The 72089-nt window shown below is 37.2% G+C and overlaps 1 long non-coding RNA gene across 1 annotated transcript; it reads right to left on the reverse strand.

Annotated features, from left to right (window-relative positions):
* Positions 1–29344: 29344 nt before the first annotated feature.
* On the reverse strand, positions 29345–57418 carry LOC145981574 (uncharacterized). The gene is made up of 5 exons (XR_014440970.1): positions 57394–57418; positions 55953–55968; positions 35737–35760; positions 35087–35122; positions 29345–29362 (listed from the first exon to the last, which is right to left on the reverse strand). It is a non-coding gene; the product is annotated as an uncharacterized LOC145981574 (long non-coding RNA).
* Between the last annotated feature and the right edge of the window lie 14671 nt (positions 57419–72089).

Below are 72089 nucleotides of genomic sequence, written 5' to 3' on the forward strand. Positions count from 1 at the left end.
GGAAGAAATCAAATCCAAGTTGCAGACTTTGGAAGATACCATGACGAACCTACCATCGTCGGACGAACTGCAGGTCATCGGTAAAAGCGTCGCGAACATAAAAATTCAATTGGAGGCCTATCGAGATTTCGAACACATTCAAACCACCATCGCTACGCTTCAGGCGTCCTTGGAATTGATCAACGAAGAAATTAAAAATATTCACGCTGAAGCAAGAGCGTTGACGAGCATTCAAGACACGTTGGGCACGGTTCAGCAGAAGATCGAATATTTAGAAAATTTGAACGTCGAAACGAATCTCGCTCATTTTCATCACGTACTCGACAACATACAGGGTGACTTGGAATCGTTACGGACGAGCGTGCCTTCGAGCGAAGATTTGGAAAAATTGAAAACGGCGGTGACGGCACTATCCGATTCGAACGACATCAAAAGTTCATTGAGCGATCTCGAGAGTAGGGTGGCCAATCTCCCCACCTCCAAAGAATTGCACGCTTTGAAAAGAAACATATCTCGAATGCTGAAACGACTAGAAACGGAAACGGCGAACGTGGAACAGATTCGAGACGAAATTAGTTCGCTGGTGTCGACGCTGCCCACTTCGCAGAGCGTAGCCGACCTTCACACGCAGTTTACAGAGATGCGAAGGATCGTGAACGATCTTACCGAGAAGAGCTCGAAATTGAATCAAGTCGAGAACCTTCAGAACATTGTCGTCAACATCAGAGATCAAGTTGGAGTGCTGGAATCCACGCAGGAATCGACGCTGGCCTCTTTCGGTGCCAAGTTGCAAGAACTCAACGAAAACTACAAGCAGTTGAACGTGGAAGTGAAAATCAAACCGTCGTTTTCTGCCGTAACGGATACCATAATCGAGCATTTGCTGCCCATCGAAAATAAACTCGGACAAGTTCACAGTAATCTGCTCGGCGTCGACACTAAATTCGCTAAACTGCATTCTCTGCAAGCCATCGAAATCAACAGCGTACCCAATCAACAGAGAATCTCCACGTTCGTCGAAGGTAACAAACTGTACATGTTGCATCCTTATCATCCGTACTACAAGTTTCTCCTCGATGGCACGATTCAGATAAACGAATTTTCGTACTGGTCTCACGGTAGAAAAGCTAGCGTTCCCACCATGACTTTGATATCGAATCGTGGTGTCCACAAAGCAGGAAACATTCCTCTGGCACGTTGGAACGAAACGCGCAACATATATGAAATACACGAAGACGAAGATCTTACCGTTTTCGACGTGAGTGCCGGCGATAAGCTGATCATTCAAAACACGAGCGAAGTGCCACCCTCTTTGAATCCCATCACGCTTGTGCTTCTCTTGAAACGTAATCTCTAAAAAAAAAATGTCTAGGCAAGCCATCGTCGAAGAATTGCATAAACCTGCACGCCGTAACTACGAACGTTTGGCTGTGGTAACCAAGGGCATCGACGACCTCTGGCAAAGTGACCTCGTGGAGATGAGTAGCGGCAATTTGAAAAACGTACATAAATTGAACAAGGGCAACAAGTACCTCCTCACCGTCATAGACACATTTTCGAAATTCGCATGGGCTCTACCTTTGAAGGCGAAAACGGGAACATGCGTCACGGAAGCATTCAAATTAATTTTTCGCGAAAGCGGCGGCAGACGACCACGGTTTCTGCAAACAGACAAGGGGAAGGAATTTTACAACGCTGTATTCCAAAAGTTTATTCAAAAACATGACATTCAACATTATTCGACCTTCAGTCACATCAAAGCCAGCATCGTGGAAAGATTCAATCGAACCTTGAAAACTCACATGTGGAAACGATTCACGCTTCGGGGAAATTACAAATGGGTCGACATCCTGCCGGAACTCGTCGACACCTATAATGATACGGTACACAGAACGATAGGCATGAAGCCAGCCGACGTTACCAAGTCCGACGAGCAGCGTTTAATTTCTACAGTTTACTGTCCAAAGTACACACCCACGACAAAAAAAGCTAAATACAAAATTGGAGACCAGGTGAGGATCAGCAAATTCAAACGCACCTTCGAGAAGGGATTCACAAAAAATTGGAGCACGGAACTTTTTACGGTGGTTCGAGTTCTACCCGGAAACCGACACACGTATATAATAAAAGATAGTAGCGGCGAGATTTTGAAAGGAAGATTTTACGAAGAGGAACTCTCTAAAACAAAACACCCCGACACGTACCTCATCGAGAAAGTATTGCGTAGGAAAGGTGACAAACTGTTTGTCAAATGGCTGGGACTTCCGGAAAAGAGTTGGATCGACGCGAACGAAGTGATCTTGTGAGTACGTGGAACGTGGTGAAGCGTCTACCGGATCCGGAAAGTCAAACGAGAAAAAAAAAGAACGGCAAGTTGCTTCCCGACAGCATCCGCTGTCTGATCGTAGGTCCTTCGGGGTGTGGGAAAACGACACTGCTCGTGGACAATTTTCTCCTCGCACCGAATTGGTTAGATTGGAAGAACAGGCACCTGTACGTGTTCTCGAAAAGTTTGGAGCAATCCAAATACCAGCAACTGATGAAACTGTACGATGGTCTGGACATTGCAACGTTCGCCTCGGAAATAAAACCACTCGACGATTGTCGTGAAAATTCAGTCGTTGTGTTCGACGACGCCATCCTGGAAAATCAAAATGAAATTCGCAACTTTTTCACGCAAGGTCGTTACAAAGAAATGGATTGCTTTTACCTAGCTCAAACGTTTTCCAAAATTCCAAAACAGTTAGTACGCGACAACGCTAATTTCATATGTTTGTTTCGTCAAGATCACACCAACCTCAAGCACGCGTACGATGACTACGTAGGCGGAGACATGAACTACAATCAATTTTCGGAACGCTGCTGCTCTACTTGCTGGAACGGTGACGATTTCGGATTCGCGACGATCGACATGACGAGGAAACCCAACGACGGAAAATACAGAAACAAATCAACGACTTTCTAAACGTTGCAACGTTGTGAGAAACGACGTGTATAAATAACGTCATGACGAAACGAAAAATCGAAGACGAAAATCTCAAGCTTCGCGATTACCTCGCGAAACGCTTCAAAGGTTGGAAATCCGAGAATCGCGGATTCTACGAAGCGAAGAGAAGAAACGTCAGGATCAACCCGTGATCGATGCCATCAGCAGTCTAGGTAAAGAAATTAAAAGTGTCACGGAACAAAATAAAAATTTGATCAACGAACTCGTACCGCTCGCAGCTAAAAGTTACGCCGTACCCACGCCTATTTCGAGCATTCCTTCGACGCCGTTCGAACTGAAGGATGCACCGGCACGACGTCGAGCCATAGGCAGCACGTCTTCGGATAAAATCGAGTTGGGACCTTTGGCACGAGACTACCTGAGCACGGGGAAATTCGACAAGGATGAAGTGTTCGGATTGTATCCCAGCATGGAAACCAGCGAAGGCGGCGGTGTGGTGTGGAAGATTGGGAAATCGAAGGTGACCTTCGAAGGCAACGACATTAAAGTCAATTTAGGCGACAAGGATAGTTGGAACAGGTATCCGGGTACGGTGGGACTGTGGGAACTCGTCGCCAAAAAGCAGCCGAAAGATTACACCGACGAAGATTACCAAAGTTACAAGGAAATTCTCATCATGACGGATGCCTTGTACCAGAACAACGACGCCTCGCAGAATAGGGTGAAATCGAGCAGCGGCGAGAAGTACAGGAATCTCATCAAACCGATTTGGAACCAGGTCAAAACAGGCAGCGGCGTCAAACGCTACAACACGTTACCCAAAGAATTCGTTTGGGTGGACGACGTTAGGAAACTCGTGGACCGATTGTTGGTGATAGCCGGCGAAGAGAATGCAGGCAACCGTAATTTCTACAACGAGAAGGTTGGCATCGTGGACATGATCAGCACGAAACTTTCCAACTTCATCGTGAACGACGACAAGGGCATAGGTTACCTGATCAAAATCATCAACACGCTGCCTCCGAAATTTTGGAACGTGGCCGAAGGAAAGGGACTCGTGAACGACATCATCAACAAGTTACCTTTCGAGATGCATCTACCTGGCTACCAGTACTGCGGACCGGGTACCAAACTCGAGAAAAGATTGGAGAGAGGAGACAAGGGTGTGAATCCGTTGGACGCGGCATGCAAAGATCACGACATCGCCTACAACACCACGCAGACGGATCTGGACGCACGTCACGAAGCAGACTAAAAATTGGAACATGCAGCTTTCGAAAGGTTCGTGAGCAGAGACGCATCGCTGGGTGAACGGGTCGCCGCACTGGGTACCACCATCGCCATGAACACGAAACAAAAATTGGGGTGGGGTATATAAATAACATACCGTAAAAAAACTACACAAGAAAAAATCTCAGAATATATATATAAATAACATACCGTGAAAACAACACATAAAGCATCAACATGAAGCCCAAGGGTGTCGTGTACCAGATACCATTTTCGAATCTAAAAAATCTAGGTGCCCTCGATGGGTTACTCACCAAGAAACAACGCGAGAAGAAACGTTCTTGCTTGTCGAAAGGACACGGAATGAAATTACTGCTCAGCACACCTCAATTGAAAAGATTGCAGCGTTCGCGGAAACAGCAAAAGATCGGAGGTTTCATATTCAGCATCCCCGCCATCCTGGCAGCATTGGGGTCCGTGGGAAGTTTGGCCGGCGGAAGTGCCGCCATCGCGAAAACCGTCATCGACTCGAAGAAGAACAAGGCCGAGTTGGAAGAACAGAAACGTCACAACCTGGCCATGGAGAAGAAAGGGGGGAAGGGCGTGATGAAGAAGTTTAAAAAAAAGAAACAACAGCACTCACCAACCGAGACATTGAATCTCTGATCGGACCGTTACAAATCAAACACTTCAGAGGAGTTTTCATGTCCGACTCGTTACCTTCAAGCGTTAAAAGAAGAGAATGCGGAGTAGTCAACTTGGACGGTCAAGAAAACCCAGGCACGCATTGGATATGTTACCACAAAAATGATGATAAAGCATTCGTTTTCGATTCTTTCGGACGTGTTCCACCTACAAATTTAATTCATTATCTGAAAACGAACAAAACCTCTATATACTACAACGACGAACGCATTCAAAATTTCGGAGACGTGAACTGCGGTCATCTCTGCCTCTCCGTGCTCGCGTTTCTCTCTAAAATAAATAACCCTACGATCGAGGATTTCCAGAAAGCATTGTGGAACCTCAAACAGCATCACTAGGATGGGCGTGTTCCATCTCACGAGCGAATCTTCAATCTTGAAACTCACGCTGCACGACGACATCGTCTATCCTAAATCCGTGGCTCTGCGTGCATTCTACAGCATGTACCTCATACCTAACGTCACGCAGCACAATAATAAAATTAGCGTCGGAAACGAACACATCGTCGTCACGCCAGGACAATACAATCTTTCCACTTTGCAAGCTCAATTAGCCAAAGGTACATACCTTTCTCAAAATTCGGTCACGCACAGAGTGGAAATCCTATCCGCGACGGAGACCGTGGACCTGGGCACCATGGGAGAACTTTTAGGTTTCGAGAACAACCACCCAAAACTCGAAGCTGGCATCAAGCACGTAGCAACCAACATTCCTAAATTCTTGGCCATAGAGACTCTGAACGTACACTGCAACGTGGCGGAAGGTATGATCACGAAATCTTCGGACGGATTATTAGGAAGTCACAAGCAGACGGGAATCATAGCCACTTTCAAACCAAGTTCCGAGTTCATGGAACCGATCATCTACACGCCCTCTTCGCCGATCTATTTTCCAGTATGTCGCAACCGCATAGACGACATAGAGTTGGTGGTGACGAACGAGAAAGGAGACGTGGTGGATTTCGCAGGTGCCACTACGACGGCCATCGTGGAGATCAACGTATAATAAATAACCATACATGTAAAATGGAGCAAATCGAAAGTTACGAATTGCAGTCTTTCCCTCCCAACCGTCGCACGTTCGCCAATCTGAACGAAGCGAACAGGGAGATCGAATACGACGTGGACGTAGGCGACGGGTTCATTCATCCTCACAGAGCGGACCTCTACCTTCAATTCGACGTGGTGAAGAAAGAAAGCGGAGACGCGTTTCCCGCAGCAGCAAACTTGATACTCGTGGACAACTTCGTGCCTCACCTGTTCTCGCAGGTGGAGGTGAGGAAACACAACACCGTCATCGACAGAATAGATTATCCAGGCATCACGTCGACGGCAGTGGGAACGTTGAAATTATCCAAAACGGACGCAGCGTACTACCAGGCCGGGGGATTCGAAGCCGGGACCAAAATATCGACGAGAAGTCACACGGTGCTCTTTCCCATGCGTCTGCTGCCTGGTTTCTTCTCGGACTACAAGGAGATCATGTGGAAGGGGGGACTGAGGATCACGTTTCGAAGAGCGGCCAACGACAACGACGCACTAATGCGATACGCTACTTTGGGTCCGGACGGCACCACGCCGATAGCCAACACTTTACCCGAAGCAGCGAAATGCGTCATCCGGAGCATGGAATTGAGAATGCCGGTGGTGGAATACGAAACGAACTACGCCCTCAAGTACAAAGCGGAGATCTTGAAAAGTCCGCAGGTGCCGATTCACTTTCACGGTTACCAGTGCGTGCAGAAGATGGCGTCGGGAAGTCACATGGAATTCGACGTGACGACGCAGTTCAACAACATACAGTTCGACATGCCAGATTTCGTCGTAGTGCTTTTTCAGACCGGACGCGATAACGATCAGGAAAAAGATTCCAGCAAGTTCGACGACTGCAAGATCAAGAACGTTTATCTGAAGAACGGTAGGAACGAAGTGTTCCCGCGCGAGAATTACAACCTCGACGTGACCAAAGACGATTACCTCAAACTTTACGAAGCTTACACGGCTTACAAACGCGTGACCGAGGGAAGCGTGGACATGTACTACGCGCCCAGCGAATTCAAAGCACGGAGACCCATGACCGTCATCAACACCACGAAAAGAAAGCAAGTGGTGGTCAACGATCGTACCAACATCAAGATTGTATGCGAGTTCCACGATGCCTTGCCTGCAGATACTCTGTGCAGTGTCATTCTTATTGCAGAGAAAACATTTGTTTATGACGTCAAGAATGAAAGAGTGACTGAACAGTTTTAAATAAATAAAAAAAAATAGCACACAATAAGAAATGTGGAATTTTATATATATAAGTACAAATTGCAATTAGCAGTTTCCAGAAGTTTAATTTTACTGTGCCATGCATGCATGTAATCGAGGAAGTGGAAGTAAATTAAAATTGTTTTTTTTTCGCATTGCCTATTACTTTTTGTTACACTCTGGGCAGGCCTTACTAGTTTGGAGGCGATAGTGGCCCCACGGAAGTGTATGGACCCCACATTCAAGAATACACCTCTTGTCGTCGTGTGCATCCAGAGCAACTTTCCTGACAATATTAGTTGTAAGCACATGATCAACGCTTTGGATACGATGCTCTTTTTGTAGAATGGGCGATTTTGTTCTGAGGCACTCGAGGTAATCCTCAAACTTGAGGTGCTCCCGAACCACTTGCCTGCTTACACCCTTTGCCTTTTTTGTTACAGAACCCTCAGCCCGGATCGCATAGGCTTTGGCACGAAGTCCAGCAAACTCCACAATCACATCCCCGTCTTTCTCGTCCTTGAGTTTGCCGGGTATTTTTTTGTTCCGGGGCAGAATTCCATACCGGTTTAGCTGGGGATAGCCCGATGTGTCGAAGAGCTTGACAAGAGCTGGAACTTTGGCTATATCACCATATGCATCGGCCGTGCGAACATGGTACACCAAGCTGTCTGTGTCTGTGTAGAGGAGCGAGATATTGTGGTTGTAGTGTGCACGTAGTATGCCGTAATATGTCTCGAACATGCACAACTTGCTCAGATCCAAAACTGCAGCTCCCACATAGATGGGCTTGTTGAGTAGCACCTTGCCCCGGTTCATGTGAATCAGAGACATCTGTTCGTTGTAAATTGTTCGAGACCTAAACAGCGGGCTTGCAACAAGTCGACGACACTGTGTTTTCTTCGTCACCAACCTCACATCAACGCGATTTCGCACATTCTCCATGGTCTTCCCAAATACCGCATTGTTCATTAATTTGAAAAAATCGCGATCAAGTTCCGAAGTGGCATCAGTGCGATGGTTGGTGTTCAGTTCGATGTACGGCTTCAACCATGGAGACTGCCTGAACAAGAGCACGTCGTAAACTGCTTTGACCGAGACCCCTTGCTGCATTAACCACTGGAGGTTCCGGTAGTGCAGCACATAACGCTTTTTGGGCTCCAAGTCCATGACGAGCTTCGGTTCATCCGAGCCAGGTGGACACTTGACTTCCGGAGCAGGCGAAAGGTCACAGAATGTATCCTGCAGCTTCTCGGGGAAGTCAAGGTCCACCTCGGCAAAAAACCCAAACTCGTCGCACTCTTTTTCGATGTCGTGGTATAAAGGATCAACCCACTTAAACTGTCCTGTTGGGAGTGGCTGCATCATGGAGTGCCCGTAAAGATTATTCACGTCAGTGTACATGATGTAGCTTGATGGTTGGGAGGGGTCGTAACCAGTGGCCATGTGGTGATTGTTGGCGTGTGCGAAGCGTTGCGACACTTGGACCATGCCGCCCCGGATAGCTTTCTCGATGAAAAGCATGATATCATTATCGGAGATAAGTGAAAGTTTAACTTTAGTCAGCAGGAGCATGGCCGACCATGCCAGTCCAGGAAGACTGTAAAAATATACAGGGTCCAGGTTGTAAATTTTTATCGCAGTCGCCCGAAACGCCTGGAACACATCGGCAAGAAGCGTCACATCAAGCTTCAGGTATGCATCGTGGTAATCACCGAAAGTTCGACAACCCAACTCGACCCACATAGACTGAGCATGCTTGTACTCCTCGTCGGTAATACCTGAACCTCTCAGCTGGCTGTAGAACTTATCCTGTGGAGGCAGCAACTCTTCTTCGAACTTGGAAGGGTCTGTGACGTATTCGTAGGGGTAGACCCCTTTACGCCTGATGAGTGCGACATCTAAGTTCGGGAAACTTGATGTGGTAATGACTAGTTGGTCGTCTCTGAGCTTCCCAGCAAGAGCATCGAGGCTTGCCTGGAGGAACCTCAGAGAGTCGAGGAACCGAAGCTCGATGCTGCTGCTTGAGTCGGGGATCGGCACCCACTTGCTGATGCTAATATAACGCTCCTCGTTCTGTGCCAGGACATTGATTCTCGCATTGTCGTACCCTAGATGTGTGACCAAGTGATGGAAATCATATCCCGAGCCATTGTGAAAAAAGACCGGTATGAAGCGCGGGTCCCTGGCTCTCAAGTTACACCTGTTGCACCACGGGCCAATGTAGCTTCCGGTCCCATAATGGTCATGGTGGTGGACCTTTTTGTTATCGTCAGTGAAGACCGAGTTGCAAACAGGACAATTTAGAGCTATTTCGTGCTGATGCTTGTCTTCCGGAGACAGAGGCAGCATGGGTTTGGGGGCCAACAGCACCTTCCCTATCTTGATGGCTTCCTGTTGCATTCTCTCCAGGAAGTGTTTGACCGGGTCGGGACCGCGATACACATAGGGCTCGGAGGCAATATGTTGGTTTCGCCACACCACAACATAGGAGTAACTCGAGGCCTCGTGGATTTGGAAAGGAATGGTAGAGGATGTTTCGGGGTTGGGCTCGCAGTTAGACAGAGGTTGATGAAAGGCCTCGAAGTCTGCTACAATATAGGCAGGATGCTTCACCATAGCACTGTGCATGCGAAAGCACTCTACTGCACCAGGTTCGGGCAGGATAGTTCGTGCAGGATTGTTGGTACCACAGTAGAGCATGTGGCGAGCTAGCTTCTCAGCAGCAATGTTGGGTCCTCTGATGCGCCGGTAATCCTGCTGTTCTCGATTATGAAATGTAGCCAAGCACCTGCGACACACCTCGACGTGGGTTTTGTCTTTGCTCCGTTGGCTCGAAACAAGCCGAGAGAGGGAACGGATAAGGGTGTAATGGTGATGGGTTTCGTCCTTGATGAACAGGAGGTTGATTTCTCGTACCTCGTTGTTGTTGCTCACGTTGCTCACCCGGATGGGGTGGACCTCATTTTTGTTCTCGGTGAGACCGTAAACATTGATGGCTAATTGTAGGCCCAACAAGTCACGAGCACGAACCTCAAACTTGCGAATATGCGAGACTTCTACAGGGTAGGCAATCCCGGCCATTGCATCCTCTAGTTCCGACTCATACTGCGTGTAGTGGTTAACACGGTACGAGTGGTTTTCCCTAGGTATAGGGTGTAATGCTGCCAGCACCGACCAGAGGAAGCATTTGGTGTCTTTGTTTTGAATATTGAGAACAGCTTTCCTTGCTTCAACCTCGGGTGGCAGGGCAATATAGCTAGACCCTGCCAGTGGCAGGGACTTGCTAAGTTTCAGACAAAGTTCGTGGGGGTCGCCACACAGCGAACCGCCCGAGCCTTTAGCCTGATGCTCCTCGTGCTTTGCCACAAACTCCTCGACAAACTTGTCGTAGATACTGTCGAGGTCAGTGACATCTGCCTGATGTAGTGTTTTTGTTTTTGTCGCATGGAAGAATTTATATATTTCATCAGACGGTTTCTTATACTTGCAGCATAGCACAGCATAGAATTTAGTGGAGTATGTAGCCAATGCATCGTTGAGGATGGATATTATCTTAGCTCGCTCGCTCTCCAGAAAACTACGCACATCGCAGAAACTCTCTGATGTTATGTTAAAGTCTTCTAATAAATGCTCAAACGCAAATCGGTCTGCTTTCTTCGCCAGCTTGACGCGTTTGGCAGGTGGCGATGCATCGAGGGAGGTTACTTCTACCTTTCGCTTGGAAGGTTGCGGTAGAGATGTTCCAGTGTTCTTGCAAATAAGCTGGTGTCGCTTGAAGTTGGCAATAGAAAAATTTTTTCCACACTTAGAGCACAATTTGGTTGCACATATTCGCTTTCCCGGCACACAAATACGACAGTGTCTTTGAAAATTTTTACTTGACACACCAATTTGGCACGTAGGGCAATTTTTTACAGAACGCATAATGCAGAGATTTTTTGGGGGTATGTTATTTAATACCTAATACTGTGCAATGCAAAATATAATTTGTTAATTTTTTTTTTAAAAAAAAATCTATTTTTGAAATATTTTCTATGGCCTTACTTGGGTTTTTCCGCCAAATTATATGCTTCTAGTCTCCTATACTTTGGCGGAGCCCGTTCAGGTTCTATCCCCCGTTATGTGGTTTTTTTTGTTAATTTAGTAAAGGTGAGATTTAGACAGCCAATAGAAATCTTGCTTACTTAAACCAATCAGAAAACACCACGTATAAATTATTAGCCAATTAAAATCTCTGTTTTTTACTCGAGACACTAAGCCAATCAGAAAACAACACAACTGATATGACATCATTATATTACGTAATAACTTTTCGCCTAAACACTACAGCTCACAGGTTGGTAAAATCTGACATGAAAGCAGATAATACGCTTAAGTCTTATTTATATATATAATTTTCACGGGCGTACAATATTGTCAACAGTATCATATTTGAGCAGGTCGCTTGTCACCTAAACACTACAGCTCACAGGTTGGTAAAATCTGACATGAAAGCAGATAATACGCTTAAGTCTTATTTATATATATAATTTTCACGGGCGTACAATATTGTCAACAGTATTATATTTGAGCAGGTCGCTTGTCACCTAAACACTACAGCTCACAGGTTGGTAAAATCTGACATGAAAGCAGATAATACACTTAAGTCTTATTTATATATATAATTTTCACGGGCGTACAATATTGTCAACAGTATCATATTTGAGCAGGTCGCTTGTCACCTAAACACTACAGCTCACAGGTTGGTAAAATCTGACATGAAAGCAGATAATACGCTTAAGTCTTATTTATATATAATTTTCACGAACGTACAATATTGTCAACAGTATCATATTTGAGCAGGTCGCTTGTCACCTAAACACTACAGCTCACAGGTTGACAAAATCTGACATGAAAGCAGATAATACGCTTAAGTCTTATTTATATATATAATTTTCACGGGCGTACAATATTATCAACAGTATCATATTTGAGCAGGTCGCTTGTCACCTAAACACTACAGCTCACAGGTTGGCAAAATCTGACATGAAAGCAGATAATACGCTTAAGTCTTATTTATATATAATTTTCACGAACGTACAATATTGTTAAGAGCGTCAGTTTCCGTAGAGCTCTCTTTTTCCATCTTCCCTCTATACAGTGAAGCTGTAGAAGACACAATTAGCTAACCTAGCATACAACATACTTTCCTAATTAATATGGATATTGTCACACATTCCTCTTATTTTATACTGTTGTAAATAGAAAAGATTATGTACGGTAAATGTTTTGTACATTATAGGGAAAAAATGCAAAATATCCCCCAACTTTAATTCGATCCACCTCTGAATCGAATTTTTTACATATTTTCACGCCGCCATATGTTGTTCTATTTTGCTTCTTTTACTTGCCTTGCTTAATTAACTCTCGCTAATTAGCATTTTTTTGGAAGAAGTCAAATAGAACAACATATGGCGGTATGAGAAATATGCAAATTAAAGAATATTTTAGTAATATAAGGGCCCTAGCAATTAGCTTCGTCGACTAAGAGTACTCTTTTAAACATCTTCAGCTAGATCGTATTACTACGCGAGGACGTTTAAAATGTTTGGGTGTTGAAAAAGTTTGACCCTACTTTTTATTTCTATTGTTTGCTAATAGATGGCGCTAATAGTACCCCCTCCCCTCCCTCTCCCCTCTTCTCCTCTGCTGTATGACAAATAGCACAAACATAAAAATCAAGATTTTGGAGAGCAAAACATAAAATTTGCATGCATCTGATGTCGAACTAGGAACTTTTATCTTTCGGGGAGTCAACATTATTTTTTTACTCAGTCGTCATATAACATGAACACACGCAAATATTCACATGTGCTTTTTATTATTTTGTGTTCGGTAAGTACAAGTATATTCTTACATAAATTATTGTTTAATTTAATAAATTGTAAACTCAAAGCCTGCTATACTAACATTCCTTCTGTCTATTGAAAGCGAATGTTGCGTGCATACGGAAATAACACAGAAAAAAAAGCGGATGGAAGCAATTTAAAATCAGTGGAGCAAGGTTAGTATTACGAGAGCGTAAAAACATGTTCTTTCATTCAACTTCGAAAAATAAGAATACATGTGTGCATACAGAACACATATGCTTTCTTTTCACAGTTGTAAAATCATATAAATTGTACATGAAGTAAGTTACGGGAAGGCTCTCTCTTTTATGTCTGTGTATATGTTGTACAATTAGGTACAAGTATTGTACAATTAGGTACAAATTGTTGTACAATTATTTTCCCCAGTTGTCCAGTTGGAGTTGGGGGCATAACACTGGTACTATTTGTAATCACAGTGCTTACTCATGTATTTTGTTTAATATTTTATTTCAAATTCACTGTCAGAAACTAGTGTTGCCAGTTCCTGGATGTAGGTTTACCTACTCTGTTGGTTGTCACTGTCAAGCTTCCAGTATTCGTACAGCATAAAAAGCTATAACCCCCCCTCTCAAAATATATACATTGTATACGCCAAGATGCTCAATAGCCTAGCAACACATCATGAAAAAACATGCCAAGAGAACCCAATGGGTTTATAAGTCAGTGCTGCCAACTCCTATTTGTAGGTTAGCTTAGCCAGTGAAATATCATATAGTGGAATTTTTGTAGAGTGGGTTGGTAACACCGACGAGCCTCAAATAATGATTTCAAGCCTCAAATAATAATTTCGAGCCTCAAAAAAGGAACATCCAATAAAATTGCCAAATATAAAAAGGGGACAATAGGTCCCCCTCATAAAAGGCTACAGTAAAAACCCACAGTGTCGCCAACACTAGGCCCCCAACAGTATTGCCAGACATAAAAAATACATGGACCCCTCAGGCCCTTTGATGAAAATTTACAGTGAAAAAACCCAGTAGGTTAACAACACTGTCAATCTACGGTAGTGTTGCCAGATGTAAACAGAGGGCAATAGACCCCCCCCTCATAAAAGGCTACAGTGAGTCCACAGTGTTGTTAACTCTGCCCTCAAAATATACATCATAAAAGGCTACGACGAGCGCCACAACCTTAGTGATTTTTTCGGGTAAGGAGTTGGCAACACTGCGCCATCAAGTGGAGATCATGCCTTACGAGAGAAATCCATTAAGGCGATCGAGCCTCAAATGATGATTCGAGCCTCAAAAGATGGCCCAGTACCCGGCCACTAGGTCTACTTATGGAAAAACACTACGATAGTTAAAAATATTTTAAAATTGAGAAAAATCGATTTGGGGGTGTTTTGGGCTGTTCACAAGTGAAATTTAAACACTTGACGGAGTGTTCAAATTCAACTAAGTTTCAACAATTGGTTATCTCTTACTATTCGAGTGTCCTTCCTCTTTAAAACGAGCTCAAGAATGATTGTGTATAATTTTTTCCCGAGATATACGCAATGGAAAATGGTATGTTTGTCAATATATATATATATATATATATATATATATATATATATATATATATAACGTAATACTTCCGCACAGGATAAACTGTGAAGAACCTGGAGAAAACATATATAAGGCTGAGAATATAATAGTACCCTGAAGAAGGCGGTAACTTTCCAATAAGGTCAATGGAAATCATCTCATGAGGTTCCTTTACATTAATGTGCAGCTTTTCCTTCATGATACCTAACTTGTCAGGCTTCACTTTCGCACAAAGCAGCCAATCACGGATATAGTTAGAAATATCAGGTTTCATTTTTTCCAATAATATCGGGATTGCAATTGCCTATAACACTTTCCCACACCAAAATGACCGCCGTCATCATGAATTTTTTTTAGCAGCTCGGGACGTCTGGAATTCGGAACACACAACTTGTTCTGTCGATCTTCCCCACTGTAACTTCTAAACAGCAATTAATGATGAAGTTTAAAGGACTTCCGTAACCTGGTCATGAATGCATCTTCATTTTCTGTAGGCTGTTGAAGTTTAGCAATCATTTCACTGTAAAAATAATCTTTAACCTGGGCTTCTTTCTAATCACTCACTTCTTCATCTTCATCTTCTTCCCAGAGAAAATTTATGTGGTAATGCAGACAATCAGACTCCAGCTTGCTCTCAGTATCTGCCTTCACAGGATATCTAGATAATGTATCAGGAATAATGTTTTCCTTTCCACTAACATACACTATTTCGAACTGATATGAATGTATTTTCAAAGACCAACGGGTCAATCGACTATTCCAATTTTTACTATTTTGCAGCCACTGTAGTCCTTTATGATCAGTATAAATTTTAAATTTTCACCCCTTGAGATAGACTGCAGAGCTTTTTATTCCAAATAATATAGCAAGGCACTCAAGTTCATGAACAGAAAAATGAAGTTCATTGTTACGTAACTTTTGGCTAGCATATTGGATAACAAAAATATCATGTCCATCTGTCTGGAACAAAACGCAACCAAGCCCTTTTCCACATGCATCTGACTGTAGAAAAAAATCTTTAGTAAAATCTGGTTGCGATAGCGCAGGTGCACTAACCAAATCAAGTTTCGTCAATTCGAAAGCTTCATTTTCTACTTCTGTCCATTCAAACTTCACATTTTTGGACAAAAATAAGTAAGTGGTTGCACTTTCACTGTAAAACTTTTAATGTACTTTCTCCTCCAACCGGCATGTCCAAAAAATTTCCTGACGTCTTTTCTATTTCTAGGTCTAGGAAAATTTAAAATAGCGTCGTTCTTCTTAGGATCAGATCGGATGGAATCCTCAGAAACAATATGGCCTAACTATAATATTTTTCTAGTCTGGTCAAAACATAATTAATGTGCCGGAAATTTTTCTGCAAATCACAATCGAACAGTAATAAATCGTCGATATACTGGGTCAGAAATCAATCAGTTTCGGGCCCAAATATAGAATTCATAGCCGAAACAAAAACTAAAACTGCGTTAGCTATTCCGAATGGGATTTTTGTACACATCCACTGTCTTCCTTTATAAGAAAATGTAGTGTATGACTGGCATTCTTGCTTTACAGGAATCTGCAGATACCCGGATACCAAATCAAAACTAGTGAAGTACTTGGCACCTTTAAACTTTCTGGAGTGCTTCGTCTATTGGTTCAACAGAACTTCTAGGAACAATAACAAACTTGTTCAACAACCGAAAATCTACGCACGGATGTACAGACCCATCCGGTTTGTCCACAACAATGAGCGGATTCAAGTACGGAGAGTTACAAGGCACAATTATTTCCCATTCTTCCATTTTTGCAGCTCAGCCTCTAGTTTTTCCCTTTTTGCCACTGGAATCGGGTACGGTTTTTGACTCACTGGAACGGTACTGGACAAATGAATATCACAGACTAAGTTCTTGGCAGTGCCAGGCCTCTCTGAAAACACCTTACTATGTGCATTAAATATGTCGAACAATTCGGCTCTTTGTTCCTTATCCAATAATTCACTGGAGTCAATCTTCTCCCTTATATCCTCTATCCATTTATCGTAGCTAGCTTTAATCCTCCGGACGCTCATTTGCTTACCAACGGAATCATCATCATCTAGCTTTTGCTCAATTGGCTCTCCATCCACCATTAGATACAACTTTTTATGCTTGAGATTGATCTCTGCTTCATATTTCTGCAAGAACGAATAACCCAATAATAAGTGTGAAGGTAAATCCCTCACAAAAAAATATAAAGGTATGGTGCTCTCAGCAATTTCCAGCACGATTCTGCGCTTTCCCACAATTCGAGTCCGACTTTTTCCAGCGAAATCAATAAGTCGCACCTCTGGAGTAGCTTGTAACATGGCCCCTGGCAAATTTTGCTTTATTTTCTTCCAAATGTCTAGACTCAGAACAGATGTTTGAGCTGCAATGTCCATTATACAAGTTATATCAACATTTGCTACACGTGCCTTGAACTCAGGCGATCTTCCAAAGTTTTTAGACTGACTACCCTGACACAATTTGTAAAGAAACTCACTCTCTTCATGACTGATAACAAATACCAGCTTCAGATCATTATTTGCAGACTGGGAATTATTTTCTGCAGGCCCCAGTTCTATCCGAGACCGCCCGACATCAGAAGGGGACGTTTCTATGCCAGGCGAGGGGTAAAATCCCGCACCTGGTCGATATTTGCTTCATTCTCCCAGCAAAAAATTCTGGTCAGCTCGACGCTCGTTGCTACTCGTTACTAGGGTACGACACTGCAGCATCTGTTTGTAAGCCACTGCTCGCCAATTGCAATCGTGGAGAGCTACGACCTTCCCTCAAAGGTTCACTGTGCTCCGGTGAAGATAAACGGTTCTCAGTTCGTAATCTCTCACAAGGTTCGTATCTGCCAGCAGCATACTCACGTCTCTGCCTATTTTGGCTTTGTTGACGATCAAGATTGCCATTTCTATGTGGACCTGCAGAGCGATTTTCACGGTAATTATTCTGCCTCTGCACCATACGAACCCTCGGGATTATGTTTGCCGAGTAGCCTGGAATATCTCGGTTGTTCTGGTGAGTAGGATTCTCCTTCCTCCATTCAGTTTGCCAAGCATCCTGCTCTTCCGCTTGCTCGTATCTCTTAACAAAATCTGCAAGCAAATCAACAGTTACGGAAGCGTGGGCCATACACAATTGCTTCACTCTATAAGGGAATTGGCCGATTATGAGGTTTACCACCTCCTGCTATGTGTAGTGGGTACTCAGGTTTCTGTAAGCAGAGTATACAGACCAAACATATTCTTCCAAACTATTGTCATTGTTTTTGTTGTACCGTTTGGCCCTAACAGATGCAAACTCCCTTTCTTTTGCCTCTGAAGACGCAAAACGCCTCTTAAACGCACTACGGAAATATGAATTTGAGTGGAAATCATTCTCATGAGAGTAGAACCAATGATAAGCCATGCCCGTTAGCAAACGAGGAATAATTTCCAGCCTGTATCTATGCGGGATGTGAAGGATCTCAAGGTTGGTATGTAATTCTTTGAGATAAATCTCAGCCGAAGTGGCTATAATATTTCCGTCGAATTTCCGCATGGAATTCAGGTCAGAAATCCGGGGAGTCATCTCACCACGCGTAGCATTGGTTCGAGATTTTCTTTCTTTTCTCTTTTCCGAGAAAGTCGACTCGCTGCCTGAGGAGCTTGAAACGATCTCTCTGTGGCGTCTTTTCTTTACATGTGTACGGTTTCGTTGCCCCGAAGAGACCTCTGAACGACTCACCGGAGAGTGGTAACTTGCTTAAAGTGGTTGAAATTTGGGCCACTTCGTCACAAAGATTACGCATGTCTGAAGAAAGTATAACCGATGTGCCAATTACAACTTCCAATCTCCATCGGTCTTTCTACGTTTTCCCCCGAGATCTTATTTTTCTGCTCTCTGAGAAGAAACCCAGCTGCCTCAAGGAACCAGCGGGCTGTTATGTCTCAAGGAACCAGCGTTCTTTCCCATGAAGCCCTGCATATATCACCGCCCCTACTCCAAGGTGAAGGAAACAGTGTGTCCGGCAATAAACTCCCATATCTGTCCCGTACAAATTCATCTAAACTCTGTCTCACGTCAAGATAATTTCAAGCCCAGATGGAGCCTATCACGGAACTTCGAGCATTTTAAAATTTAAAACCACCAAGAAGATTTTTTCCCTCGTTTAGACAAAGATCCTCTGTTTTCGAGAGAGTTTGCAGGTGGCCAGGCTCTGAATCGAGACAATCGCCCCACACATGTCAGCCTGGACGAGACGTCATATATTCCACGAAGGCTCGGCTCAGTGACAGTGAAGTGACAAGCGTAAATAGTATGAGATTTTGAACTTCAACCCCGCAGCCAAGGAAGACATAACTTTAACGAAGTGTCCGAGTTAGAAGCGATATAAATTGAGCTGTGAACAATTAAATTTAATTGGAACATGGTACTTTTCTTCCTCGAGATCAGCTCTCAAACAAGGTGCTATTGTGTTTTTATGCTAAGCGATTCTCACCCTTATCACCCCCGTGTGTTACGATTCTCGCCCCTACATGCAGAAGTGACCACGTGTGGGCGGAGCAAAAAGTTCAACGACCAATAGAGTGAAGGAGAACGAAAAGAAAAGACGAAGTAAGGACTTAGAAAACACAGTTCGACATTCACATTTTAGAGAGACAGTTTTAGAACATTCACAGTAAAAACTTTCAGCACCTTTGTAGGTCAGAGAGAAACTGTTTTATCTTCTCTGGACCAAGTTTAGACTCTTAGCTTTGTGATTTCAAGCTTCTTTAACGTAACTGGTTAGGCTATGGTGCTTGAGACATAGCGTTTATGTACGTATAACGCCGACCATCAGCGGTCTGCGCTGCTAACTTGTTCTGACCCGGTGCATCATGGGTCCGCGAGTGTTTTGTCTTGCGTAAGTGAGCGACCAGAGTTTGTAAGTATTTCTACAGTGATGTATTAAAATTTATGTCGTAACATATTTCAGTGTCCAGTGTTCTGATTTCTGATTTTTCAATTTTTGGTACCTACATGTAAAAACAACATTTGGCTTGTAAACGAAGACCGATGAACAAGGAACTTCATTGTCCTTTTCAATCGGCCGAACCAGTGACCGTTCACGCAATGTACAATTCTAATCATATCTAATTCAAATTGTGTTCGTACATTTTAATTTCTCTTTACGTGATTGAACATCCATGCCTTATAAATAACGTAACGTTGGTTCGAACCCATAAACGCCCCCTTTCTTAAAATTTTAATTCATGCTATAAAAGCTTCCCCTGTTTGGATTCCATATCATTTTTCCACTCTTCAGCATTCTCTCTAGGACCCTCCGTGCTGCTTTTAAGGTTTTCTGCCACCGTCTCTACAACTCGTAAATTCAAGTTTTTCTCTCAGCTGATATGCAATACTGGTCAACTGGTTGTCCAACTCTCTGGACATTTCTTCCCTGCAACCGCTCTGCGTTTCAGTGATTTCCTTTCTGAAGTCCTCCTTGGTCTGCTCAGCTTCTTCGCTCAACAGAACAACTGTTTCATGGAGTTTAGATTCCAGCTGCTGATAATTTGACTGACATGCTTGATGTAAGTTCATCATCTCAATTTGAAGGCTTTCGTTCAATTTCTGCTGTCCCTCAGACATTTGCAGAGTCAGTTGTTCGATTCTACGTCCCATCTCTGAATTGGACACAGCGAGTTGTGAACAACTAAGGAACAGTTTCTCCTCCATCCTTGCTTCTAGCAGGCACTCAAGAGTTCTACTACTTTCTTCCAATTTTAGTTGTAAACTGTGCTCCAAGATATTCGTATTTTCTGGAGTTTATCCTCTAACCTCCTAGAGTTCTCATGTAACTTAGCCTCCTAGCTATCAGAATGTTCCCGCATTCTAGATTCTAGGTTATTTGCATTTTCCGTAATCCTTTCCTGGATTATAAGTTCTAGGTTATTAGCATTTTCAGTAATCCTTTCCTGGATTCTAAGTTCTAGATTACTAGAATTTTGAGTAATACTTTCCTGGATTCTAAGTTCTAGATTACTAGTATTTTCAGTAATCCTTTCCTGCATTCTAAGGTCTAGGATATTAGCATTTTCAGTAATCTTTTCCTGGATTCTAAGTTCTAGATTACTAGAATTTTCAGTAATCCTTTCCTGGATTCTAAGTTCTAGATTACTAGTATTTTCAGCCATTTTAGCTTCCAGACTGCTAGCATTTTCTGTCATTTTTTTCTGGATTCTAGTTGCTGGAATTTGCCTCCAGCATTCGCTGCAATGACGCGATCAAATCAGCAGTAACAGGAACAACAGGAACTGAAAGTTTTTCTTTGCATGCGAGACATGTTAATTCACCAGGAGAATTACTTTCCCTTGGTGACTTTAGCTTTGCACAATTCAAATGAAAAGTATTGTGACACTCAGTGCAAACAAACGTAGCATCATGCCTTGATGTATTCTCGCAGCAAAATACATGAACTGTGCTTTCATCAACATATGAAGCTTTGCTTTGACTTCTTAATATTTTCTTTTCCATTTTTGCGCATCAAAAATTTTGAGTCAACTGCAAATCCAAAACACGTTACCAAAGATTAACTTAGCTAAAGCACAATGTGTTCGTCGGCTCACGTTCTGTGCGCCAAATTATTGACACGGTCGTGCCAGAGTGAACCATATGATATTATTAATAGTCATAAGAATATATTTATCTCAATACGAATTGAGAATGAGCAACATGATACTATATTGTGGTATACGCGTGATACCTCCCAGGGCACGGGAAAACATTAAGATTTGCAGTAAATAGACAGAAAAAAACAGAACTTACGTTTTAACATATGAATTCATAATCTATTTATCTTGATTATGCAATTTAAAAAGAACCAAAGTTGTACATCATAACGAACTCACAAAAAGAAATCACAGTAACAGCACAATCTCTCTCTCATGCACTTCCATTAATCTCGTAACTTCCCTCCAAGATTCATATCTATCAGGCGGGATGGTGTTCTTCAACAGTCTGTTCATACGTCCGGGAAGGACATGTCAATATATATATAATACGTAATAATCATATTCCAGCAAAATCGCTACACAGGTGTCGGTTTCGGAACAAAGCAAACTATGTACCAAATATGATATCAGGATGTGACTATGAGGGTCACCTCCTGCCTGATTTGCATGGAGTGTGGCAACTATTTGCTGTTTCGCCTTTCTTTGCCACAGAAGAAACGTTCTACTCATAACACAAACAACAATTTCTAGCATTATTTTTAATTGTGCAAAGTTCTATAGTTGAAGATTCTTGCCAAAGTTCCTTCGTAGACTCCGCTAGATCGACGAAGAGGGAAAGCGGGAGAGGATCATATACGTGTGTGGTGTGTGTAGAAATTTACGTATCTTCTGAGAACTATACAAATAATCATAAGAAAAATCATCATTTGGAATTTCCCTGTTTTTTTCAGCTAAAACAACATGAAATTGAGGCACAGTCCATACTTTATATATATATTAATAACATTTATGAAATTTGTTACCCTAGCTTCCCTTAATCACCATTAGCTAAAGGTTAAAGTCCATCGAAAATTTCCTAACAGCGCATAATGCGTCTTGTAATTTATATTTCCAAAACGGCCTCCCTTTAACAAGAGAACAATTTTGAACTAAATTTACGTGATGTGTGTCTCATTAAAGATAATCGAGAAGAAACGTTTACATTTATGTTCAGAAATTCCATACCTAGGAATATACTATTGTAGTTTTCATAGTAACGCCACATTTTTTAATGAGGTGAAATCCGAGCAAAGTATTTATCCTTTTGTTGATGTCTACCCAATTCTTCTTCGGTGAAGTAAATCATTCTCCGACCGCAAAATGAAAAATATTATTGGGAAAATGTTTAATCGAGCTTGTAAAGGTTGTTTTTTTATAATTTTACAGGATGACAATGAAAGCGGTGCGGAGGCGGAGAAATGTCTCAGACCAAAAAGCAAGGCGGGAGCTTCATGGAAAATTTACGACCACTTTCCCTTTCCATGGACCACTGAATTTATCACACCGAAGTAGGTAAATTCAAATGATCCAGGAGAGCATGTGTCTAAGGAGGGGTATTTTTTGGCGATATCAATAGGCTACCTGTTGGAGGATCCAGAGACAATTTGTTAAAGAAAGGAATAATTTCATTATAACAGGTATGTCTTATCCAACATTCAAGTCTGGAACTCATGTCTTCGTAGCGTGTTATGCTAACCACTCTTTCACTCAGTCGTGTTTGTATTGAGCTTATGAAACAAAATATAACTTACGCTCAAAGTTGGGATTCGTCCTTGGAAAATCTGGTAAAAGTTCCATCTCCATTGATTTTGCTAAAGCTGAAAGAAAAATAGTATTATTTTTTAAAAATTCTGGCTATTATATTCAATCTAACCCGGGAATCCCGCATGACAGTCAGGCGCCTTACCGACTTGATCACCGCGGCTATTAGGTCTCCTAAGGTGGGAATTTTTCGGGCCTTGTCCCCGCATAGAGCGGCTCTGCGGCTCAACCGGCCTCAAACAAATGGGTACCTGGGAATAAATGCAGCCGGAGCGTGGCGCTGATCACATCACCTTTAAAGTAACCTAGATCGATGAATTTGTGGTAACCTAGATCCACATTCCCTTCTATATGTTTCACGGCATTCTGCAAAGCGCACAGGGAACAAACATTACCTTTACCTATTACATTCAACATCTACAATGTAACTTTACACTATCGTGGTGTCACTTTCGTCATGTTTATGGAGTATCCAAACATGTAAAGATTGTTTATTAGGTGCCAATCTTAGTTGCCTAATGCACATAAAAGAAAATACAAGGGCTGGCTGCTTTATTAGTAGTGGCAACTATGCTATAGCGACGCCAGACAATGTCGTTTATACAAAAGGTTAGTTACATGCGTACCCTCCCTCAGAGCAAATGAAGTCACTCTTCCCACTCCATGCCCGTGCGCAGTGGCAACAAGAACAGAACAGTTGTGAGCGAGCGGTCGCGGAGTCCATTCGCGATGTTTACGAAGCAGGAGCAGCGGAGATGGTTAAAAATTGAATGTGCTAGAGGTCGCACAGCACGACAGTGTCACAAACAGTGCAAAACAATCTGCGAGCAGCTCTGACAAGAAAACGGCGACACTTTATGCATAACCCACTCGTCATTCTACATGACAATGCTCGGGCGCATACAGCAGGAGCTGTGGCTCATTTGTTGCACCCCCCATACTCTCCGGATTAAATTCCATGCGACTTCGACCTAATCCCTAAGATGAAGGAACCACTTCTTGGGATAATTCGCTTCCGAACAGTTTTCACACATTATTCTCTCACACTATCAACGGATTAGGCAGTGCCATCGGCTTCCACATTGCTGGCAACACGTTGTACGCAATGCTGGGGACTACATCGAAGGCCTGTAAAACTTAGAACCATGTATGTATGCCATGTGTCTAGAAAATAAATTGTTGCCACTACTAAAAAATCAGCCTATGTATGTTCAAATAGAACCGAATACAATTAGTATAAGAAATAATACAGGGTGTACACAAAGTGTCTGACACATTTTAATTATTAGGAAATCATAAACTAATGAAGATACAAATAAAGTGGTGGCAATGACAGATAAATAAACTTCAAAAGTTTTATGTCTTGATTCAGTACACTTCTATGGTTACTCCTTTTGTCGCACGGAGTATGTCAAGACGATAATCGATTTTTTCACACCTTCGTGTCAGTATGCCGTCACCCACAGCAGATATTGCGTTGTTTATTCTGGCTTTATTTTCATCACTTTTGTTGTAAGATTCGTCAACATTGTTCGTTGCGTTTTGAACGAATGTTTGCCGGGAAGACGAATATGACGTATTGGTCTGATTCCTTGGCCCACACGATCAACCGACAAAACCTCATTGGACTGCTTTTCTTTGGGGATACGTGACAGAAATTTTTATGAGGCAAAAGTGATGAACATTTAAACTGAAAAGCAGAATAAGCAATGCGATAGCCACTGTGGATGTGAATATACTGACTCGAAAAAAAATCGATTATCGTCTTGACACTCTCTGTGCGACAAAAGGAGCACACACAGAAGTGTACTGAATCAAGACATAAAACTTGTTGAGTATATTTATTTGTATCTTCATTAGTTTCTGATTTATTAAGAATTAAAATATGTTAGACCTTTCTTGTACACCATGTACAATAATTTGGTCATAAACTGGACAAATCAACAGTCAGATTATATACAACTAAAGTTATTGCAAGGACATGGGAATCAATCTGATTAATATGCCCCTAAACTAAACAGCGTGGTGCAATAGCCCTTGAAGGGCCAGTGCCTGCCAGAGCGGTTTTTCCTTGGTGACGCGTGAGCTCATCGGACCCCATCGTCGCTGTTTTTCTGGCTTTCTTGACCGGAGCCCGCTACTTCTTGAAGTAGTTTCCCAATTGTCCTCACGACGCTGGGGCACCCACCGGGAATCGAACCCGTGACAGCTCGCACCAAAAGCGAGAGCGCTAACCACTTCGCTAAGCGGGAGCCCCCAATATGCACCTAGTGACTGCATAACATGAGACCCCTGAAATGTTTAAAAAAATACTACTTTGGTTAATGAACCAGGTATTCTATGGTACAAAACTATTTGAGATTCATCACAGAAATGATTTGTCATTCTAGTGTTTATTATTTCTTTCTTGTGTTCAATTTATAAAACTGCAACTACCATATTGTATTTTTCAGTTATCTCATTTGATCCTACTCATATGCCTAATCAACTTATTGTCTGTGTATTTAGTCTCAACTTTACTGAGTAAGTGTGTGTATATGTGTGTGTGTGTGTGTATTAATGTATGTATATGTATACATATATGTATTAGAGCGGTCCACAAATACACGAATTTCTTTTCTTCAAATGGATATTTAAAAACATTCCAAATTTATCTTCAAACAAACAATATTTGGAGGTTAGCCCGCCCCAATTTACACTTCTATATAATTAAGTTGTACATCTTATTTAGGATCTGCACATTAAGGAACATAAGTCATTAAATTTGCTGAGGATGGGTGATGATATGATGAAATTAATGAAGGGACAGTCACGAAGAATACCTATGCCCAGATCGGGATTCACACCCAAGACATGTGGCGTCGTAGAGATGTTTATTTAAGTGCGAGCTCCAAGAATTTATCAAGTTAGTCGGCACTATAGAACAAAAATAACCTGTGTGTAAAAATGTTTTGAGTTACTTCGTTTTTTTTAACAATAACGTGGGAATATTTCCTGAGTGGAAAGGAAAAAAAGAATGGGGAGACCTTGAAATACGCATCAATCAAGTCAAAATTGTACACAGAAGTAAGTCAGTATTAGAGAACAAAAATAACGTATGTGGAGAATTGTTTTGAGCTTCTTAAGCCTTTAACTAAATACTTTGGACCACCATAATTACATTATAATATACTCATATATATATATATATATATATATATATACGTACATGAATGAACGACAATTAAAAATTTGAAAGATGTTAATGTATGTAACTGATGACGGAATGTTTAAAATCTATACATCTTGATTAACAAATGTATCTTAACTCAGAAAAATGTATCAAAACCTTTTAGATAATTTGTCAAAGCTTACTTATGTACAAACTGCACATTTTATTGTAACCCGCATTTGTTGGAACGTAACAACTTTCCTAAGCACAACGCATAGTATGCAGAAGAGTGACATGTTTGTTACGATACACGAATGGCGTCAAAAGGTGAATATGCATGTTACGACACACGAATCAACTTGTGAGAATGTTTGTTTCAAGCATCAACTTCACGTTACAATTACTTAAGAAATACTTGACGTACGAGGGGCGATCAGGTTGCTCTGACCCTAACATAGAAAGAGCGGCAATAGGGTTTCAATTTTATTTTTATTTTTCAACATACTCCCCTGCAACTCCAATGCACTTCTCCCATCGGTGCTCCAACGCGTGGATACCTTGCAGAAAAAAATCTTCCGACTGGTCCTCCAACCATGAGTCCACAGCCCCTATCACCTCAGAATCATCAGAAAATTTTTGCCCACGAATGTCATTCTTCAAATATTTGAACAAATGGAAATCACTGGGGGCCAAATCTGGGGAATAGAGTGGGTGGGGCAGCAATTCGAACGATGCATCTGCGATAGCGGCCCTCGCAATGCGTGAGGTGTGGACAGGTGCATTGTCCTGGTGAAGGAGCACACCACGGGTCAACATCCCACGCCTCTTTTTCTTGATGGAATCACGTAATTTCTTGATTAGGTCACTGTAGTATGTGCCAGTGATGGTTTGGCCTCTTTGTAGATAGTCCACAAGAAGGACACCCTTGCAGTCCTAGAAAATTGAGGCCATCACCTTCTTGGCTGACGTTTGTACCTTGAACCTCTTCGTTGGTGGAGAATGTGGGTGTTTCCACTCCATGCTTTGTGATTTTGTTTCTGGGTCGAAGTGATTGACCCATGTTTCATCCATAGTTACAAATCGGGCAAGAAAATCGTCTATATCAGCACGAAACTTGTCAAGAAGTTCTTGACTGATGAGCACTCGGGTGCGCTTCTGATCTGGGGTGAGGTTTCGAGGGACCCATCTTACAGTAATTTTTTTCATTTGCAATTCCTGGGTAATTATGTTTTGCACAGTGCCATATGACAGGCCACACATATCAGCAACATGACGGATAGTGACTCGACGATCCTTCAGCACGATATGTGGACTTTGTTAATGTTTTCAGTCGTCATGACAGTTTTTGGTGCTCCACCTGCATGTTCATCCTCACACGACTCTCTCCCACAATTAAACTCACGACACCATCTCTTCACCATATTGTATGAAGGAGCACTGTCCCCTAATATATCCACCAAGTCCTCATGAATTTTGGATACCGTCCACTTCTTCTTCACAAAATATTTAATCACAGCTCTCACCTCAGTTTTCTCCATTCTGGCACATTGACACAACTTCACTCAGTTAAACCCCTGTAAAAAGAAAACTGTACGTTACTTAGACTTGCAATTCAGATTGAAAGCTTATAAAGGATCACTAAACAATAACAAAATAAAAAATCAATCGTGACGTCATTCCTTCTATGTTAGGGTCGGAGCAACCTGATCGCCCCTCGTATTACAATGTAACAAAGGCCTTTTTTAAGGAATTTTTCCGTACTTTTAAATGAGCTAAAAATAAACTTGAGTTTCCATAAAAAAAACTAAATTTGTGTTGAAAATCGTACTTCCTTACGTGGTTGAACGTTTTTGGAACCCTCTCATACCTATATATTTGCGAATGCAATTTTTCAATATTTATTGTTTATTGTTTATCTGACTTATATATAGAGATTAATGGATAGGCAAATTGTAAGTACATGTAGTTATTGACGAAGTCTCTTTAATTAAAATGCTTCATGTGTAATGTATTTATTTTATTCTCTTTTGTTGTAGAAACTTATAATACACACGTATAGGTGTGTTTATTACTTTTTGTTTACATAAGAAGTGATCAACATACTTTTACTTACCTGTTTTGTCTAAGAAAAGTACAAAACATTGTATTATTTGCTATTCTTCTTCCGTTTCATCAATAATTTTAAGTCATTGTAAAATAATTTCTACCTCAGACAATACGTCGGAACTTGTTTCTTCAATCAAAAATGTATTCTTTCGATTGGAATGAAATCACTACCCAAAGAATATTTAATTCCTAAGTATTGTATGTCCTTTTGGTTACCATACTCTAAACTCCATCTAATTCATTTCTCTCTCGAGAAGTAGTTAATGGTGTGTACTGAGCATAGAAGTCGCCGTCTATAGTATAAAATGTATTTAATAAATAAAATATATTTATATAATTTAAAATTCTGGGTATTATTTGTTTTACGTCTACATGGAAATATAAATCTAATCTAATACATGTTGTTCTTTTCGGATAATGATAAATATAATTTTTTGCAAATAATTATTTTCATACATTACGTTCAGTATAAGGGATTGATCATAATTCACACGCACATCTAGTTTAAAATAGTACCACGTTTATAGAAGAGAATCAATTAAAAATAAATGGCGACTTATTCAACTTTTTTTATTTCAACAGGGCCAAGTTTTTCTTGTGGAAAGCGTCTGTCCTTATGTTAGCATTGAAATTTACATAAAAAAGACTCAAAATTGATGACAGATCTTAACAAAATATGGCTTACTGAGAGTAACCAATTAAAAACTAAAATGTTTCCAAGTTTCTTAATTTAAAAATATTTATTAAAATGATTCATGCTCAATACCACTAATTAAATACACAACTTGAAACACAAAACTTTATAGAATCAATAACTGGATTATAAGTCGTAAATATGACATAATGAAAACAAAAGAATGTTATTTAAATTGTTAAACTTTTAAACTAGGTACAATAATTAGAAGCAAATCGTAAATCATAAATTCAAAGTAAATTGTAATAAAATTTTTGGAATTTAGTTTTACATTAATCTCTCTTGGCGTCGTTGTGGCCTTTTAGTTCCACTAAAATTCACATATTTATTAGCGCCACCAAGTGCATAACTTTGCATCAACTTCCTCTTGATGAGTTTGCTTCCAAACTTCTTTAGGCGAAATTCTTTCTTTCAATTGCTCCAACGCATCTTCGATACATGTATTTTATCAATTAAACTTATAGAAAACGATGGGAAAATTCACAATAAAATATATTACCAGAATATCGAAACTACGACTGAAAGTTTACTTACTGCATTTAGGTAGAGTATCTAGAGGAAACATAGAACATGAAAATTTAGAATAAGCTTTTACAGTGTGTTACACAACCGCACAACCTTAATAAGTGCGTCTAAAATTAAAGTTGTTCGACATATTAACATCAGGCTTCTGCATTATTAGACTTTGTCCATTGATGTATTTTTGAATATTTTTTGACAGTTAATACAAACGTAAATTTAAAAAAAATATTAATTAACCCTACGTTAGTCTGTTGGGGTGTGACAAACCCCAGTCGTACTATATTAGTTTATTTCTCAACGATTTGGCAACACTGAACTTTGTCCATCCGTGTACCTGGCAAGTATTTATCGTGGATGTTTGTAGTGTATTTGCAATTGTAGGTGCTGGAGCTGTTAAGTTGTTGTCACGTATTTGTTGGCTTTGGGGTTTGACATACCCCGCCAGACTGACTAGTCACGGTTCTGTTCTTATGTACGGACTAAATACAAAAAAGAGCCAATAGTTTATTTGTTTTTGTTTTTTTAGTGTCTGTGTATTCTGCAAACAATGGGTTCTTAAGTGGAACGTATTAGGCGATGGTTACAAGAATGCGAAGAAGTGGAATCTGATGTGGAGGGAGGTGAGGGTAGTGACTGTTGGTCGGACCATGCTAGTGAAAATGAACATAACACAGATTCTGAAGAAGATGCGGATTTAGACAATACCGATAGTGTAAATGAGAATTTTTACGTAGGTAAGGACGGTACCACAAAGTGGAGCAAGTCAGCACCACGTACGAATACAAGAACAAGAGCGAGTAATATTATCAGAACACGTCTCCCATGTGTACGAGGTGTGGCTAAGAACTGCAAAAGTCCTTCAGAATGCTTTCAGTTATTTCTTAGTAACTTAGTGCAGAAAATCGTAAGTAACACAAACAAATTCATAGACAAAGAGTCCCAAAAGTATGGTGAACATGAGAAATATAAAGTAAGAAATACGTCATTAGTAGAAATAAAAGCTGTAATTGGACTTTTGTACATGGCAGGTGTTTACAAAGCAAACAGAGTAAATTTAGATGATTTGTGGGCGAGAGATGGTACCGGTACGGATATATTTTGGAGTACAATGACGTTGCAACGCTTCCGATTCTTACTCGCTTGTCTCCGTTTCGACGACAAATCTACGAGAGCCGAGCGATCTCAATTTGATAAACTTGCACCGATAAGAGATTTTTTTGAAACTTTCGTTGAGCAGTGTAAAGTACATTACTCTGTTGGAGCAAATGTAACAATAGACGAGCAACTTGAAAAGTTCAGAGGTAGGTGTCCCTTTCGGCAATACTTACCCAACAAGCCAGGCAAGTATGGCATTAAAATTTTTGCTCTTGTAGATTCAAGAGTCTTCTATTCGCAAAACCTGGAAATATATGCTGGTACACAACCTGATGGACCGTTCAAGATCAGCAATTCTCCGGAATCTGTCGTAGAGCGAATGGTGTCACCAATAACAGGTTCTGGAAGAAATGTCACAGTAGATAATTGGGTCACCAGCATACCACTGGCCAATAAACTATTGAAAGATCATAACCTAACCTTACTTGGTACAATCAGGAAAAACAAGAGAGAGATACCACCTGAGCTAACTGAAGGCACAAAAAGAACAGTGAACAGTAGTATCTTTGCTTTCACCAAAGATATAACGTTAGTTTAGTACTATCCCAAAAAAAATAAGATTGTGCTTGTCGTTTCTACTATGCATCATGACGACAGGATTGATGAAACAACAGGCGATCTTCAAAAACCAGAAATGATCACCACGTACAATTTGTGTAAGGGTGGTGTTGACGCAGTGGATCAAATGTGTGCCACGTACGACGTTTCTAGAAACTCTACACGTTGGCCTTTGACGGTATTTTATGCTGTACTGAATATCAGTGGCATCAATTCTCAGGTTATATTTGTGAGTAACACCAACCAGCAAATACAAAGACGTAAGTTTCTAAAAAAGTTGGCGTTTGAATTGATCGAAGAACACCGCAACCTTCGGGCTGCTTCCAGCAGCAATCTTCCGAGTGAACTACAACTGAAGCTGAAAAGAAGACATGATACAGAAGAGGACGTTCCAGCTCCAGGTCCAAAGTGTTCTCAAGGACGATGTGTAATCTGTTCACGTTCAAACGATCGAAAGACTAGGTTCACTTGTGCAAAGTGTGCAAAATTTCTATGTTTGGAACACGCACTCTGTCTTTGTAAAGAATGTTACGGACAAGCAAACAACGGTGAACCTGACTGAATGTCACTGAACTTTGTGGTCTTTTATTTTTTAATTTTTGCTTTCAGAAATTATTTGTAACAATAGAAAAGCTTTTTCGGCAAATGTGAGGTATTTGTAATCAAAAATAAACTACCCAAAATAAAAATAAGTATTGGGGTGCCTCACACCCCACCAGACTAATGATGTATTTTCTTTTCACCAGACTGACCCAGGGTTAATTAATGACTCAACTTATGAATACACTGCTACCTCTCCTCTTGGAAAATTGTTGTACACTGCGTTCATTTTAAGATTGAATATCTAAGAAGCATAATGCAGTTTTTGTCAATCGCAAAGATGATATTTAAACGCAAAGAACCAATTTATATACATTATAGCAAGCAAATCTCCAATGCAGATAGATAAATATTGGACTCCTCGCACTCATATTAGCCATTGCTTTGCTTTCTAGACAACTCAATCCAACTGATTCCTACCTAGAAATTTGCATATTTTGCAGGTATAATAGAGTTTCCTACCCCTCATACCCAAGAGAGAAAATACCTCAACAGGACTTCTACACCACTGAATACAATAATATATTTTCACACACAAGAATAAAAACTATATATACATTTTAGCTGGTCTTTTTTAATTCAGCGTCCTTGAAGATGTATATGACTTTCCGCAATGTCCATCATAGCATTTATATCTTCCATTTAGTAGAAATGGCCACTGTTTTGAATCTTAAGGCATTATTTTTTATATCATTTTCCGAAATGTGTTATACTATCGTGATATAAAAAAAGTTGCACAAATTCATTATGAGAGGTGGTTTATTTGCTCTACAGAATGGAGTTATGGGATTAATTGTATTTTCTAAAATCTCCACCGGCTAACTGGACATTGGTTGAAAGTTTGCTTGCATAATATGTTCCTACGTATTAGAATTAAATTTGATAGAGCCTCCAACCCTCTCTGACTAATGACATTCCGGTTTTGTAGCTTCCTTTCATTTTTGGGAAGAATTTTCCTGTTAATTCAATATAATTCATTTAGTTTAACTTGATAATCTATTGGTAGAAGGTCTGTTATGATTGGCAGAGCTTGCTTTGGATTAGTTTCGAAGGCTTTCGTGGGTCTCAAAATTAATTACCCCATTTTCTTGATGACCGTAGAGCTCGTGCACATGTTATCTTTCTCAGGGATTTAGCTAAAAATGAGGCTCCATAATTGATGATCGAGTTGTAAATTGAAGAAGGTAATTTTTAATTAAAATGAAAGTTTCATCTTTGCACATTTGTTTCAAAGATCAAAATATGATTAATCAAATCCGAGATAAATTGTGTTAAATGTCGGTCGCCATTTTCCATGACCACAATCTTGGGCACCTTTCGTTTTTAGATGCTTGTCACCTATTTTCGTATTCACTACAGCCCCTAATTAGGTGCTGTAAATGTCACCAAGTGTGGACAATGTCTCCCATTAAATACCAATTGTTTTTGTCTTGGAATTGAAAGACAATAAAACGATGGTAATCTTCCAAGGATCACAAGTTTTGTACGGCTATTTCATTTACTTCGAACTCTCATTCATTTCAATATACAGTAGACTCGCGATTATCCGAGCTAATTAGGACCGAGACTAATAGGTCGTAAATGACGAAAGAACAGTTAAAACTGTATAGTAATTATTTATTACTAGTACAACATACATAAGAAGATAACTTTTTCAAATAGTATTTCATAGTCTTTCCTTTTGTCACTCATACTACACTACTCGCGTAGAATAGGCCTACACAGATTTAAACACCACCGTAACAATCGGATACACCGACAATGTAACGAACACGTGCAGCGCGGACGGTGACTTGACTGCAACTTCCTAGTAAACAAACAGGGGGTGCGATATGAAGCGCGAAGTTTTCCAACCACTCCCTTGGTTAACCCGGAATCTCGGTTAATCACGAGTCTACTGTACGTATACCGTCAAACGGGGTAACTTCGTCTATAAGGGTAACTTCGTCATGAAACCGATAGATGTTGGTAGGAGTCACATGGTGGTGGAACAGAGGGAGCGTGAAGCCACACACGTGCAGTTGTGGAGCGAACATCAAGGGAGGAAGCGTGTTGTGTGCAATTGCATTGTGCTTTGGCGCTATTTGCAGCAATTTCTCGTGCACGATGCCAATGACATATACGAAGGTAGTTGGTGGTTGCAAATATCAGAACTCTCCGATCAGGTGCAGGAGCATTTACGGCTAATCGGAAAGGGAAAAACGGTCGCAGAAGCGTGACCGACCATTTCACCTCTTCAGGGGGTTAATTTCCACCTGCTAGGAACGTAAGCAGATATGACGAAGTTACCCCATTTCCTGGGGTAACTTCGTCACGAAAATGCTGACGTATTTGTTCCCCCATAATATTTTGAAATTTCTTTGGTTTTCCTTCCGTACATTTATAACGGACAAAGTGTTCCTCGCGTATAATTTTCGTGTTGTCACTCGCAACGGATTTTGCAGGGCACATTAGAATATTCCAAAATCTGTACGAAGTTTGTTGGTAGTTCTTTTCATAACGTCATGCTGCAAAGATCTTGATTTATTTATGCATCGATGATACCTGACGTCTCTATGTGAAAGAATGTGTAGGAAGCGCACAATTCCTACTCTATGAATGTCAGTAACGAGCTAAGAGGATACATTGATTTGTACAAAATTATGTAACATTTACAATCACCTAATATAAGGAAAATATAGAGCTACTGTGTGTTCACCACTGGTACTAATCAGAAACAAACACATAGTTCCTCATTCTGCGTAAGTTTTCGAGTAATCAGTACGTATCACAAGGGCTGCAAACTAATAGAGGAATAGGAAAATCACGTGTGAGAATATGCATATCCCATCAAGCTGATAGTTCGTTGTTCTCACAACTCACCAGGTTCTAACCTAAGTAGTTTCGTAGATATCGCCTTATTAAAAGTTGATCACTTGTTGACTCTCTATTATTTCACTGCACTAGACAGATGGATAGGCTAATCGAAATAATTTATGCGACATAAATTATGCTACATATATTTAAAAAAATATTAGACGTTTGCATTTGTTAATTTCCGAAATGTAGACAAGTCACTTTTGATCTATTCTTATCTCTTACGACTTATTTTTTGCTCTGAATTCCCAGATGTCAACCAAATTTAGTCTCTGCAGTTCTGAGTCATAACTACCTAGGTAGATAGAATTAGCCAATATCTCTTACTCAAATGCCGTAGGTCGAAAGATGTTAAGTGTATAGTTGCTGAAATGTCTGACTCCAGACTCTTTCTGGATCATCCGTAATATGAAAAATAAACACTCGCGACAGCAAACAGCATGATTACTATGTTAAATATGAACTATGCAATATACAATGTTAACACAAGAATAAACATTGGGACTGTTCAGGTAAAGCCAATTGCAGATGACATAATGATGTACTTAACATCATGTTGAAGCTACAAATCAATATTTTACTTACTGCAAAATGCCGTGCACCCGCTATATGTTTTAACGTCTGAAAGAAAATATAATATATGTTTTGTTAGTTTCTATCCACGATACAGCAGATATGGCGTCTTATTGTCAGGTAGGAGACCTAGATTGGATTGAGACACCTCTGAAAACAATGCATTTTCGATAAACAACCATTCGATTCGGCCTATGAATTTCTATGTAGTGAACTTGAACATTACCGTTCAGATGATATTAAAATTTTTGAAAGGGCTCGCTGTCCCGCTGTTATATATTCAAGAATTATTGCTTCATTTTGCAACAAATGATTGCGAATCTGTACATAAAGTGGACTTACAACAGCAACTCGACAACAACAGCAACACTCCCATGTGAATTTACGTAGGTTATGTCCATATGAGCCAACTTTACGTCATCATATTGTATGCATTTTTGAATACACAAGCAAACGACCCAACCTTATGTAATTTTAATAACCTTGCACAAATCTACCTCTGTTTCCATTGATGCTTGTGTCTGTTTGGGGCCTTTCTAGAGGCCTCTCCCGTTAATTCACATTTCATATCTTACTAATTTTAATATCCGAAATTAGTATATTATAGAATCTAATCAACATTAACAAGTACATCTTAAAAGAAAAAATAAGTTACAACTTACCTAACTCGAAAATCGGCATGATTACTATTAAAGAAAATGAAGAAATAATATTGTTAGATACCTTTGATGTTATTTCTGCATATTTTTGCAACTACAATGCATTCCTTATCCAGAGTGGTGCATCGGTAATTATACCACTTTACTCAGAGCGAAGTACGAAAAAAAGTGGAAATGGGAATTAAGTGCTACGCAAGCTCTCTCTATGTACAGAAACATCAATGTTCACATAAACATTAGAAGAGTACTTTCGTAAATCCCCATAATAGTGACATGCAACATCCATAAAATGTATTTTAAAAGGTAGGAAAATTCAGTTAAACAGGATAGAAGTATTTTAATGTAATACGAGACAGAAGAAAGTTAAGAAAAAAGGTAAAGTGCTCCACTGTGAATAGCACCACGCCATGAAGGCATATAGGGAGTGTGGGGGTAACGCCTCAAGTGGAGATAATTCTACAAAGAAAGACATTCACTTCTTCTAAAAGAAGGCGAACTTGAGATCTTCAAATCTGAAGCGAAAAATGAAGTTCTTTACTGAGGTGACTTGTGTTATACCAGCAGTGTACGCTCTTCTTCCAGATAAGAAAGGTTGCACTTATCTACGACTTTATAATTTAGCAAAGGATGGTGTCCGGGGTTAAATGCCAATACCATAATGATGGACTTCGAATCTGCAGCATTTTCAGAAGCAGCAGAGGATGCTTGGCCTGAAGTGGATATAAATAGATGTAACTTCCACTTCAACCAAGCTGTGTGGAGGGCAGTTCAGAGAGTGGGTCTAAGCGGAGAGTACACCGAGAACGAATATATTAGACGACATGTCAAGATGTGCGCTGCATTGGCACATCTCCCAGTTACGGATGACGAAGCTGGATTCCTTGCAATCATGGATAATTCGTCGCAGAGCAACCAGATTACACAGTTCAACGATCATTTAGTGATACATGGCTTGGCAAACAAAAAATTCCTGCGTGGAATTGCCACAACCAACGCCACAGAACTAACAACTGTGTTGACGGATGGCATCGAAAGTTAAATTCTTCCATTCTACCTTCTTTATTTTCTTCGGTAAGTTGAAAGAAGATGCATGCCATCAGACGACTTCACTGAAGGACATTGAGTTAGGAGAAGTTCGTGGAAAGCGATGAATGTGTGCCGTCAGTTTGGATGAAAGGATGAAGAACATTCTACAGGATTATGAGAAATCAGGGGACTTGAGGAGATGTCTTCGAAGTTTGGGGTACGTTCAAAGAGTTTGATAATGTTTGTCATATGTTTCATAATGTACTTTCTGTACAATGTAGAATGTAAAGTACTTTCTGTAATTTTAGAATGACCAATGATCAATGTTATGTAACGAAATTAAGTAGATAGAAAACAGGCATTTAAAAACAAACCGGTTATAACTGGTTATACAAGTGTAATTTGCCATCGGGCACTTAACAAGTGCAATCAGGTGACTCTGTGTCGGGATGTGTCATGTGCCCATCTTGCATCTTGGAACATGCATGTTAGAACATGTTATTTCCCAGGAGGGAACAGTGCATCTTGGGCTAAACTGGTTATAACTGGTTATACAAGTGTAACTTGTCATCAGGCACTTAAGAAGTGCAATTTAAGGCTATGCCTACCCCTCTGCAAGAGGCCACCCCTCTGCAAGAGGCTACCCCTCTGTAAGAGGCCACTTACACTCACTTCCGGTCTAATTCCGGTCCACTTCCGGTCCACTTCCGGTCCACTTCCGGTCCACTTCTGGTCCACTTCCGGTTATACAGTGTAACTTGCCTCTATCGGGCACTTAACATCAAGTGCAATCACGCGACTCTGTGTCAAGGGTGTGTCGCATGATCTCTCTTGCATCTTGGTCCAAGTTCACCCACACCCATTTTTGCATCTTGGGCATAAAGTTCTGATACTTATTTCATGATAATAAATAACCCAATGAAAAATAATGCCAATGAACCTGTTTGGATTTAAGAAACATATTAAACCTGTAGAGAAAACAGCTGTAAACATGGATGTAATTAAAGAAATTCATCGCCAATTAATCCATCTGAATAGTATCTGGTATCAGGTTGATGAGGATACAGGGAAACAATTGCTTGTGTTCAATAATAATCTTGCATCTTACAGAATTCCTGTCACAGGTAAAATTCAAATATCTGTTTCTTCTAGCACGGGGAAAGGGAGGCCCCCTACGGGGGTAAATATACATATAGGTAGAAATCTGTATAGAATTAAACACAATAATATGAACCCCGACAGCACATACGATGTAGAAAAAGATGATTATCTCTATGCAGAAATTATTGGCGAGTATGACAAGTTAATCCCCTTCTTCATGGAAATTAAATTAATTTATTCTCTCATGAATATATAAAAATACCGTGAATAAAAAATAAAATTAAATAATACATATTCAAAAATTAATATACATAATGGATATATTTGGAAACAGAAGAAGACAAGAAATACCAGATAATTCAAGTGACATTGCCAGACTAGATGAAAGATTAAAAAAACTTAAAGCTTACTTGTTAATCTTACAGAATTCACTAAGTTTAAATATACAAACAGAGATTACTAATCTCCAAACTCAATTGATTAACCCCATAGTGAAAATTAATAGTGAATTCAAATCCCTACTTGAAAAATATACAAATTTAGCATCCATAGACAACCTTCAAAGCTTGGGGGAGAGTGTAGGCAAATTGAAAATTGAACTTGAGAAATTTAGACAAATACAAATAACTGCTACAGAGCAATTAAAACAAGAATTAAACAATCAAGCGAATACTCTTCGCACAGAACTGCTTTCTATTATTCAAAATATCAAAACTCAGGGGGAATATGAACAGCTCAATGCTAGTATTGCAGAATTACAAGAGCAGTTTCAATCTTTTGAGACCCCTTCCCTGGAAAATATTAAAACTGAACTCCAAACAGATCAGTTGCATACAGCTATAGCAGAAGTTCAAGCTAAACTACAAACATTAGAAAATTTTATCGATAATCTTCCTTCATCTTCAGAATTAAATGCTATCGCACGCAGCGTTGCCAATATCAAGCTACAGTTAGAAACTTATGAAGATTTTGGTGAGATACAGGGTATCATAGCTCACATTGAGGATACTTTGACTACTATGAGAAATGAATTAACAAATGTACAAGAAACTTTAGAATTCAAGTTGCCAAGTATAACCGAAACTTTAAACATTATTCAAGAACAAATCACCAAATTGGAAAATCTGAATACCGAAACTGAATTATCGCATTTTCACCATCTCATAGATAACATTGAGAACAAATTGCAAATATTACAGCAATCTACACCAACCCAAGATGACTTAAAGCACCTTCAGGATGCCTTGAGCAGTGTTGCAGATGCCAGCGAGTTAAATATTGTGAGAGAAGCCTTGACCACACTTCAAAACACTGTAGCTAATTTGCCCACTTCCCAAGAGTTAAGATCTGTAAAAAGAGCAGTGAATAGAATTCTCAAGTCAGAGGACATCAAAAACATACAGGAAGAGATTGGTGTAATTCAAAATACTATTAATACTTTACCTACCAACCAGATAATCAATGAACTTCATGCATTATTTGTGGAAATCAAAAATCAAGTGCACGATCTTGCAAGCCAGAGTACCAAATTGAAACTTGTAGAGAGTTTACAAGAGATTATATCAAACATCAAGCTACAGCTTGCTACTCTGGAATCTACTCAAAAATCAGCATTATCTAATTTCACCACACAACTCCACAACCTCAAGGAAAAGTTCACACGATTGTATGTTGATGTGAGAATCAAACCTAGCTACAGTGAAGTAGTACAAACCATAGAGGAACACCTGGAACAAATATTAAGCAGGTTGGAGGAACAAGAATTAAAACATTTTTTTACTGTTGATATTGTTAGACTACAGAGTATTCCAAATACTAGAGGTCGCTGGACATATGTCAATGCAGGCAATGTTTACAAATTGTACCCATACAATCAGTCTCATGAATTTTTCCTCGATGGTAATATTAAATTTCTCAAATTTGGTTACTTGAAGAGTGGTAAGCATTTTGAAGTACCACAGTTCACCATACAAAGAAAAGATGGTGTTCATAGAGCACTTCAGATACCTGTTGCATACTGGGATGAATCTGCAAAAAGATATAAAGTACATGAGGATGAACAATTATCTGTTTTTAATGTAGAAGCAGGTGATCAATTATTATTTGAAGTGAAACAATTATACCCAGAGGATAATCCATTTTATGTCATATTCTCTTATACCATTAGATGTCAAGACAAGATATAGTTTATGAATTACATAAGCCAGCTCGTCGCAACTACAAGCGATTGAGTGTGGTGACAAAGGGTATAGATGATCTGTTTCAAGCAGATCTGATAGAAATGTCAACAGGAACTTTGAAAAATTTACATAAGATAAATCATAATTACAAGTACATGCTTACAGTTATCGATACATTTAGTAAGTATGCATGGGCAATTCCCCTAAAATCCAAAACAGGTGCTTGTGTTGTTGAGGCTTTTAAATTGATATTTAGCAAAGGCAGGATACCAAAATATCTACAGACAGATAGAGGAAAAGAATTTTATAATTCTACATTTAGCAAGTTAATGGAACAGTATAATATTAAACATTATTCTACATATAGTGATCTCAAAGCAAGTATAGTGGAAAGGTTCAATAGAACATTAAAACATCTAATGTGGAGGCAATTTACTCTACAGGGTAATTACAAGTGGATAGATATTTTACCTAGCCTAGTTCATAATTATAATAACTCAGTACACAGTACTATTCCCAGCTGAGGTAACCAAAGCTGATGAGGCAAGATTGATTTCTACTGTTTACTGTAATAAATATAAACATACAATTAAGAAACCAAAATTCAGAATAGGAGAACAAGTAAGAATTAGTAAATTTAAACATTTATTCGAGAAGGGATTTACTAAGAATTGGTCTACAGAGTTATTCACTATAGTTCAAGTTTTGCCAGGGAATAGAAATACCTATATGATAAAAGATAGTAGCAATAAAATACTAAAAGGGAGATTTTATGAAGAGGAGCTCAGTAAAACAAAATATCCAGACACATATCTAATTGAAAAAGTATTACTTAAAAAGAATAATAAACTTTATGTTAAATGGCTTGGATTAGCAGAGAAAAGTTGGATAGATGCAGACAAAGTTATTCTTTGACACCAACATGGAATGTTGTACACCGATTGCCAGATATAGCAGAAACTACTAAGAGAAATGGTGAGTGCTGCCTGATCACATAAGATGCCTCATAGTAGGGCCTTCAGGTTGTGGGAAGACTACCTTGCTTGTAGATAATTTTTTGCTGGCCCCTAACTGGTTACACTGGAAAAATAGACACTTGTATGTATTTTCAAGAAGTTTAGAACAACCAAAATACCAGCAACTCATGAAGGTGTATGAGGGACTTAATATATCTACATTTGATTCAAAAGTAAAACCTCTCGATCACTGTTTGAAGAATTCTGTTGTTGTTTTTGATGATGTGATTCTAGAAAATCAGAATGAGATAAGACATTTCTTTACACAGGGTAGACATAGGGAAATAGATTGCTTTTACTTAGCTCAAACTTACTCCAAGATTCCCAAGCAGTTATTAAGAGATAATACAAATTTAATTTGTTTATTTCGCCAAGATCATACTAATCTCAAACATGTTTACGATGACTATGTTGGGGGAGATTTAAATTATAATCAATTTTCAAAATTCTGCTCTTCATGTTGGAACACCGATGATTTTGGATTTGCTACGATCGACATGACAAGAAAACCTAGCAATGGGAAATTTAGAAATAAAATCAACGACTTTTTGAACGTCGAAACATTATAAATAACCATCAATCAAAAAATATAAATATGTCAAAACATAAAATTGAAGATAATTTAAAATTACATGAGTATCTTGCTAAACGCTTCAAGGGGTGGAAGGATGAGAACAGAGGCTTTTATGAGCAGCGCAAGCATCAAGATCAGCCTATTATAGATGCTATCAGTGGTCTTGGTAAAGACATTAAAAGCATCACAGAGCAAAATAAAGATCTCATCAATGATTTGGTGCCTCTCACTGCTAAAAACTATGCAGACTTCCCTCCTACCCCCTTATCTAGCATTCACACACCTTTAGCACTTAAAGAACCTCCTAGACCAGCTATACAACAAGAATCAGAGAAGAAAATTGAGTTGGGGCCCTTGGCAAGGGATTATTTGAGTACAGGCAAGTTTGAGAAAGATGAGGTCTTTGGACTGTACCCTACTATGAAACCTAATGAAGGAGCAGTTTGGAAAATAGGGAAGTGTAGAGTGACATTCGAGGGGGACAACATAAAAGTCAATTTGGGTGATGAAAACAGTTGGTCAAGGTACCCTGGTACCCCTGGTCTATGGGAGCTCTTAATCAAGAAGCAACCAAAAGATTTTACTGAAGAAGACTATCAAAGTTATTCAGATATTCTGATACTATCTGATGCCTTGTATCAAAACAACGATGCTAGTCAGAACAGAGTTAAATCAAGTAGTGGAGACAAGTACAAGAACCTTATCAAGCCCATCTGGAACCAACTCAAGACTGGAAGTGGTATCAAGCAATATAACACTTTAGATAAAGAGTTTGTGTGGATTAATGATGTAAGAAAACTTCTAGACAGGCTGTTGGTGATAGCAGGGGAAGAGAATGCTGGAAACAACAATTTTTACAATGAGAAGATGGGTATTGTAGATATGAATAGTAACAAGCTAGCTACTTTTATTGCAAATGATCCTAAAGGCATAGGATACTTGATTAAAATTATCAATACTCTACCACCTAAATTCTGGAACATGGCAGAGGGTAAAGGCTTAGTTAATGATATTATTAATAAACTGCCATTTGAGGTACATGTTCCTGGCTATCAGTACTGTGGTCCAGGTACCAAACTTGACAAGCGATTGAAGAGGGGAGACAAGGGAGTTAATCCTCTCCATGCAGCCTGCAAGGAACATGACATTCCTTACTATAGACATGCAGATCTTGATACTCGACATGTGGCTGATCAAAAATTAGAAGAAGCAGCATTTGGAAGATTAACCAGCAGAGATGCTTCGTTGGGTGAAAAAATAACTGCATTGGGTACAACAATTGCTATGAATACAAAACAAAAGTTAGGGTGGGGTTTGTAATATAAATATATATAAATACCCTTAAATAATAATAATAAACAACATGAAACCTAAAGGTGTTGTCTACCAGATTTCATATCATAATCTTAAAAATTTAAAAATTAATCCAATTTTAACTAAAAAACAACAAGAGAAGAAGAGACAATGTATAGCCAAAGGGAATGGAATGAAATTATTACTTAGCACATCACAATTAAAAAGGTTGCAAAATAGAAGAAAAAAATCGCATAGTGGTGGGTTCATATTTAGCATCCCTGCCATCTTAGCTGCTCTAGGGGCTATCGGGAGCTTGGCTGGCGGGAGCGCTGCTATTGCCAAAACTGTAATAGATTCAAAAAAGAATAAAGCAGAACTAGCAGAACAGAAAAGACATAATCTAGCTATGGAGAGCCCCCTACGAGGGGGTAGTGGTGTAAAGTCTAGGGTACTCAGTGGTATGAAATCCAGAGCTCTCAGAAAATTAAAAGAAAAGAAGAAGCACTCACCAACCAAGATATTGAATCTTTAGTTAAAATATTTATAATTAAGTATTTCAGAGGTATTTTCATGAGTGACGCTCTCCCTAAAAATAGTTCTCCCCCCTCTTGGGGGGCTCGAGAATGTGGTGTGGTTAACTTGGATATGTCCAAAAATATTGGTACACACTGGATATGCTATTATAAACAGAATAACAATGCTTACATATTTGACTCCTTTGGTGGGGTGCCCCCTACAGAATTAATTAATTATTTAATACATGTAAACATTTATTACAATGATGAGCGTATACAAAATTTCAATCAAATTATATGTGGTCATGTTTGTGTTACCATGCTCAGAATTTTGAATAAAATACATAACATCAAATTAGAAGATTTTCAAAAAGCTGTGTGGTACATTAAGCATGGGCATTTTTCATCTTTCTAGTGAGACATCGATCTTGAAACTACATCTCCATGATGATATCATATATCCAAAATGCATAGCTCTCAGAGCTTTCTACAGCATGTATCTTATTCCAAATGTAACAAATTATAATATTTCTATAGTTGTAGGCAATGAGAAAATTGTTATTCCCCCTGGACAGTATAATTTATCTACTTTACAATCAGAACTTGGCAACAGTGTACTCCTATCTCAGAATTCTGTAACACACAGAGTGGAGATTGTGTCTGCGCAAGAAAAGGTAGACCTGTCTAGCATGGGTGAGATTTTAGGATTTCCCAACAACACCAAACTAGAACCAGGTATTAGACACATAGGTAAATTCATACCAAACTTCTTGGCTATAGAGACATTGAATATTCACTGCAACATTGCTAAAGGGATGATTATCAAAGCTGAAGAAAATTCAGTTGGTAGACACAAGGAAACAGGTATCATAGCTACATTCAAACCAAATTCTGAATTCATGGAGCCAATTTTCTATTCCCCCATCCCACCAATCTATTTTCCAGTTTCACATGACAAAGTTAATTACATAGAGATAACAATTACAAATGAGAAGAATGAGATAGTTGATTTTGCTGGTGCCAATACCACTGCAGTAATTGAAATAAATATTTAATAAATAAATATATAAATAAATACCCAAAATGGAAAATATTGAGAGTTATGAATTACAGTCCTTCCCTCCAAACAGGAGGACCTTTGCAAACCTCAATGAACCCAACAAAGAGATCGAGTTTGAAATCACAGCAGGGGATGGGTTTATTCATCCACACAGATCAGATTTGTATATAAAATTTGATATTTTTAAGAAGAGCACTGGTGAAGAATTTCCTCCTACTGCTAATGTGAAACTTATAAATAACTTTGTACCCTTCTTGTTCTCACAAGTTGAAGTCAAGAAGCATGGCACAGTCATAGACAGAATTGATTACCCTTGTATTACATCCACTACAATAGGAACTTTGAAACTATCTAAAGCAGAAAGTGCTTACTACAAAGCTGCTGGATTCGAAGCAGGTACAAAAATTCAAACAAAATCTCACACAGTGTTGTTCCCTATGAGATTGCTATTTGGATTCTTTAGTGATTACAAAGAGATCATGTGGAAAGGAGGTCTTAGCATCATATTTCGTAGAGCGCCCAATGATAACAATGCCATCATGAGGTACAAAACTTTAAATGCAGATGGTACAGCAAATGATGCTAGCTTGCCAGAGGCTGCAAAATGTGTTATACAGTCCATGGAACTAAGAATGCCAATTGTTGAATATGATGCAAATTATTCTCTCAAGTATAAATCCAACATCTTGAAGAATCCAAAAATTCCTTTAGTTTTTTATACTTACCAGTGCATATCTAAAGCTGTAGAAGGCAAGTTTTTGAATATGATATTACAACACAGTTTCATTCTTTAAGATATGACATGCCAGAGTTTGTAGCTGTACTGTTCCAAACAGCAAGAGATGACAATCAAGAAAAAGACAGCAGCCAGTTTGATGACTGTAAAATTAAAAACATATATTTAAAGAATGGTAGAAATGAAGTGTTCTCCCGTGAAAATTACAATTTGAACATAGCAAATCGAGATTATTTAAAATTGTATGAAGGATACTCTGCTTTTAAGAGAGTTACTGAAGGAAATATGAATATGTATTATGATCCAGATGAATTCATAGCTCATAGGCCAATGTTTCTAATAAATGCTTCAAAAAGAAAATTAGTAGTTATAAATGATAGAACTAATATTAAAATAGTATGTGAATTTCATGATGCACTACCAGAGAACACTACATGCAGTGCAATTTTAATTGTAGAGAAGTCATACATATATGATGTGAAGAATGAAAGAATAATAGAACAATTTTAATTTCTATATGTTTAACAAGTTATCAACCATCCTCCTAGCTCAATTAGGGATGGAGATATAACAATTTTTAAGTTACATCTATCTATGATGAACATTTGTTGCAAGATTTGCTTGTATTATAGTGTCCATACTCTCTTGTATGAACATTGCAATCTAATATTTGCAATTTATTATCATTGCCATTGAGTGCTATTTTGTTTTTTATAGTGGTATGGACACCATCCAATCTACTAGTAAGATGATGAGCTGACATTAATAAGGTTTCATTTTTCAATAGGTACTGTTTGAAATCTTCTATTGTGAGTTTAGCAGTACAGCTTAGACTCACACCCTTGGCCTTTTTTATTTCATTTTTGCCATCTATCTTTAGGCAGTACATTTTTGGCCTGAGGCCAGCAAATTCTGATATTATGGACCCTTCCACCTCATCTTTCATTTTTCCTGGGATCATCTGATTTTCAACACTATACAGTGGATGATCTTTTGGATAGTTACTAAAATCAAAATGTTCTCTCATAGAAAACAGATCACTGTATAAATCATCTATTTTTATTACATATACAAAAGCATCAGTATCCATGTAGGCTATCTCAATATTATTTTTGGGCCTCATAACATCATAATGGAACTTATACATCTCCAATTTAGCTAATTCTAGAACTGCAACACCAACAGCTATTGATGCATCACATATTACACTGACAGGGTTCCTCTCAATAAGAGTTAGATCATCAGTGATGCTGTTAAAGCTCTTGTATGTGGGGTCATTAATAAGCTTCTGGATTTTTTTAGGATCAGACACCAAAGAGTATCTCACCCTATTTCTTTTATCCTCTAAACATTTCCCATAAATACAGTTGTTTATTAATTTATACAAATTTTTCTCAACCTTGGAATTTGTCTGTATGCGACGATTTGTATTTTCTTGAATATAAGGGGCTAACCATTTTTGTTGCTCAAATTTCAATCCCTTGTGGATTTTGTTGAGTTTCAAACCATGCTTGACATGATATTGTAACAGTCGATAATGAAGCACATAATTATATTTGTTTTCAAAAGATAACACCAATTTTGTTTCCCCTGTACCTGGAATCTTCTGAGAAACTGGAACCATAGCAAATCCATGGTGTTCATCATGAAGATCAGATGGATATTCTAAATCAACTTCTAATAGACAACCCACTGGATGATCTTCACCCCAATTTAGGAAATCCTGGTTTTCAAGTTCTGCATTAGTCATCCATTGATAGTTCCCAATTGGGAGTGATTGGGTCATGACATAACCATATAAATTGTTCATGTCAATGTATAGTATGTATGTAGAAGATTTGCCAGGATTGTAATCAACTAGATATTTATTGTTGGCTTTTGCATACCTCAAAGGACACTGTACTATACCACCACGTTTACCAGACTCAATAAACATGAACTGTTCAATATTGTCAACAAGACCAATTTCAACTCCTGCATACTTAAACATAGCCTGCCAGGATAGACCAGGTGTTGTGTAATAATATACAGGATCTAGTTGATATATGTGGAAACACCTACTTCTAAAAGCCTTGAACACATCAGATAATAGGAGAGTATCCAGAATCAAATATTTGTCATGATAATCTCCCATTGTTCTACAATCTAGTGTATTCCAAATTTTCTGGGCATATTGATAATCTTCCTCACTACACTCCTCATCTTGAAGATGATTATAAAATTGTTCTCGTGGTGGTAACTGTGTCTCATTAAATTTATCAAAATTATCCATGTATTGATAAGGGTAGACACCCTTTCTTCTCAGCAATTTCATGTTATCATCACCAAAATATTTCTTCGTGTGAACAAATTCACTATCGGTTAATTGTTTCACCAGAGTTGCCAAGCTACTAGATAGAAATTGGTAGGATCAAGAAACCTGAGAGAAACAATTTTTCGATTTTTTAATCTAATAGTTTTCTCTACGGTGATATATTTGTCTTTACTGCGTGGTATAATATTAATATCCTCTGCATCATATCCCAATTCTGAGATAAACAAGTGTGCATCAAAATTTTGCAAATTGTGAATAAATACTGGAATAAATTTGTATCTCTGTATTTTCAAGTTACATGGATTGCAAATACTGGCAATGAAATTCCCACTATAGTGATTGTGATGTTGAATTTTTGGGCAATGTGAATCAAACTTATTGTTACAGTATGCACACTCTGTTGCATTATTACGTTGGTCTTGTTGCTCTGGTGTAAGATCATTCATCGGTTTTGTGTTATGTAAAATTGGAGCAAGTGTTTCCACCCTCTCTCGAAGAGTTTGGATAAATTTTGGGGCTGCATTTTCACCTCGATAAATATAAGGGGGTGGACTGTTTGTGTGATATGTGTTAACCAATTTCAGAGCAAAACCACAAGCGACATGTTTAGCAATATGTGTTGTGTATGATGAATTTGAATCTGGGAGGCATACTGCCATTGGTTTCTGTATTGCCTCAAAATCAGCATAGATCACAAATGGATGCTGCACTAGTGATTTGAAATTTTTGAATTTTATAGTTTTGAGTGGAAACTTATAAGTCACACAAGGGTAGAGGTAACATTTTTCAATATGTTCCTTTAATTGTTCTTCTCTTATTTTCATACTTGTGCCATGAAATATTGATAGGCAACAATCACATATGGTAATTCTATTATGATATAATGTTATTTGGTTTCTCACTAATTTTGGGAGATCCTGTATCAAACAATAATGCTTTTGATTTCCCTCAGAAACATACAGCAATCTAATAATATGTGCATCATTAGCTGGTGGATGTTGCCTAAGTACATTAATGTGGAATTTTTCATCATAGCCATAAACAAACACAGCTAATGGTTGATTGTGGTGCTGTTCATATTGTTTTCCAAATTGCTGGATAGCTGAAATACCTACTGGATATTGGATACCAAACATTATTTGTTCAAACTCATCAAAATATTTCATATAGTGAGAAACACGATGTTTATTACTTGGTGCTGGATAAAAATGTGCTATAATACACCAAAGAAAACACATATCATCTTCATTTTGAATATTTAACACAGCATGTTTGTTTCTAATCTTTTTGGGCAGCTCAATATAACTAGACCCACCACCAAGGGGAGTATATCGAGCTAATTTAATTTCAAGTTTATGATCAGTATTACACAATCGCCATCCTGAACCTCTGCCTTCAAATTCTTGTTGTTTTAGTTTAAGTGTTTCACACATTTTATCATAAATATCATTCAAACAAGTGATATCATCACGGTGTAAAATTGACACACGGGTACAATGAGAATATTGTTCTTGTTCACCACGAGGATTTATATACAGTGAGGATAGAGTGATGTATATTTTGAGGGAACATTTCAAAAGCATGCTTTGAATTGCATCTATAATTTTTTGCTTCAGCTTAGCCAGAAAATTTGGAATATCTGAGAGATCATCATCTATGTCTGTTGTAGTATATTCATTTCTATACAAGATTTCTTGTTTTTGGTTTGATCTAATTCTTTTGTTACTCATTTTTTTACCTATTGTTTATTTATATACAATTAGAAAAATTTGTTGGAATAACTCACACTTAACTAAAATTGTTATAATTTTATGTTAATAAAAATTATAGAAAAACAACAAATATCATGAAATAGAGTTTATACTGGGGTATATGTTTATTTTTATAGGTTTCTTTTTCAAATGGTATAATTTCAGGCAATAAATTATTAATATACAATATTTAAGAACAGAGATTTATATTCACACACCTTTAGCACTTAAAAAACCTCCTAGACCAGCTATAGAACAACAAGAATCAGAGAAGAAAATTGAGTTGGAACTCTCGACTATAGTCTACAATGATAGAGCACTTGAGTACCAGGCAGACAAAAAAAACTGCATAGCTCAATGTCAATTAGTTCTTGAGATATTAATTATTTTGTATTTAGGAACCATTTTGGCCCCCCCCTGCCAAAAATTGGCTTTTACTGCACCAGTGTATACTGTCCCTATGATCTTACTTGGGTTATTCCACCAGACTGTATGCTTCAAGTCTCCTACAATCTGGTAGAGCCTGTTCAGATTCTGCCCCCCACTTGTGGGTTCCACTGCCGATCCAGCAATGGTAACAAACAGCACTGTGCACTGATTTATATAGTTTTGTCGGACCAATCAAAACCTTGCTTGCTTTAGCCAATCAAAACTTTGTTTGTTTTAGCTAATCAAAATTTCTGTTTATTAATTGTCCAATCTTGTTTATTCTTGTCCTGTCTTGTCCAATCTTATTTGCATTGGTCCTAACCTGTAATATTGTGTCCTGCCTTGTTGAATCTTGTCTATTCTTGTCCTGTCTTGTTGAATCTTGTCTATTCTTGTCCTGTCTTGTCCAATTTTGTCTATTCTTGTCCTGTCTTGTTGAATCTTGTCTGGACTGGTCCTAACCTGTAATATTGTGTCCTGAATTGTTGAATCTTGTCTATTCTTGTCCTGTCTTGTTGAATCTTGTCTATTTTTGTCCTGTCTTGTTGAATCTTGTCTATTCTTGTCCTCTCTTGTCCAATCTTGTCTATTCTTGTCCTGTCTTGTTGAATCTTGTCTATTCTTGTCCTGTCTTGTTGAATCTTGTCTATTCTTGTCGTGTCTTGTTGAATCTTGTCTATTCTTGTCCTGTCTTGTCCAATCTTGTCTATTCTTGTCCTGTCTTGTTGAATCTTGTCTATTCTTGTCCTGTCTTGTTGAATCTTGTCTATTCTTGTCCTGTCTTGTCCAATCTTGTCTGGACTGGTCCTAATCTGTAATATTGTGTCCTGCCTCGTTGAATCTTGTCTATTCTTGTCCTGTCTTGTTGAATCTTGTCTATTCTTGTCCTGTCTTGTCCAATCTTGTCTATTCTAAGTTATACTGTATAACCGGAAGTGGACCGGAAGTGGACCGGAAGTGGACCAGAAGTAGAGACCGGAAGTGGACCGGAATTAGACCGGAATTAGACCGGAAGTAGACCGGAAGTGGACCGGAAGTGAGTGTAAGTGGCCTCTTACAGGGGGTAGCCTCTTGCAGAGGGGTAGGCATAGCCTTAAATTGCACTTCTTAAGTGCCTGATGACAAGTTACACTTGTATAACCAGTTATAACCAGTTTAGCCCAAGATGCACTGTTCCCTACTGGGAAATAACATGTTCTAACATGCATGTTCCAAGATGCAAGATGGGCACATGACACATCCCGACACAGAGTCACCTGATTGCACTTGTTAAGTGCCCGATGGCAAATTACACTTGTATAACCAGTTATAACCGGTTTGTTTTTAAATGCCTGTTTTCTATCTACTAAATTATGTTAACAATTATGATTTCAACTTGGAAATATAAGCAACAAGTATGATTCCTCATTGGTATGTGTATATTTATTATCTTCGACGATTTGGGGTATTTGAGTTCAGGTTGGCAAGAATCCGTCTTCGGCGCAACTTCCCCATTGATCACGGTGTTTCCGCGGTTTTTCATGTCGGCGGAAGTTACACCGGCGCAAGTTACACTAGCCGTTGTGTCAGAACCTGAACGGCGGCCACGAGAACCTTTGCACCCTGCTGATGTTTCCAAAGATCCGGGGTACTTCTCCGATTCGCCCCGTGCCGTGTTTCTGATGAGCTTGCAACCTACCGTGCCACTACTTCCCTCTCTCGATCAGGAATAGCAGTCCTGTAGTTCCAAGCTGGATGCTGTCTAGCCTGAGGAATTTTGTTATTGTCGCTGGGTCAGTGTGCTGGAGTTAAACTTTGTATTTTACTTTTAGCTTTTAATGCTCGTTCGCCTTCCCATGACAATGTGTGTGTGTGTGTACATATACACACCAGAGAATATATGCTGTGTCTCAAGTGGGCGACTTTCTTCCGATCACCTGCTTGTACGACAAATTTGATTATTATTTCATTATTTGCTTCAAGTTTACGGTTTTTGGAAATTAATCTTTGTAAGTCATGTTGATGAGGAAATTTACAAAGTTCAAAAGAAATGCATATTTTATTCCTTAGTGTAATACACTGGAGTTAAATCTTTGAATAAAATTCATGTTATAATATATATGCATCTATGCAGAGCATCAACACCGGTATTAAACGTCTTTGTAGGAGCAGCGAAAAAAGTATCGGTATCTTTAAAATGGGAAATCTCTCCCTTTTTTGCCTATGTTTTCTTTATCATATTTTTCTTATTTAATACATCTTTAGCAATATATTCATTCTTATGACTGATACTTGTCCCTTAAATGTATTTTTCAAAGTTCGTTTTAGGTATAATTTAATGTCAGATCGGCTTATTTGGACTAGGTCAAAATTTATAGTGGGATCAACCAAAACCAATGCTATATGCCCCACTCGAAATTGATCTGACATACCGCTGAATTACAAAACCGAAAGCTGTGGTCGCTGCTCTAATAAATATCATAAATTCAGGTATACTTAAATATAAAGTTCTGCAGTTCACACGGAGTCACGAACTTCCAATTGCGTTTATTACAGAACTAACTTCTTATGTAAAATTTCCAACTTTTATATTAGTCTCTTTACTTTTTCCCGCCTTGTAAACTTTTGACATTGAAATTTATTAATCGAGTTTACCATCCTTAGCCAACATGAAGAAATACAGGGTGTGCCACGAACGGCGCAACTGGGAATTAAGAGTGGCGTAACTTTGTAACCAAAACCTGTACATACATAAGTCATACACCAAATGTTAGCCCTGTCCAAGTAAATATTTTTAAACATAGAAACAACAAACGGGGTGCAGTGTTGTTCATGCAGTGTTGCCAAATGTAAGCGGAAGTGTAAATTTATTTTTCCACAAAGCATGGAAAATTGCATGTCAAACATTCGTACGGAAATTTGGACGTCAATTTCCACCTTGGGTAGGTGGACTATTTCGCCATCTATAGTTCAGAGAAGAAAACCGATCGTTTTCGCGTATAGCCAATCCTGAAATGCCTCGTAAAGGCGTACCGGTCCAAATGGGTGTTTTAAAAAAAATATGAGGTAGAGTGGCAACACTGTTGATGTTTGAAGGCAACAAAAGGTGTATTTAGTGATGGTGTATGACATGGAAATACTGGAAACAGGAAAAAAAGAAAATGAAAATTATGGTGAAAAAAGTGTTACTTACCTACTCCTGGCAACTATGCAATGCGCGTAACAGGCAGTGTAGCTATTCAAAAGATGTTGAAAATGACAACCATTTTCCCTGAGGCATTCATTCATCAACACGTTTTATCATGTTGGAAGCAACTTTATGTAAGGTTGATTGGTTTATATTGTTAATGGCTGTGCAAATGTTTATTTTTAGATCATCAAGTGTTCTTGGGTTATTAATGTAAACTGTTTGTTTCAAATAACCCCAAAGAAAAAAATCTGGAGACGTCAGATACGGGGAGCGACTGGGCCATAAGTTATTGCTCATAATGTGATCGCCAAAAAACGCTGCAAACATGTCTAAAGTTTCATTAGACGTGTGACATGTTGCGGAGTCTTGTTGAAACCAACAATCACGTTCATCACCTTCCAACAGATAAATAAACTGTCTGATAAGGTCACGATATACTATTTCGTCAACTGTTGTGTTGAAAAAGAATTGACCGATTATTTTTCTCCGCGAAATCGCGCACCACACACCGATCTTTTGTGGATGAAGTGATTGTTCATGTAACAAATGGGGATTGTTACTTGACCAGTGTCGAGAATTTTGACTGTTGACATATCCATTTAAGTGGAACCATGCTTTATCTGTAAAAAGAACCTTATCCACAATATTCACACCATTGTCTCTAATAAAATTTCTAAACCACTGGCAGTATTTTACACGTGCACCTTTGTCTCCTTCCTTCAGTTCTTGCACAGCCTGTACATTATATGCACGTAGGTGCAATTGTTTTAACGCTCGGTGAGTGGTTGTTTTTGATACACCTGACTCTGCAGCAAGTTTACAAACAGATTTCCTGGGAGATTGTGATATTCTCTGCTCCACATCCGGCAGCACACCTTGTGTCAAAACTGGTGGTTGTCTGTGGTAGGGTTTGTTAGATCCTGTTTCACGAAATCTGGAAACAAGTCGATATATCGTCGAATTTTCTGGAACACTGTTATTCGGATATTTCTCGCGGAACACAGTTTTTACACTAGCGTACGATTTTGAACAAAAATAATATTCCACAATGAACACCATCTCTTCCAAAGAGTACTTCATTTCACAGAACAATTCCAATCTTCCCCTACGAACAATGCGAAATGCACGGCTCAAACAGTTCTGAGTACACAACTAACTGATTCTTTTGTTCTCGTTCGGTGGACGCTCTTATCGCATTGCATGGTTGCCAGGAGTAGTTAAGTAACACTTTTTTCACCATAATTTTCATTTTCTTTTTTTCCTGTTTCCAGTATTTCCATGTCATACACCATCACTAAATACACCTTTTGTTGCCTTCAAACATCAACAGTGTTGCCACTGTACCTCATATTTTTTTAAAAACACCCATTTGGACCGGTACGCCTTTACGAGGCATTTCAGGATTGGCTATACGCGAAAACGATCGGTTTTCTTCTCTGAACTATAGATGGCGAAATAGTCCACCTACCCAAGGTGGAAATTGACGTCCAAATTTCCGTACGAATGTTTGACATGCAATTTTCCATGCTTTGTGGAAAAATAAGTTTACACTTTCACTTACATTTGGCAACACTGCATGAACAACACTGCACCCCGTTTGTTGTTTCTATGTTTAAAAATATCTACTTGGACAGGGCTAACATTTGGTGTATGACTTATGTATGTACAGGTTTTGGTTACAAAGAAACGCCACTCTTAATTCCCAGTTGTGCTGTTCGTGGGACACCCTGTACTTAGAATACTCAAAATTTTGTTCAGAACTTCAGGATCGTTAGTTGAGCTCGTACAAAACTAATTTATTATGTAAAATCTGTAGAAAAATAACCTGAATATGGCTTATATATATATATATATGACAAGGAAACGCAGGATTTCGCTTGGAACGGGTATTACCTCTTCTTTGCGACAGTTTAGGAAGTTTTCTCATGTGCATATGGTTTCAATGATTAAATTAGCCACTGTACATTTAAATTGAGTAAGAAGTAAAAATAAAAATAAAAATGTATAAAACTTTCTTCTTACACGAATACATTTGTATAATTATTTTAAAATACTGTTATAATCATACACCTGCTTTGATATGTTGCTCGTGTGATATTTACTTCACTGAAGTTTAAGTTTATACGTATACACACACATTATACATACACGTATGTTAACTAGATTCAGACCTAGCGGGAAATTTGTTAATTATGGATAAGTTACACATATATATTTTAAATATAAACGTAATTAAGAAGAAAATAATTGTTCTTGGAAGAGGTAGTTTTATAATATTTACATTCTGCATTTCTTCAAAGATAATTCTCATTAATTTAATGATTCTTCCCCAATCTATTTCATGCAGTTCAATTAACTAACTTATTTTTATTTTGGGAGAAGCTGCATACGGAAACATCTTGTAATGAAATGTACAGAAAACTTAAAATAACTGTTTCACACCAGACAGTAGTACGTAATATGGAGTTTTTTCGGAGGTGATATATAAACAATGGTTAAAAGCAGGTTATAGGAAGCATGAAAATAATGTTCCGCTAATCAAATGTGAATAATACATGTGACTTTCACAGGAAATTAAATAAATGATTGGACACAGCAAGTATATGTCGGAGAAAAGCGATATATGCATTAAAAATTCCAGAAGAGGTACCAAAATTTCGAAAATATCTCTGCTTAAATCATATTACCCAAAATATTTGCTTAATATAAAATATTGCAATGAAGCTGGAAAAATTATTAAATGACTCATGGGTATTACAGCGTTCGTAAAAAGAAATACCAGCTACTATTGTGGGTGACAAGTGTAGAGCAGTGCTTATACCTACCATATTTTTTTTAAGTACGATTCGTATTACCAGCATGGAGCTAATCCTTAAATATGTAAATTTTATTATGGTAGAACACAAAATATATTGAAAAATGTTTCCATAGTTACGAAAATGGTAACTTATAATGATATTTTCTACAGATTTAACAATTACATGTACGGATAGCACAGAAAATAGCAGTTGAGAGGTTAATGTGAGATCTGGAGATAAATAAATTATCTTACTCGTGCCATTCTGTACCTGAAACGAAAATTTGGGAATGTTTTGGATTTTCAATTTTTTGTATATTTTAAATTAAATGGAAGTGAAATTAAGAACAAAATACATATGTATCAACTTCTTTGAAACCAGTGTTATATGTAAAGCATTTTTTAGTCTTGACTTCTAGTCAACAATAATACATTATTTTCTGTTAGTGAATTTGTAGATTTATTTATATCAAACTGATGTTCTGCAATAAAGAACACATGTAACGTTTCGATGTAGTAAATTATATTTTAAACCATTCTTGCGTGTAATATTTATCACTAGTGTATTTAATTGCTGTGCACCCACTGTGTATTATAATTTGTACAAGAAATAGCAATGTTAGAGATGGTAATTTGTTGAAAATATTAGGTATTTAGATGGCATATCATTTTACCAATCATAACGTTTTTACAGTGCGGGACAACTGATCAGATTTGTCAGTGATTCATGGCAGATCTTTTTTACAGGAGTCGTTGCCCTCTGACTACCATTTTTGGTGAAGGAAGCGCTTACAAAAAAATTTCTAAGCCCAGTTATGCAGTTAAGACGTGACAGTAAAGGAGTGGGATTTTCTTCGAATACTCAGTTCTATATTTTGACATATTTGCCAGCATTTGGCGTTCATCCAGAAATGCTCTGAACCACATGCTAAATAGCAAAGGGAAGCTGTAATCAAACCACAAACTCCTCCTTTACTAGCGACGCCATTTTATAAATTTGTCAACCTAAAATATATTAGCTCTTGTTTGTTTGCTAGTCACGTCGGGTTTTGCATATTTGCTATGTATTTAACTTTTTTCCATATTTATTTTCGTTGGGAATTTGCAAGGGATTTGCTGTGAATTAATGTTATATTCAAACAAAAGAGTACAAATAGCTCACCTAGGAATATACACGATGAAGAAAATACTAGTAACAAGAAATGACAGCCCATGGTGAACAGACCATTAATACATTTTTTTACTACATAAACACAGGTATTAACGTCAGCTTATGCATTTTTACACGGATGAAAAAACTGTTTATGAAGGAACGTTTACGACACGAAGCTCACTGTCTTCAATTACGAACAAACCAGTTGTTTCCAGATCTTATTACCACGTGTCGGCCTATCATAAGTGTTAGGCAACATCACCAGCAATGTCATGTTCATCATTAATAACACCTTCCCAGAATACGCCACCAATATTATTCGAAGTTTTTTTCAGTCAACTCTCAGAGGGTATACAGTTTCTTATGCTAAAACCTTACCCTTTACTTACTCAGATGGAACCTTGTTATTGTATTCCGGTATTCAGAGACCATTCAAAATAATGTATTTCCTTAATAAATATTTGATATTTTTCTGTACATGCTGTTCCATGTTCACACGCGAAATTAGAGTATTTAGAATATACTGTGTCTTACAATACTCACTTGATCATAATACTCTTTCTCATCTGAAAGTAACAAATTAGATATTACAATATTCGTTAATGTTGGATAAGTAAATTAAATCAGTTTACTTATGAATATCTCTATAGCATAAGACGTAATGGAGTTTAAGAATGAGGTTGATTTAAACTTATCTTATTATTCTTTAGTATATGCTTTTCAATTATTTCTTGGTCTATTTAAATAAAGTGAAAATCGTATTCAAAGCGAACCTGCATATTCATCATCCCTGATGAATATTTTAGATAACCAGTTATTCTGTGGTATTTTCAGTACCCCGAAATTAAGATTAGGATTATAACGTATATTTGTAAATACATGTGTGTGTGTGTTCATATACATACACACACATATAGGCAAAATAGGATTTGTATATATCCCATTTGTGTTTCGTAATGACGTTCTATATGGGCTATTTTTGCGATTGGTCCAATTTTATTCGTAACGTTGGACAAAGAAAGAACCTGTAGATGGTGACCAAATGGGATTCGTGATAGGAAAGGGGCTAAAACAACCAAAACTGAAAATATTTCAGAGATAATTAAAATTTTCAATAGAAACAGAAAACTATAATCGAAATGACTATCGTATCAATTTCTACATAACCGCAAATCTTTTTTGCTTTAATTTTATTTTGGTAGCGCATTGATTATTACGGTAAAGTGTAGTGATAGGTGCAAATTTTTCAAAGGCCGGCATGCCACATTACCAAACACACGTGTCTTAAAATAACAGGTTTGTAGCTTTTATTCTGATAAGTTATTTTAAAATATAAAATGTATGGTAGGTGTGCCTAATATGATCCATTTACCATAGTTTTGACGTTTGCTTGTTGAACCTTCAAAAACATCATATTCTAAGGGATATCCTAATCTATGAAAAATTGTTAATTGTATAAGAATTTCAAACTCAATCAACTATAAGTTTTCTTATATTGCAATAATTTTCCATCCGTCAGATAGGTTGTTAAGCAAAGAACACTAAGAAAGTAATTGGATTAAAAAAATTCTGTTTTCCATGTAGCTCTCTTTTCGTTCCTCGATAAAAATAAATGCTAAACTGTGAAAAAATTGCCTCAAGGCATTTAAAAATACGTATAATTTCAATGGGTTTGAATTAAGAGAAGTTGCAATTTTCACATCTACAGAGAAAAATTCACACATAATTCCCGGAGACAACAATCCACGCATAATTCCTGGAATTCCCAGTTAGTAGTAGCTACCGTGGTATTGTGCAGCAAATTATACATAAGTAATTCATTTTCTATATCAAAAAGTACCTTTTGTTAACACAAAAGCACAAGTATAGTATTACAATTGTTTGTTCATAATTTTGAAAATGATGTATACCAATGAATATGTGGTTAGAAAATTAATATTCTGTTGTTATATTAAAATTTCTTACTGTTGTTTTGAAATTTTGTTTTTAACGGTTGTATCGGATCAGTATTTTTCCGAAATTTTCATCGATTTTAAGCTTTATGGGACCTACGTCAGTATTTACTAGCTTAATTTATGATTTTAGAACCTATTTTATGATTTATGGAGACTATTTTAGTAACATAAAAGCATATTTCTAGAACCTAAAAATCCGAGGTCTAATAATAAGGTAGATGAGCCACAGGTGGCCGAAGTTAAGATTCTGGGGCAATTTACAAATCTCCAATGAGAGACACATTTATTACATTTTAAGAAATAACTCTTATAACTAATTAACAACATGTGCCCTATAAATAAATTAAAATACACTTCCGCAAAAAAGTTATCACTGAAGTATTTAACATTTAAACCCAATATATTAATAACATTTAGTGATTCATGAAAGTCTGTGCACATTTATTATTATTAAGTAATCTTTAACAGTAAGACGTATTTTAATTTGAAAATGTGTAAATTCCAGAGGCGAGTGTAACCTGTTCCCAAAGTGGCCGCCATTGGTCAGCTTAGGATCTCGCCTTGCCTCAGGGCTACGTTTTGGAACAAGAATAGGTATCGTCTCTTTGACGCAAATAGCTTTTTCACAATGTAACTATGTGATCAAATCATTTCTTAACTTTGTTATGATTTTCGTGAAGTGGGTCACCTTGGGAACTATGGCCACCTCTACCTCACCTATCTTATTGCAGGAACATTTTTTATTTCAAAACAGTTATTGAAAATCTCACTTACCAATTTCACCTATTTAAACAAAAAAGAAGGAAAAATATCATAATTTTGCTCTTTGCACATGAATATCTATATTCATTATAATTTTATGCAACATTTGTTAATTTAGAGCAACAGTGTACTTCAGAACTAAAAAAGTTTCAAAAAATATACAGAACATCAACGCAAACAACTTTTTTTTTAAAAGTCACTTTTAAAATTTGGTGTTAATGAAACCACATTATTTACAATAGGTGGTTGGAAGATAGTGCTAATCACATCATCTCCTGTCTGAACTGACAACATTGTTGCCAAATTTATATGTACAGTAATTATGTATTCTCTTACAACTTTGTCGTGCATACCAAGTGAATAAATTTCATTGCAAGAAAAGCATGATAAGTGAATGTTGCATATTCATTGTTGTGCATTACAAGGAGCATTGATTTTGCATAATTTAAGGGTTTGATTGGATTTTGGCATTCGGGCCTTTGAACACAAGACGTAAATGGAAGAAAATGGAAGTTGATTTGCTAATCTTAATTTAAATTTAATCCAGTTTTTCTTTATGGTCAGTGTTATTGGTCTCCAGAGGACATAAGTGTAATTATTTTAGAACAGGGTGAACAAAAATACAGCACACAAATTTAAGTTATATTAAACTTTACTTTACTACGTTCCACATTAATTATACTTCCATAGCGTGTACTACTCTTTGAGAAATTGTAGTATATCGTAATGTTAGACTTGACACTTTCAAATGATATATATTTTATTTCACTTGATTGACATTCTCAACTGAAAATATGTGTATAAAGTGCCGAAAAACCATTAAACAAAACTATTTTTTCTTCGTTTTTATAATAGATGATGATTATAAATAGATTCCATTATTGTTACCTTACAGTGCACATTAATGTTTCTCACGTCTCCATTCTTCACTAGGCAGTTACAGAACCAAGCTCAAAATGTTCAGCAAGTCTTCCCGATGGAGAAGCGATAACGTCGTCTCTTTTGTCGTAGTTTGATACCAGTGAGGTTCGTGATATTTTGGATTCCATACTAAAACTGTAAGTCAAGTTCCGATTAGCCTATCTGTGCATAAAGTGCACTTACACTTCAAACCTTCCTAATACTAGGAGAATATTACGATTGTCAAGTGCAAAAAGTACTCCACTTTTCCATTACATGTACACTCCACTTGTTTCCAGAGCCGAGTAATTTGTAGGAAGGACGGTATCAAATATTATTATTTTATCTCATACATTTCCTCTCACCATCTCCCTCTCTCTCTCTCTCTCTCTCTCTCTCTCTCTCTCTCTCTCTCTCTCTCTCTCTCTCTCTTCCTCACACCCACACATAACTGTACTATATAGATAGCCTCTTAATTATAATATGGGGCCTCCCAGATGGCGCAGTGGTATCGTCGCTGCCTTGTAATCAAGGGGTCCCGGGTTCGGTACCCGGTGGAGGGACATAGTGGTTGGAATCCCACTTTAAACTGTAGGTCCCATCCCGATTAACCTTACTGTGCATAAAGTGGACTTAAAACACCAAATCAAACCAAACCAACCTTAATTATAATATATTTAAATTAATATAAAGCTTTGAAAAATTACGAAGAATGATCACTTACTGCACCCTGTAGGAAGATCAATATTACCAAATTCCGTTACTGAAAAAAATGTGATCCGTTAAAATTGTTGTATTAGCAATCTCTCTCTCTCTATCTCTATCTATCTAAGTTAATCTTCTATCTTCCAATTTCTTATTTGTAAATGTACACACTATTTGTATATTTGATAAACAAAGGTAAACAGAATAGAGGTTTTTCAAATTCTAGTAAAAAGTGTAAAAAAACTGTAAATTACCAAGTTACTCAAGAGAAAGTGATAGAAGCATAGTCGGTACCAGAGATTACGACGACATGTCGAAAGTTAATTTTGGGCTTACTCTTCAACCTCTGTGTTGTTGGATTGAGCCACAATAGAAAAAGAACGTAAGTTGTGGAATGCAGGCGGGCCACTACTTTATGCACATTTGAAAATCTTTCTCTCGAAAACAAACCCCTACACACACATACACGCAAACAAACACCCCCCCACATATATATACATACATACATACATACATACATACATGCATACATACATATATATACAGGGTGTCCTAAACAAACAACGGTTTGGTGCTGGTAGGTATCATAAAAACCAGCAACATTTCCTCACAAGCTCTAAAAGTTCCTGAGCTATATGAGCTGAAAATCTACATTTTCTGTATACAACCCAGCAAAAGATCACTCTGACGTAACGTGCAGGGACGCGTGGCAGGATTCCCTTGTTTTTGATATGGCATGAAAACCACACCTTCTGGGTGTTCCCCGAGCAAAATACAAAATAATTATGATACTTGCGATGCTTCAAGAAGTATTTACTAACTTAGAACTTTTAAGGTAATGTTTTTGAGGAAACGGTACTGGTATTTGTGAAACCTTCCAGCACCCATCAGTTGTTGAAGTTGTTTCAGGACACCATGTGTAGCTCCATATATACGCATTACGCCAAATAACACACTGTTGTCCAAGATTCAACTACAGAATTATTTCTGGGCCAAAAACGGACTTTATCAATTGAAAATTTTGGTACCTTTTCGTCCATATATGACCATTAGCTGGGTCTTAAAAGTTCCTCACTAATTTCCAGTGCCGTAGCATGGCCATTTCGGGTGGGAACGCCAAGTCCGAAGGAGGGGTCGGCCCTTTCTTGCTTAATAATTTACTTATGGTATAAGTCGCCACAGGTATTGTTTATTTGCCTGAAGTCAGCTAGGTTTTCAATAAAACATCATCCATGCATGTGTTAGCTAGAAAATGAGATGCCTCACTATGCTACAAATGTTTTGAACTCTGGTGTTTTATGACTTTTTTATACCTTTCGGCATGACGCAAGTCATTAAACCTACCTGAATCACAAGCGCCTCTGCACAACAGTAGACGTCATTGTTGTGGAGGATGCAACTACTGATTGATTATGTTTATTTTACTTCGCTTTTCTACCACTTTTGGTTAATCGCGAATACGAATATGACTGATGATATTAAAGTAGGTAAGTAGATGGTATCTGCGCCAGTGGCTGTTTGTGCCCTCGGGCGTTTAATATTCGCAATTCATTTGCACGTACTTATAACTAATTTGCACGGGTTTTAATTAATTTGCACGTACTTAGAACTAATTTGCACGTACTTAGAATTCATTTGCATGTACTTAGAATACTTTACATTTATGTATTTGCATGTTTATAACTTTTTATGAATATATAATTATTTATTTTATGAAAAATATGTATATGGAAGGTAATTAGAGGTACTAAACGCTATGCATATGGTTTTATATTCATTACTGCAAAGTATGTATTGTATAAAATGATAATAATTAATGTTTATAATATTGAAAATAAGTTTTCTATGGTTTATGAACCGCTATGAACGGTGGTAATGGCTGTAGGTACAGGTTCAATTACGATTGGGGACGGTCCCGGTACTCGAACCCACGATATGTAATATTATTAATTATTGCATTATATTATGAAACACGATGGTGCAACACGCTAGACAGAATACTGTCTCAGAATTTCGACTCCGCTCTGATGCCAGACAGAGAGAAAGAATTAATATTCCGCGCAGGTAGAGGAGAAAGGAATTTTGGGGAAGCGCGCTCAAGGTCAAATGACGTCACAACGTCAGAACAAACAAAGAACCCGGTTGACCAATCAGAACCGGTTTTTTCAAGGTTAACCAGTACGCAAGAACAGGGGAAAGCTATGCAATACTGTAGGGCAGGGGAGAGATTCAACCAGACAACAAAGAATGTCTGAGAATGCGCAGCAAGGGTCAAATCTCTGAAGCTATGCGTCGCTTGTAGAACCGGTTTCCGCCGCCAATTAATATTCCGCTCAGGTTTGTCTTCAAGGCACAGGACGCTTTAGCGCAGGGTTTTTCTTATCTGTACTATGAAGAAGGGAGAACTATTAGGGACGGGGCCTACAGTTATCACCATTTGCTTTTATTACGGGGTATCGAACCTAGGACCCTTTGATTATTGATTTAGGTAGTAAATGTATGTTACTGTGTGCTATTTAACTTAATTTTGAGTTTATTTTTTTACCAAACTTTGACTTTATGTCAAACATTTTCACAGCTTATCCTTATTTTTACAAAAATAACACTATTTGTACTATTCAGGCAACATTTTTTATTAAATTTTGGACTCGCAAAGATATTTTTACAACTTTTTAACTTATTATTTTACAATTTTATGTTAATTTTTTACCAAAATAACACTATTTGTACTATTCAGGCAACACTTTTATTAAATTTTGGACACAAAGACATTTTTTCAACTTTTAACTTATTATTTTACAACTTTAAGTTAATTTTTTACCAAAATAACACTATTTGTACTAATCAGGCAACATTTTTTACTAAATTTTGGACTCACAAAGACTTTTTTTCTACGTTTAACTTATTATTTTACAACTTTATATTAATTTTTTACCAAAATAACACTATTTGTACTAATCAGGCAACATTTTTTATTAAATTTTGGACTCACAAAGACATTTTTTCAACTTTTAACTTATTATTTTACAACTTTATGTTAATTTTTACCAAAAAAACACTATTTGTACTATTCAGGCAACATTTTTTATTAAATTTTGTATTTACAAAGAGATTTTTTCAACTTTTAATTTATTATTTACAAGTTTATGCCTATTTTTTTACTCAAATAACACAATTCTATCTGTTCAGGATAGACTTTTAGTTACATTTTCGACACACAAAGTGTGTGTTCTCAACTTCTATCTGTTTATTTCACAAGTTTAGGCTTATTATTACCAAAATAATACAATTCAATCTGTTCAGGAAAGATTTCTAGTTACATTTTCGACACACAAAGTGTGTGTTCTCAACTTCTATCTGTTTATTTCACAAGTTTAGCCTAATATTTACTCAAATAACACGATTTGAACGTGTTTTTTTATTACATTTTGGACACACACACATCCACACACACACATACACACACACACACACACAGATATATTTTCCAAGTTTACAGGATTATTCTCTAGTTTACTCAAATAACACAATTTAGATGTGTTTTGAATTAAATTTTGTACACATGAAGTGTGTTTCGTCAAGTTTTACCCTTTTATTTTACAAGTTTAGGCTTAATATTACTCAAATAACACAATTTAATCCAGTCAGGAAGGATTTGTTATTATATTTTCGATGCACAAAGAGATGTTTTCAACTTTTTTACTGATTTTTTGCAGGGTATGTATTAATTTGTATTTATTTTGTTTTGTATCATATATACATTTACAAATTTTTAACTTAGAGTTTAGTATTTATTTAAATCTTTTCAAAAACACTAAAGAAAAAGTACTTTTAGCTAAAATGTAAGCCACAGAATATATTATTATTATTATTATTATTATTATTATTATTATTATTATTATTATTAGGGTTTACTGATTTCCACTATGCTATTTTTGGTTCTGTATTTCTATATGTATTTATTTAGGTCAGGTTACGCCTGCTACGTAGGAAAGTTTGTTTATTTTAGAGTTTGCTGAGTATTTTGTTACTCTTATACTAGGTAAAGTTTTCTAAATATATCAGGTAGGGCTCCATCCATATACTTTTGTTTTTGCTGTTTGGAGATGATGCGATCAGCATCACTCTCCATCTGCTTTTTATTTTATGTACCCAATATTATTTTGAGGCTTAGTGAATTCTAGAGCCTATTTATGCAGGAGAGAGGGCTTGAAAAATTTGATCTCAGATAACCCACAACTATTTGTCAGAGTATTTTAAAGGATATTTTATATTTATTATGTGCCACTAGAATATCAAAGCTTGCTTAATTTTTATGTCTGTAACGCTGTTATTGTATTTCTAGCTAAGGCTTACTGGATAAAGTACACGAAATGTTTATCATTTCGACTATTTACTTTTATACGAGGCCAAATTTTTAGTGTAACGAAAATTATTGTGTGTCTATAAAGACTGAAATCCCTTTACCGATGGGTCCATAACTGGACGCTTACCAACATTGTTTCTTTTTTTAAAAAAATATATATAACCATTTATCAATATATTCTCAATTCACAGGACAAGACGAAGTTCACAGACGACTGACTATATGGACCATAGGTCCACTTGCTAAACTTTTTTCTATGCTAGAAGAATAATTTAGCCTTATAGCCTTTTTCAAGGTATTTTTGAAGTATTACTGGTTTTTGGGTGCATCAACATTTGGGTTATTTCCATTTGGTTTATTATACGAGGCTACAATCACTATCTGGACACTGAAATCCTCTGATTGAAACTAAAACCTTAGGCTGTAACTAGGGATTTAGTATGTATATCGACAATTTATAGGACAACACGAACCTTACAAAGGATTGTAGGTGATGTAGGCCCACACGCCAGAGCTTTGTTAACCTGCAAGAAGCATTTACAGCTAATGCTACGAGGAAATGAGGTTGATTTTTACTGTTTCACAAGAATGCTATTTTTTATACACCCAATATTTGCTTTTCAAGTAACTACATGTACCAGAAGCATTTACAGGCCAACTCTAACTAGACTTCGACTTATTCTATATCAGGTGCTAAATTTATAAAGAACTATGTGTATATTTCTGAGGAAGTACGCAAAAGCAGATTACCCGATTAAAGTATCTGAAAAACATATTTTTCTATGCAAGTATATTTTTATTGACTGGATTATTTAACAGATCAAACAGGAAGACTGCAAAATTCATTAAATGTAGTTCTATAGTATAGGTGGTTTCAGAGATATAAAAAGAACAAATATAAGATTTCGCTTTTTTTTGCTTCTGAGGCTAATCGCGACGCTAAGGGTAAATGGCCAGGAAATGTAACGGAGGAGAAACAATCCCAAAAGTTATGGGCTGCATGTAAGTTAATACCACAGAGATATTACAGTAGGTGTAGGTTCTTCCACCAGAACATTTCTATCATAATAATACTGGTTATGCTGTACTGTTAGCTAAAGATGCTGATATTTGAGAAACTTAAAAGCTTACTCACGACTTACTGTTGCAAAAGATCCGATGACAAAATTTAAAAATTGTTATCGCCCAGACAGAGACTGGAACCCTGGACAAATAGGTTAAAAGCCTAACGCTATACCAACTAAGCTATCTGGTCACAAGGTATTCTTTTCTTGAAAAGTTAGTTATGTTAAGAAATATATTGAAACACTTGAGAACACTCTTGGTCTGGTTCGACAGAGAAGGAGACAACATTTCCAAATTTTTACAGACTGGGTGTATTTTTCCACTATAGAGGCCTTCACTATATGTAATTCGAAACGCTAAAGTTCAGCTAGCTTCCAAAATTGAGGTAAAGATTGTGTTTGGCGAGATTAACAAGTTACAATTATATCCAGTTACGGACAAATAAAGCTAAAACTCTTAGATTTACTGTACTAGCCAAGTTTTAGTAATATTTTCTTCACTTTAGTACAAATACCAAAGAAATAGGTATATTTTATTTATAATTTGACAAAATGTACTAGTATTTAATTTACAAAGTTAGGTAAAAAGCAGTATTTTTTAAAAATATTGTTACTGCCTTCAAATTTTATGTTATTTAGCCACTAACAACTGATTTACACTGTTTGGCATCCTTTAAATAGGAAAAGAAGGAATTATTTGTTTAGTATTTTTACTACTTTATATTTATTTAAGAAAACAATTCTACAGTTTAACTTAATTTTAACAAATTGTTACTAATTTATATATCAAAGTTATGTTATTTAGAGTGTATCAAGGCGTATAAAGTTAATATTTGTACTTATCAGTTCAACTAACAATTATATTTTACACACAAAAGATGATGTTTACAGTTAAATTACTTGAATCAGAGAATAATATTTTACAGTAATTGATTCATTCAGCACTAGTCAGTACTTTTATGCTTCAGAAAGTTTTCTTAATTTTCTATTACGCATGCTATTTTGGGCTATTTTTAAAATGTATTTCTAAGGCAAACTGGTTTAATTTTCTGCTTATAATGCAAAGTTGACATAGTTTTCCCACAATGCATTGTACATTTGTTATATTCTCTACTTACAATTCAAATATTATGCTTATTTAATGTATAACTAACTAACTCTCTAGCCTTCTTAAACCCGAAGGTTCATGGCTGCAGCAACACATGCCTTTCATCTTTCCCTGTCCTGAGCAAGATCTATATACTCCTTTCCTTCCCTACCAATTTCCTTTTGGTCCATCTCTACATTATCCCTCCATCTTTGTTTTGGTCTTTCTATTGGTCTTTTACCATCAGGTTTCCCAACAAGAATCCTGTATACTCTTCTTTCCTCTCCCATTTGTACCACAGGATCTACACACCTAAGTCTTTTTGATTTAATCATTCTAATAATATCTGGACATGAATACAAATTATGTACTTCCAAATTATGTAACCTTCTCCACTCATCTGTCTCCTCATCTGTTTTAGGTCCAAATATTTTCCTAAGGATTTTATTTTCAAATACTCTCAATTTATGTTCCTTTTTCAATGTAAGGGACCAAGTTTATTTACTGTATTTAACTTTTATTTTTTGTAATTAACAAAAATTAAAAACTTATACTGTAGTTATTATATCTTTTTCTATCAGCTTATTTTGAAATTAATATTATTAGGTATAGTCTTTGATTTATAACTATATTGCTTTTTTTATCAATTTATCTAAGAGTACACGCAGACAAACACATGTGTTCACACTTTTATGTAAATAGATATGCCATTTTTCAATATTTTAGTATGAAGATTGCACTTTAGCTATTTAAGCAAGGGTAGGAAAGGTAGGATTTCTGAGAATTTGTTGCAGGATTTTGTTGTCCAAGTATAGATGAGAACTGAGCTGGGAGACTGTTTTGAACCTTTTCATGAGAGTTTGCATGTGAACTGTATGCAAATTGAGCACTATTGACTGTGCATGCTTCTAAGTTTTGCTGTTATTTTACATCAAGTCTGTGAGACTGTAGTCAGTTTTCCCATTTCAAGTAGTTTTTATTGATTGTATTTGTATATGTTGTGGGGACTTAGCAGTTTTATGTTATGAGTCAGTTTGTTGTAGAATATTTTTACATGATTGTTTTGAGATATTGAGTGTCTGCTGTTTTACTTGTAATTATTTTCCTTCTTGTGTTGTGTATTTGACTATATTTTGTCCAAGTTCGTAGTATTTAGAATAATTGTTATTGACTTGTAGATGTAGGGAGTAATAATCCTTTGCAAGATGCCCTATACTTTAGTCTGAACATTATTCTTAGTGTTCACTTTTGAAGCCTTAGTATTCTGGTAGTATTATTAATGTAGAGGTAAATTAGGCTGAAACGTAGGCATTTTTTCTGATAAATTATACTCACTTAGTTGTTTCAGCAGGTAGAAGTTGCATGATGGTTTACTGCTGATGATGTTCATTTGCTCTTCTTATGTACTACGTATGATGTAGCTTACTTGAGTAACTGGAATTTTCTACTGAAAAAAGGATTGCTTGTCTATTTTAATCCTATGTTGTTGAGTTTGTCCATAAGCAAGCCATGTTATTTACTCTATCCTATGCCTTGGAAGAATCTAGATATATTGTGTTTGCAGTTTTATGCTTCTCTAAGGTTTCAGCTATGTAGTTTTAAACTGTGCTATGGCTTAACTATTGATTTCTTTTTCTGGATGCCATGTTGGTTCTGTGTATTCCTCTTGCTGCTTGAATTTGACTTAGGTTGTTTGCTTTTTTTCTTGGATCTTTATTTGTTTATTTGTTCAGTATTTTTTATTTTTTAATATACTTTTACATAAAAAATTCAAAGTACATTGTTAAAGTCAAAGTGTGTTAAAATTCAATTTTTCAAAGTTAAAGTTTTAAAAATACAATTTTCTAAAATTAAAAGTTATAATAGTATATTTTTGTTAGTAGAAGTTTTTATACTAGGGCAAATTATTTTGTTGTTAATGTAAAATTTGTTAGTTAATGTAAAATTAAAGTAATTAAAAATCAATTTTTCAAAGTTAAAGTTTTAAAAATACAATTTTCTAAAATTAAAAGTTATAATAGTATATTTTTGTTAGAAGAAGTTTTTATACTAGACTAAATTCTTTTGTTGTTAAAGTAAAATATGTTAGTTAATGTAAAATTAAAGTAATTAAAATTCAAAAAAATAAAAAATACCGAAGAAATAAACAAATAAAGATCCAAGAAAAAAAGCAAACAACCTAAGTCAAATTCAAGCAGCAAGAGGAATACACAGAACCAACATGGCATCCAGAAAAAGAAATCAATAGTTAAGCCATAGCACAGTTTAAAACTACATAGCTGAAACCTTAGAGAAGCATAAAACTGCAAACACAATATATCTAGATTCTTCCAAGGCATAGGATAGAGTAAATAACATGGCTTGCTTATGGACAAACTCAACAACATAGGATTAAAATAGACAAGCAATCCTTTTTTCAGTAGAAAATTCCAGTTACTCAAGTAAGCTACATCATACGTAGTACATAAGAAGAGCAAATGAACATCATCAGCAGTAAACCATCATGCAACTTCTACCTGCTGAAACAACTAAGTGAGTATAATTTATCAGAAAAAATGCCTACGTTTCAGCCTAATTTACCTCTACATTAATAATACTACCAGAATACTAAGGCTTCAAAAGTGAACACTAAGAATAATGTTCAGACTAAAGTATAGGGCATCTTGCAAAGGATTATTACTCCCTACATCTACAAGTCAATAACAATTATTCTAAATACTACGAACTTGGACAAAATATAGTCAAATACACAACACAAGAAGGAAAATAATTACAAGTAAAACAGCAGACACTCAATATCTCAAAACAATCATGTAAAAATATTCTACAACAAACTGACTCATAACATAAAACTGCTAAGTCCCCACAACATATACAAATACAATCAATAAAAACTACTTGAAATGGGAAAACTGACTACAGTCTCACAGACTTGATGTAAAATAACAGCAAAACTTAGAAGCATGCACAGTCAATAGTGCTCAATTTGCATACAGTTCACATGCAAACTCTCATGAAAAGGTTCAAAACAGTCTCCCAGCTCAGTTCTCATCTATACTTGGACAACAAAATCCTGCAACAAATTCTCAGAAATCCTACCTTTCCTACCCTTGCTTAAATAGCTAAAGTGCAATCTTCATACTAAAATATTGAAAAATGGCATATCTATTTACATAAAAGTGTGAACACATGTGTTTGTCTGCGTGTACTCTTAGATAAATTGATAAAAAAAGCAATATAGTTATAAATCAAAGACTATACCTAATAATATTAATTTCAAAATAAGCTGATAGAAAAAGATATAATAACTACAGTATAAGTTTTTAATTTTTGTTAATTACAAAAAATAAAAGTTAAATACAGTAAATAAACTTGGTCCCTTACATTGAAAAAGGAACATAAATTGAGAGTATTTGAAAATAAAATCCTTAGGAAAATATTTGGACCTAAAACAGATGAGGAGACAGATGAGTGGAGAAGGTTACATAATTTGGAAGTACATAATTTGTATTCATGTCCAGATATTATTAGAATGATTAAATCAAAAAGACTTAGGTGTGTAGATCCTGTGGTACAAATGGGAGAGGAAAGAAGAGTATACAGGATTCTTGTTGGGAAACCTGATGGTAAAAGACCAATAGAAAGACCAAAACAAAGATGGAGGGATAATGTAGAGATGGACCAAAAGGAAATTGGTAGGGAAGGAAAGGAGTATATAGATCTTGCTCAGGACAGGGAAAGATGAAAGGCATGTGTTGCTGCAGCCATGAACCTTCGGGTTTAAGAAGGCTAGAGAGTTAGTTAGTTATACATTAAATAAGCATAATATTTGAATTGTAAGTAGAGAATATAACAAATGTACAATGCATTGTGGGAAAACTATGTCAACTTTGCATTATAAGCAGAAAATTAAACCAGTTTGCCTTAGAAATACATTTTAAAAATAGCCCAAAATAGCATGCGTAATAGAAAATTAAGAAAACTTTCTGAAGCATAAAAGTACTGACTAGTGCTGAATGAATCAATTACTGTAAAATATTATTCTCTGATTCAAGTAATTTAACTGTAAACATCATCTTTTGTGTGTAAAATATAATTGTTAGTTGAACTGATAAGTACAAATATTAACTTTATACGCCTTGATACACTCTAAATAACATAACTTTGATATATAAATTAGTAACAATTTGTTAAAATTAAGTTAAACTGTAGAATTGTTTTCTTAAATAAATATAAAGTAGTAAAAATACTAAACAAATAATTCCTTCTTTTCCTATTTAAAGGATGCCAAACAGTGTAAATCAGTTGTTAGTGGCTAAATAACATAAAATTTGAAGGCAGTAACAATATTTTTAAAAAATACTGCTTTTTACCTAACTTTGTAAATTAAATACTAGTAC

Source organism: Lepisma saccharinum, chromosome 29 (assembly GCF_977018435.1).
Source record: "Lepisma saccharinum chromosome 29, izLepSacc3.1, whole genome shotgun sequence".
NCBI lineage: Eukaryota > Metazoa > Arthropoda > Insecta > Zygentoma > Lepismatidae > Lepisma > Lepisma saccharinum.